Source organism: Rhipicephalus sanguineus, chromosome 9 (assembly GCF_013339695.2).
Source record: "Rhipicephalus sanguineus isolate Rsan-2018 chromosome 9, BIME_Rsan_1.4, whole genome shotgun sequence".
NCBI lineage: Eukaryota > Metazoa > Arthropoda > Arachnida > Ixodida > Ixodidae > Rhipicephalus > Rhipicephalus sanguineus.
The window spans coordinates 52,911,336-52,972,496 of NC_051184.2; the positions used below are offsets into that span (position 1 = coordinate 52,911,336).

The 61,161-nt window shown below is 44.7% G+C and overlaps 2 protein-coding genes and 1 non-coding gene across 3 annotated transcripts; 2 read left to right on the top strand and 1 right to left on the bottom strand.

The window, feature by feature from the left end:
• The first annotated feature begins 17,408 nt into the window (after positions 1 to 17,408).
• On the top strand, positions 17,409 to 41,749 carry LOC119405141 (UDP-N-acetylhexosamine pyrophosphorylase-like). Its single transcript, XM_037671939.2, is given in 13 exon segments — positions 17,409 to 17,755; positions 20,748 to 20,870; positions 24,792 to 24,955; positions 26,094 to 26,298; positions 27,701 to 27,860; positions 28,495 to 28,635; positions 28,638 to 28,685; positions 30,180 to 30,373; positions 31,731 to 31,865; positions 32,990 to 33,175; positions 36,950 to 36,988; positions 39,370 to 39,442; positions 41,215 to 41,749. Coding segments are annotated over 13 exon segments (1,671 nt in total). The 5' UTR covers positions 17,409 to 17,657; the 3' UTR covers positions 41,320 to 41,749.
• Positions 41,750 to 48,116: 6,367 nt separating this feature from the next.
• Trnad-guc (transfer RNA aspartic acid (anticodon GUC)) lies at positions 48,117 to 48,188 on the bottom strand. The gene has a single exon. It is a non-coding gene; the product is annotated as a tRNA-Asp (tRNA).
• Positions 48,189 to 48,946: 758 nt separating this feature from the next.
• On the top strand, positions 48,947 to 60,937 carry LOC119405529 (DNA polymerase eta). Its single transcript, XM_037672363.2, has 5 exons — positions 48,947 to 49,109; positions 55,445 to 55,601; positions 58,797 to 58,931; positions 60,297 to 60,499; positions 60,897 to 60,937. The coding sequence occupies exons 1-5, from the start codon at positions 49,082 to 49,084 to the stop codon at positions 60,935 to 60,937; spliced, it is 564 nt and encodes a 187-aa protein (XP_037528291.1). The 5' UTR covers positions 48,947 to 49,081.
• Positions 60,938 to 61,161: the final 224 nt, after the last annotated feature.

The window sequence follows — 61,161 nt, forward strand, 5'->3', positions numbered from 1 at the left end:
TTTCTTTTCTCTCTTTCTTTTCTTTCTTTCTTTCTTTCTTTTTCGATCTTTTTGCTTTATTTCTTCGTTCTTTCTGTTCTTTTCGTTCTTTCTTTCTTTCTTTTCTCTATTTTATGCTTTTTTCTCTTTTTCTTTCTTTCTGTCTTTCTTTCTTCTTTTTCTCTTCTTCTTTCTCTCGTTTCTTCTTTCTGTCTCGATTCTTTCTTTTTCTGTTTGTTTCTTTCTTGCTCTCTTTGTTTTTCTTCTTTTCTTCTTCTTTTCTGGTCTCGATTTTTTCTTTCTTTCCAGCTTTTTGAGTTTCTTTACTTTTATTTCTTTTCTTCTTGTTTTCTTTATTTCTTTCTTTCTTTTTTCTCTTCCAGTGATCTTTCTTTGTTTGATCTCTCTTTTCTTCTTATTTTTCTTCTTCTTTCTTTCTTTCTTTTTCTTTCTCATGGTTTTTTATCTTCTTTTTCTCTTTCTTGACCGCCTTCTTTCTTTCTTCTTCTTATCTTTCTGTTCTTGCTTTCGTTCGCGTTCTTTTCTTAGTTCTTTCTTCTTTTTTCTTTTCTTTATGTCTTTCTTATTTTTTCTCTCCTTTTCTTCTTTCTTTCTTATCTTTCTTCTTTCTTTCTTTAGTTTCTTTTTTCTTTTCCTTGTATTTTCCCTTCTTGTTCTTTATTTCTTTCTTCTTTTCTCTCTGTTTCTTCTTTCATTTTCTTTCTTTCTTGTCTTCTATCTTTCTTTCTTTCTTTCTCCTCTTCTTCTTTCTTCCTTTGTCCATCTTATCCTTTTCCTTTTCCTTTTCTTTCTTTTCCTGATTTTCTTTCTTTCTTTATTTTATTTTCTTTCTTCTTTCTCTATTCTTTCTTCTCTTTTCTTCTCCTTTCTTCTTTTTTCCCTTTTTTTTTTTCTTTCTTTTCTTTCTTTCTTTCTTTCTTTCTTTCTTTTCTTCTTTTTCTTTCTCCTATTTCTTTCTTTCTTTCTTTCTTTCTCTCTTTCTTTCTTTCTTTCCTTTTCTTCTTTCTTTCTTTCTTCTTTCCTTCTCTCTTTCTTTCTTCTTTTTTTTCTCTCTTTTTCTTTCTTTCTTCCTTTCTTTTTTCTTTTCTTTCTTTTTCTTTTCTTTCTTTTCTTTCTCTCTTCTTTCTTTTCTTCTTTCTTTCTTCTCTCTTTCTTTCTTTCTTTATTTCTTTCTTTCTTATTATTATTTTTTCTTTTTCTCTATTTCTTGATTTTATCTCTTTCTTTCTTTTCTCTCTTTCTTTCTTTCTTTCTTTCTTTCTTTTCTACTATTCTCTCTTTCCTATTTCTTTATTTCTCTTTTTCTTTTCTTCTATTTATTTCGTGTTTTCTCTCTTTCTTTCTTTCTTTTCTCTCTTTCTTTCTTTAGTTTTTCTCTTCCTCTTATTATTTCTTTCTTTCTCTCTTTCTTATCTCTCTTTCTTTCTTTTCTTTCTTTATTCTTTATTTATTTTCTATCTTTCTTTCTTTCTTTCTCTCTTTCTTTCTTTCTTTCTTTTTCTCTCTTTCTTTCTTTTATTGAGGTCTCTCTTCTTTTCTCTCTTTCTTTCTTTTCTTTCGTTTTTTCTTCTTTCTTTTTTCTCTCTTTTTCTTTATTTATTTTTCTTTCTCTCTTTCTTCTTTTCTCTCTTTCTTTTTCTCTATTTCTTTTCTTTCTTTTCTCTCTTCTTTCTTTTCTTTTCTTTCTGTTCTCTCTTTCTTTCTCTCTTTCTTTATTTCCTTCTCTCTTATTTCTTTCTTTTCTCTCTTTCTTCTTTCTTCTTTCTTTCTTTTCTCTCTTTCTTTTCTCTCTTCTTTCTTTCTTCTTCTTTATTTTCTTTCTCTCTTTTTTTCTTTCTTTAGTCTTCTTTATCTTTTCTTTTTCTCTCTCTTTCTCTATTTCTTTCGTTTATATCTTTCTTTTCTCTCGGATTTCTTTGCTATATTCTATTTCTTTCTTTCTTGGATCTCGCTCGTTCTTTAGTTTTTCTGCTCTCTCTTTCGTGCTTTCTTTCTTTCTCTCGTGCTTTCTTTCTTTCTTTAGTTCTTTCTTGGCTTTCTTTCTTACTCTTTCTTTTTTCTTTCTTCTCTCGCTCTTCGTTCTCTGTCTTTCTTTCTCTTATCTCTTTATTTCTTTCTTTGGGTTCTTTCTTGGCTCGCGTATTCTTATTTCTTCTTTCTTTATTCGACTTTCTTTCTTTTCTTCTATGTATCTTTATTTCTCTCTTTTTTTTCTACTGTTTTCTTTCTTCTCGTCTTTCGTTCTTGATGTTAGTTTCTTTTTTCTTTCTTTCTGTGTCTCTATGTTCTTTCTTTCTCTCTATTTTTTTCTTTTCTCATTTCTTCTTTCTTTCTTTCTCTCTTTCTTTTTGTCTCTTTCTTTTCTCTCTTCTTTCTTTCTTTCTCTATTTCTTTCTGTTCTCTCTTTGTTTCTTTCTTTCTCCTTTGTTTTTTTTTTTTTATTTCTTTCTTCTTTGGTTCTCGATTTCTTTCTTTCTTAGATTTCGTTCTTCTTTTCTTCTCTCTGTTTTTATTTATTCTTTCTGTTATCTCTTTCTTTCTTTCTCTCTTTCTTTCTTCTTCTTTCTTCTTTTCTCTCTTTCTCTTTCTTTCTTTCTTCGTTTCTTTCTCTCTTTCTTTCTTTCTTTTTTTTTTCTTTTCTCTCTTTCTTTATTTCTTTTTCTTCTTTCTTTCTTCTTTTCTATTTTCTTTCTTTCTTTATTTTCGCGATCTCTCTTCTTCTTTCTTTCTTATTTTCTCTCTTCTTTCTTTATTCTCCTTTCTTTTCTCTCTGTTTTTTCTTTATTTCTTTCTTTCTTTCTTTTCTCTATTTATTTCTTTCTTTCTTTCTTCTGTGTTCTTTCTTTATTTTTTCTTTCTTTCTTTTCTCTCCGTTGTTCTTCTTCTTTTCTTTTCTCTCTTTCTTCTTTCTTTTCTCTCTTTCTTTCTTTATTTAGTTCTTTCTTTCTCTCTTTCTTTCTTTCTTTTCTTCTTTCTTTCTTTATTTCTTCCTTCTTGTCTATCTTCTTTATTTCCTTTCTTTCTTTTCTTCTCTTTCTTTCTTCTCTCTCTTTCTTTCTTTCTTTCTTTTCTCTCTTCTTGTCTTTCTTTCTTTCTTTTCTTCTCTTCTTTCTTTTCTCTATTTCTTTCTTCTTTCTTTTCTCTCTTCTTTCTTTTCTTTCTTTCTTTTTCTCGTTCATTTCTTTCTTTCTTTTCTCTCTTTCTTTCTTTCTTTCTCCTCTTTTCTTTCTTTCTTTTCTTTTCTCTATTTCTTTCTTTCTTTATTTCTTTCTTCTTTCTCTTCTTCTTCTCTCTTTCTTTCTTCTTTATTTCTTTCTTTCTTTTCTCTATTCTTTCTTTTCTTTTTTTTCCTTTCTTTCTCTCTTTCTTTCTTTTCTTCTTTATTTCTTTTCTTTTCTTTTTCTTTCTTTTCTCTCTCTTTCTTCTTTATCTATTTCTTTCTTTCTTTTCTCTATTTTTTCTTTCTTTCTTTTCTCTCTTTCTTTCTTTTCTCTCTTTCTTTTTCTCTTTCTCTTCTTTTCTCTATTTCTTTTTTTCTCTCTTTTGTTTCTTTTTTTCTCTCTTGTTTTTTTCTTTATTTCTTTCTTTCTTTCTTTCTTTTCTCTATTTCTTTCTTCTTTATTTCTTTCTTTCTTTTTTTCTCTCGTTTTTCTTTATTTATTTCTTTCTTTTCTCTCGTTTTTCTTTCTCTCTTTCTTTCTTTTCTCTCTTTCTTCTTTCTTTTCTTTCTTTCTTTCTCTCTTTCTTCTTTCTTTCTTTCTTTTCTCTCTTTCTTTCTTTCTTTATTTATTTCTTTTCTCTCTTTCTTTCTTTCTTTTCTTTCTTTCTTTCTTTCTTTCTTTTCTCTCTTTCTTTCTTTCCTTATTTTCTCTCTCTCTTTCTTTCTTTCCTTATTTTCTCTCTTTCTTTATTTCTTTCTTTCTTTTCCTCTGTTTCTCCTTTATTTCTTTCTTTCTTTCTTTTCTCTATTTCTTTCTTTCTTTCTTTTCTCTCTTTGTTTCTTTCTTTCTTTATTTCTTCCTTTCTTTTCTCTATTTCTTTCTTTCTTTATTTATTTCTTTCTTTCTTTTCTCTCTTTCTTTCTTTTTTATTTCTTTCTTTTCTCTCTTTTCTTCTTTCTTTCTCTTCTTCTTTCTTTATTTCTTTCTTCTTTTCTAGTTCTTTTTCTTTCTTTCTTTTCTCTTTTCTTTCTTTCTTTCTTTCTTTTCTTTCTTTCTTTTCTCTCTTTCTTTCTTTCTTTATTTATTTCTTTCTCTCTTCTTTCTTTTTTCTCTCTTTCTTTCTTTCTTTCTCTCTTTCCTTTCTTTCCTTATTTTCTCTCTTTCTTTCTTTCTTTCTTTCCTTATTTTCTCTCTTTCTTTATTTCTTTCTTCTTTCTCTCTGTTTCTTCTTTATTTATTTATTTCTTCTTGTCTCTATTTCTTTCTTCTTTCTTTTCTCTCTTTGTTTCTTTCTTCTTATTTCTTCCTTTCTTTTCTCTCTTTCTCTTAATTCTTTCTTGTTCTTTATTCTTCTTCTTTCTCTCTTTCTTTCTTTCTTTATTTCTTTTCTCTCTTTATTTCTTTTCTCTCTTTCTTTCTTTTCTCTCTTTCTTCCTTTCTTTTCTCTCTTTCTTTCTTTTCTCTCTTTCTTTCTTTTCTCTCTTTCTTTTCTCTCTTTCTTTCTTTCTTTTCTCTCTTTCTTTCTTTTCTCTATTTCTTTCTTTCTATCTCTTCATTTCTTTCTTTCGCGCTGCGCAATGCTACCTCCTAACGTAAGCCTTCAGTTTTATTAATATAAGTAGCAACCGTCCCCGGAACGCTGTTTTCGGGCTGAATCGGCGTGGCCTCTATCATGTTCTTTGCAGCGTTCGTCAGCCTCTGGAACGGCCCAACGAAAGGACCATCACGCGATCACGGAAACGCGGGTTAGGAATTCCAATTTTCTCGGAAGTGGGAATTTTCCTGAAACGTGCAATTCCCGATATCGACCTTACGCGTTGTCCGGCAGGTCGCTTTTAGTCCGTCAACACGAAATATTTCAATGAAGCGCCCGTAGCGAGTGTACTTCTTCCAAATTGTTTTTTAACCTCATTCGTATCTTTCACATCAGTTCACTTATGGGCAAGCATGCATGGGCGCGGGGCCTGGTGTTCCAAGACACTTGCCGCGTTTGAACCCCAGCCCCGGTAGGAAATTTTATTTCGTTTTATTTATTATTTATTTCGTGCGCGCCAGCTGTTGGTGAGGAGGCTTTCTGGTGTCAATAAAAGTTTCGCTTGGATGCTATAGGTCAGGCATGTCACGCAAAGCATTGCTTGCCCCATTTTTTCGATACGGTAAGGGCCCCTGAATCTCTAAATTTTCCTTTCCCTGGGCGGCAAAGCAGAATTATTCCGTACGCTATTGAATCGTTATCTCGACTGTTGTGTTTCCTAACAATTTTGGTAGCATCCGCAAGTACATTTGGCATATGATTTTTATTTGCATAAAGGATGTGAAGCAACCTCTAGGAATTTTTCACTTCAGATGTTCACCGCTTATTTATGGCGAAGGATAAAGAGAAGTGATAGCAAAGTCAGTGATCTGACCAGAATCGGCATGGAGGCTTTTCGCCATGCCTGACCTTTGCACTGCAATTTTGCATTTGGCTCCGTTGACGGTGGGACGGAACTGTTGAGGTTCTTTCGCGCGACGGCTTCACGAATAGTACCCTAAATCGTTAATAGAGATTTTTAGCAATTTACGGAAATACGGTATACGCAAATACGGTACGGGACTACGGTAGCGCTCCTTCTCTCCAGCTCGCTGTGCTTAAAGTGCGTCGTTAACAATGCGTAGGCTGACAGGCAACAATAAGGCGTGACACCTCGCAGTAATTTTAGGGGCGAAGCTCCTTATAGCGGCACCCGTTCGTCCCTCGTAGCGTAGTATGTAACCAGTCTTACGCTTTGACCTGCAAGGTGGTGCCGGTGGGAGATTTTTCCTGTGCGTTGTTGAACAATAAAAAATTCGCAGCGTTAGCTAAAAGCCGACTTCTTCTGTCTCTCATTCCCATTAGCAGCCATTCTTTACCTCCAAGGTAGTGCCTGGTGAGATTTCTCCTGTGCGTGATTAAACAATAAAAATTTTGTTCAAAACGCCGTTGATTGATGAAATAAACCAACGAAAGACGCCAGATGTTTTGTAAAAGCAAAACGAAAGAACGCCAGATGTTTCTAAAGCAAAACGAAAAGACGCCAGCTGCTTAACGAAAGACGCCAGATGTTTTCTAAGCAATGGTTTTCTAAACAATGAAAATTCACAGCGTACATGTAAAATTAAAGTGCGCTGCAAGTCGTCATCACTCATCGAACCTTTAGTATAAACGCGCCCGATCTCACGTCGGTGATGATGTACTGGGCAGAATTCACGGAAGATTCACGGTTTACCGATGAACCTCCGCAGCTTCGCCCACTCATCACCATTCACTCCGTGGATATGCTGTGATTTTTGAAAGGGCCTTTTTGGTGTTGGGGTGCCTTTACTGGAATTAGGAGCGCCAAAAGCACAACGAGCGAGAGAGGAGGAGCCCTTACCGTAGTCCCGTACCGTATTTTCCGTTCCGTATTTCCGTAACTTGCTAAAAATCTCTAATAATGTGTTCTGAACACGCTCTCTGTTACAAGCTTGATGTATGCCATTTCGTTATAACGGAATGCAGATACCACAATCGGACTGCAGCTCGAGCTTTGCGTGCTTGCAAGAAATGCTGTGGTGACGACTTTAGACAGGAAAACGGACGGCTTACGGCTAACTTATTTTTGCAGTCTAGAAGCCTGGCTCCTTTTCCATTAGCGAGAACGTCGAAGGAGAGCTGCGACACAGGTGTGACGTTGGAGATGTGTACCGGGCATTTGATGTGACGGCGAGCTCGTGTAGTCTGCAAAAAGAAATGAATTTTGCACCTCCACTTTCTCGAGTCCAGGTGGACGACATGAGGAAGTTTTAGAATAGGGTATAGGTACCTTTAGTACCCACGTTGAAGGTACACTTACGCACCCTTACGCACTCACCTAAGACAACCTAAGACAATTGGTCCTGCCCCGTCCCCCCACGAAAGCTTTCTGCACAGCGTGGTTTTCCGCTGCCTCCGGGATCGGAGGCACCTCACCTGGTTTTGCACAGCCTCCGTGATCGGTCCACCTTTACCAAGCTACGATGTCATGTGATGACGTCATCGTGTGACATGACGTCATAATGACGTCGCAAATTTTGTCTATGACGTTGCGATGGCGTCATGTGGGGACGTCGTCACGTGGTGATTATTTTTCGCATCACTCGTGTCGACGCCGCCGACGGGTGACGCCGACGACCAATTTTCGCGTTTGACGGGGCATATAAGGCTTTCGCCTTAAAAAAGATTTTTCTCGTAATAGTAAATTACTCTTTCCCAATTCCAAAATCACCGCGCTGGCCGCCAGAAGACGCTTGGTAAGCGAGAAAACGCGCTGAAGGAAAAATGCTCGTGGCGACGCCGCCTTGGAATTCCCGCACCAAGCGTCGTGACGTCATAGATTTTGACTGCATCCACTAGCTCCTATACGTTAGTTCCTAATCGCTAAAAATGAAGTGCATTGTCTTCTGAGGAGGCCGTAGACTTAACATGCCAAGTTTCAAGAAATTTCGCTGCGCCATTGTCGCCAAATACGAAAAACACAGTTTGAAATCCGTGACGTTACGCGCGGAGATTTCGGCGTGAAATTGAAAAATGAATATCTGAACTCGATTTTATTTTCTATTAATAAACCTATGATGGTGAGACGACGTTAAAGTTCTCAGTGTACAATTTATCAGTCTAACCCGCCACGGTGATCTAGTGGTTATGGTGCTCGACTGCTGACCCGAAGGTCGCGCGATCGAATCCCGGCCGCGGCGGCCGCATTTCGACGGAGGCGAAATTCTTGAGGCCCGTGTACCTAGATTTAGGTGCATGTTAAAGTACACCAGATGGTCAAAATTTCCGGAGCACCCCACTATACGGCGTCCCTCGTAATCATATCGTTGTTTTGGGACGTAAACCTCCAACAGTTATTATAATTTATCGATCTAAACAGATTCATTGTTTCACTTTAATGTCCCTTACAGAAATAGCGTATCGTATACCCAACTATACGCTAACGTTACGAACCCTATTCTAGAACTGCCTATGGTTTCGCTGTCGGGACACGCAGTATGCGCGTTTTGGGCAGAACTGGCCGGAACCTAAGTGTAAGCGCACTTGGGAAATGCACCGGACGGCGCACCACGTGATGTTTCCTGCGTCTTGGCGGAAGTTTTTGAAGTCTTCATCGTAGACTTTTGCTGTCTACACTCCTTTAATAATAATAATAATAATAATAATAATAATAATAATAATAATAATAATAATAATAATAATAATAATAATAATAGCTGGGGTTTAACGTCCCAAAACCACGATACGATTATGACGGACGCCATAGTGGAGGGCTACGGAAATTTCTACCACCTGGGGTTCTTTAACGTGGACCTAACTCTATGTACACGGGCCTCAGATATTTTCGCCTCCATCGAAAATGCAGCCGCCGCGGCCGGGATTCGATCCCGCGACCTTCTACGCTCCTTTAAGGAATGTTCTTACGGTTATACCACGAAAGAGCCTATAGTGCTCCAAATTGCCTACACGTCGTAAGGCGAAAGATTTATGTGTCTCATGCGAAAGTGACCTGGAGTCACTTTCGGGTCACACGACCGTCCACGCGTCTCGTGCCACGAGGCGCGCCGGCCGCGCGTTCACGTCGTCTTGGCGGCTTTCGCGTGAGTTATACACCCAATTAAATCACCTTCCTGGCTACGTCACTGCATGCGGCGCCTTGCTAGCTCGATCATTTGATTGGACATCATTGTTTTCGCATTCACAATTCGTAAGAAGCGCTTAGGTAAGGTATGACAAACTTTATTGAGTCCAAAGGGGTCGAACATCAGACCGATGCGGGCCACTCCCACTCTGACCCTGTGGGCAATTTAAAGTTGATCATCATGTGATTAGTTTCGTAGCATCAGGTGCCACCTTTCTTCGGTATTTCCCTCGTCCCTGATCAGTGCAGATTACCGTCAGCGCACATATTCAAGATCAGTATAAGTTGCCATTGCAGGCCTGACATTTTGACGACAGGTTACCTTCAGGGTTCATTCAGGGTTCAAGGTTCACTGAATCGTTGAGAGTGCTGTTTCCTAACAGTTACATCAGCATCCGTGAGAATTTCCGGTATATACTATTTTAACGTGAGAGGTGTTTGCCTAAAGGATGTGAAGCAAGTACAAAGATTTCTCGCTTTATATTTTTATCGAGCGTTTGTGTTAAATGGTAAACAGATGCACTGACAAAATCGGCGATCGACCCAGAACGTGCACAGAGGCTTTAGGCGATAACATATCTTTGGCTGGCCGCTTGCATTCGGTTCCGTTACGTGTCTGCCGTGGAATGAGACGCATTCACTTTGTGTTTATTAGCTTGATGTATACCATTTAGCTTTTCGGACAGCTTATCCCTCTCCCTAAGTAGGGCACATAGCGCTCTAAATCGTCCTCGTGACTACATTTGTACTAAAGCGTAAGCATTTTTATGCTGACTTGTCGAGAAAACAGTCAGTCGATCCGTCCGCCCCTCTGTCCTCCTGACGTAAGCGTTCAGTTTTATTGTAGGTAGCGGTCGTCCCCGAAGCAGTTTTCGGGCTGAATCTGAACGGCCTCTATCATGCTTTTTTTTTTTTTGCAGCGTTTGTAATATAGTGCACTAGAATATAGTTCCTCAACCTGTAGAACGGCCCAACGAGAGAAGCATCTCGCGATCAGGAAAACGCGGGTTAGGAATTCAATTTTCTCGAAGTGGGAATTATTCTGAACTGTGCAATTCCCGATATCGACATTACGTCGGTGTCCAGCAGATCGCTTTTAGTCCTTCAACACGAAATATTTCAATGAAGCGCCCATAGCATGCTGCTTCCCAATTGTTTTTTTTTTTTTAAACGCATTCGTATCCTTCAGTTCAGTTCAGTTTGGGCAAGCATGGGTGCGGAGCCTAGTGTTCGAGGCACTCGCTTTGGGTCCGGGGAGACCGGTGCTCAAACCTCAGCCCCGGAAGGAAAATTTATTTCGTTTTGTTTATTATTTCTTTGGTGCGCGCCAGCTGTGGGCGAGGAGGGCTTTTTGGACAACACGAGCTTCGCTTGGATATTAAGTCAGGCATGCTCACGCAAAACATCGCTTGCCCCATTTTCTCGATAGGGCTCCTGAATCTTTCAAATTTTCCTCTCCCCGAGCGGCAAACTAGAAAGCTTCTGTACTCTACGCAGAAAGCAAAACTGAACCATCTTGACTGTTCTTTTTCCTAACAATTTCGGTATAGCATCCGCTAGAACATTCTGTATATCATTTTATTTGCCTAAAGGATGTGAAGAGAACTTAAGGAATTATCGCTTTAGATGTTCACCGCTTGTTTTTCTCAAACTGTAAAGAGTACGTGATGACAAAGTCAGCGGTCTAACCAGAACCTGCATGGAGGCTTTGCGCGATAACATACCTTTGCAAAGGTTTGCGTAATTGGCTTCAATAGCAGTACGCCGCCAGGATACCGTGGCATGTTCGTTATGTAGACCCTGAAAGCGTGAGATAACTTGACACGAAACGGACTACGAGCTTTGCGTGTTTGCCAGGAAAACAGACGGCTTAAAGCTGACTAATTTTGAAGTGTAACGCTTAATGTAGCGCTTATCGCGTTAACCATTAGCGTAAACGTCGAAAGAGAGCTCCGGAAAGGGGTGGCGTTGGATATGTGTGCCGGGCATTTGATTACTGTGAGCCCGTGTATGAAAAACGAAGTGATCTTCCCGCCTGCACTCGCTGGCGTCCAGGTGGACGCTCATGGTCGGATTCCTCCGACGTCGATAGCGACGGCACGAGGCCGTCTTATAGTCCATATCATAAGCTAGTTGACTGAGGAACCTACGAGGCCGCTTTCTCGATACGACACAAAGCGATAGCCGATTCCCCCGCTTATTTATTGATGTCGGGACAGTGTGCAAGTAGCAAGCGTATAAAGGTCACGTGACCATCCGCGTCCACTTCACAGGGGCGGCGCCAGCGGAGGGGCGGAGCAGCCGCCACCCCCAAATTAACGCCTGCCCCTTCTTGCTATACCCCCCCCCCCCCCATCCTCTCAAGGACAGAGTCAAACACAACACGTAAGTTTGTAACCCTCCCCCTAAGTAAGACCGTAGGGGTTGTGTGTGCCCCCCTCCTCCCCACCCCAGTAAAAAAAAAAAAAAAAAAACTGGCGCCACCCCTGTCGCTTCACCTCTGCAGCGGTCGCGTGACCAAAAAAAAAAAAGCGGCGTTCACGTAACCAAGTGCACGGTCCTCTTCACGCTTTCCTTTCTTCCTTTTTTCCTTTTTTTTAAAGGCGAATGCCTTAGATTTCTCACCAAGCGCGAAAATTGACTGTCGGCGTCCCTCGGCGTCAACACGATTGATGCAAAAAAATAACCACGTGATGACATCGTCACGTGACATCGACGCTTGGTCAAAGGTGGGCTGATCGCGGAGGCAGTGCAAAACCAGATCAAACGCAGAAAGCTTGCAATGCCTCCGATCACGGAGGCAATGCGAAAACGCGTTAGGTGCAGCAAACTTTCGGAGGGTTGCGGGGGCACGATCAATACATCGACTGAAAAGAGAAAAAAGATTGATTTCGCCTTCGGGTAGTATTAGGCGAGTGCATAAGGGACTCTGAGATTTTTCTTAAAGGGACACTAAAGGCAAATAATTTATGCCAGAGTAAAAGGTCAATGTGTGAGAACGTCTCAAACGTCAATATTATCAACAGCAGTGCTCTACTAATCCAGAGGGCAAATGTAGGACGCGATATGCGCCACGAGTGGGACATTTTGGAAATGATCCCGATGACGTCGAGAGTCCCGAGTACAATTAACCACTAGTAATCAAACTACTTGCGATAAAAAAAAGAACCTTCCGTGCATCACAAGACGTAATAAAATGCTGCTTGTTCGTTTCTCTTTGATTCATGGAAAAAAAGAACATCTTGGCGTTACCAGCGGAACGGCGCGAATGGTTTAAAAGTTCCGTTTTCGCCGAGCTGGGCGTCTCAATGGTAGTTTCGGTATCGCGTACTGCTGCGTGTGCTTGGCTCTCGCTATTTTCGTACTGTGGATACTCTGCTTCTGCTGCTGGCCAAGCTAAGCTCCGTTACAGTGAACTATATAGTTTCGGAGTGGCCCGTGGCTGCGTCTTGGCAAGGTTGATGGCCGCTGTTGCGCAAGAAAAGGTAGCGTCGGCGGCCGGGCAGTAAAGGCGGGCAACGTTGGGCACGGCAACTGCTACGTCAGAAGCACCCCCCGCCCTTTGCACCCCCCCCCTCCGTATGCCCCTGCTTCTTCGTCCTCGTTTTGGGGTTTTCGCTGCTTTTTATTACATCTCATTATGAACCAACCGGTCAAACGTTTCACGCTTCTCGAGTTCGTTTTTTTTTCCCTTATTTTATTTCGTTTCGTTCCTTTTATGCGGAAGCGACTGCGCCGCGCGTTCTCTTTCAGCATGCATCCTGCCTGCTCGCGCGGACACCGGTCTGCCTTGGTCCCAAAATCGCCGAGGTCTCACACGGGGCAGCGACAGCCGCAGAGAGCAAAAAAATCAGGTCTAACCGGCGCGCTCCCCTTGTCAGCTCCGTTCGTGTCGTGATCCGGCGTGCCGGAAAGTAAAGCCGCTTCGTTTTTTTTTCTTTTTTTTTATTTTGCCTTGCGACGTGGCGAGCTTTCCGACTTTCTCGTTCCTCAGTTTTTTTTTTGTTGTTGTTGTAAGTTATCTCTTGTCATTCTTTATACGTCGTGTTGCCCTTCCCACGTTTAACTCTTGGCATCTTTGCTTTACCTCATCACGCGTGCTTGCGACGTGGTTCCGGCTCTTTGTATATAAAAGCGTGAGTCCAAGTTGCGCGCGCATGATATGCGGGTCACCAGTATGTTGTCTCTCTCTATATATATAACTCTGAAGCTGTGGAGCAGTTTGTGCACTGAATGGATAAGAGGCAGTATGTAGCGGAGGATGTACAGTACGGTCCACTGTTAAAGGGAACACTAGAATGAGCACCATTCATATTGCCGGCCCTCTAACAGCAAGTGGATAAGGAAACAATGTTCATGCACTGCACTAGTCTGTCAAAAGGGGTCAGAACTGTCAATCACCAGTAGTCTTACACAACTCTAAGCCACTATGCTTTTGCAAGAGAGTGAAATCCAAACATGCCCTGCATGCAAGTGTTCCCTTTAACAGTGGACCCGTCTCTACAGTCGGATCCGTCGCTAAACAGAACAGAAAGCCACGAAATCGCAGTATCACTAAACAACTTTCCTAAACCTATCGGGGTAAAAAAAAATCGGGTATAATCAGTCATACATACCCTTACACGTAAATAAATTGCCTTCGTGTCCTTTTGGCATTATATGGGAGTGATAAAAGAGGTGGCGTAACCGAAATCAGGCGACGTGTGTTCGCTTTAACAGTGGACCGGACTGTGTTTCTGCGTGGCGTGCCGAAACATACACGCGTGGGCGCACTGTGGCGCCCCTTTATGATGCTAAAAGCATGGCGCCAGTTTCCGGCGCCGTGGTTTTGAAGTGTAAGCGAATACACGTATATAGTTTGTTGCTCGCGCCACGCACGCACGCCTGTAAAAACGAAAATTAACGAAAGTTGGCTTCACCTCGCAGCCGGCTTTGCTGCGGTGAAGCCAGCTTCGCCGAAACGCCTTTTAATTGCGGAGCACTTTAGGGGCCCGGGGCCGTCGTATGCTGTCGTCGCTTGGCGTAACGCAGGCAAAGCCACGTATAGAAATAGAAAAAAAAAGGAAGCAAGCGAGAAATAGAAACAGAGAAAGAAAGGGAATAGATAGGAAGAAAAAATAGAAAGAGGAAGAAATAAATAGAAATAGAGAAAACAAAAAAGACAGAAAAAGAGAAAAAGAAAGAAAGAGACGAGGAAAGAAAGAGAAAACCGAATAGCAACAAAGAAGGCTGCCCAGCTCGGCACTGCTTTCAGGCTTGGCAACCCTAATGCGAAGCGGCCTTAATTTTTTTTTTCCTTTGGGCTTTTCAGTAGCGTCACAAGTGCGATACATGTGATATTTAATTATTTCTACACGCACGCACGCATGCGTGCTAAAGCGCTTGGGCACGCGCGTACGGGCACAATGTGGACCAGCGACTGGCCCAGTTGCCCCCTCCCTCGCGGATTCAGGCGGCGGACCAAACGACTCTTTTGGCCAGCGGACTCACCCGCCGCGGTAGTCTTTAAGGGTTTAATAAATGATGATAATGACCAGGTAGCTGACTCCCTGCACCAAGGCCTTGTTCCTGGCTGGTGTCGTTTTTGTATGTCCAGATCGCTCAATGAACGCTGCTGTATCGACATTTTCGACACTAAAGGTATCCAGGCGCTACCGAACAAGACATACTTACCCGATGCCGCGGCCAATTTGCAAATTTACTGTGATCGCTGAAGTGCGCGTTACGCTTATTGTACGAATAGATAGACATTGATAATGCCTACCGCCGTTAGCGTAGTGGTTATTTTCGGTGCGGCCTGTTATGCGTCTCGTATCTCCATTGTCCGCTCATATCACTTGGCAACAGTTCTCCGAGGGGCTTTCACGGCGCGGGTTTTCGCGCTCAGACTTCCCTCTTCGCGCGTCAACAACAAGCTTGACAGCTAGTTCCGCTTTCAGTTTGAGTCAGACAGGCCAGACTGTTATGACTAACACAGGCGTATGCATGAGTGATTGGGGGGGGGGGGGGGCATGGAAACGTTGCCCCCCCCCGCAAATGGAGGACATTGAGTTTTAGTTTATTCAACCACGTGACAATTACGTGAAATATCTCTGGTGTACCTTTAAAACTGATAAGATTTAGCGTTTCGATTCCATTTAACACGAAGAAAACTATTTGCATGATCGGCGGTGTTGAAGCCGTTCGAACACCGAAGGCGCGCAGCTATTTCGTTGCAATTCTGAGACAAGAAGCAGCGAATCCGAAAGCCCGGGAAAGGGGAAATAAGTAGAAAAACGGGTAAAGGCACTGCGGGTAAGAAATTACGGCACTTCTAACGGTCCGGGTCACGCTACAGCGTGTACGTGATACATGTATAAAGATAGCCGGCCGGCTGCGGCCTCGGCTTGTGTGTATCGTGCCCGGAATAGGAAGCCGGTCGAGGAATGCGCTGCGTGTACGTGCCGTTGTTATAGCGTCCGGCTTGTCGATGGAGCGGGGGTGCGTGCCGAGGCTGCGAAGCTTTTCGCAAGGCCGCGTACGCCACGGGAACGAGCGCGAATGGCTACTTCGCGAAAAACACGTAGAGAAGCCTTCGCAGTATATGTACAGTCGCGCTCAATAAGACTTGCAACACGGGAATGCGTGGCCTCACGAGTTCAAAGACTGCCCATGGCTTCCACTAGCCCTTATTTCCATAACTAACCGCTAATATCGCACTCGGGTATGATTCCAAATAAGAAAATATCATTTAGTTGCTGAAATGAAAACAGGTTGAAGCCGTGCGCAATCTTTGAACTCATGAGGGCACGCGCTCCTGTGTTGCAGGTCATATTGAGCGCGACTGTACACATACACGTAGAATGAAATACCTTATCGAACCTCTCTCAATATATATTTGTGTGCTCTCAGCAAACGTTTCTAAATAAACGCATAATTTTTCGCCGCCTTCGGAATATACTGGAAGACACTATGCGCTCACCTATGCACTATACACTTTGTACACTATGCGCTCACCTAAGACGACTCGAATGCGGTTTTGCACTAATGTGGTGCAAAACCACATTGGTGCAAAACTATACGCAGGCATTAGAAGCTCGGGCCTCTTTGACCAAGCAAAGATGTCATATGACGACGTCATCATGTGACGTCACGTAATGCCCCGCCATTAGTGAACTCGTGGTGACGTCACTAATTCTGGCAATATGAGGCGTCATGATGACGTCATAGTGTGAACTCATCACGTGATGTTCTTCTGCGTCACTCGTGTTGACGGCCGCTTTTCGCGTCTTAAGAGGCATCTAAGGCTTTCGCCCTAAGAAAAAAAGATCGAACCGTGTTTATTTCTTTTTATATACGCTGATCTATACGCTGGCCTATGCAACAGGGATTGCACTAAAGAGGGACAGTTGCCGCCCTCGCAATATAAAGGGACGGCTGCAAGGATATCCATGTGGAAAGCTGCTTGAGTTGACGAGAAATTCGTCCTGGTCCGGGATACGAACCCTAGGCCAGCGTGTTTTCGGGGCGTATGTCAGTTGTCCTTTTCGCGACCCTCTCTCCACCTTTCGGGATTCCGCCCAACTGATCTAGCATATGCGGCTTATCGAACAAAGAGGTCACCACCGCAATCACACTAATGGATTTTTCCTTTATGGACTATGGTAGGCATACTCTCCGGTAATTGTGCTATCAAGTATATTTGCATAAATCGAAATCGCCAGCTAGAATGTACACTTGAACCGAGAGTTTCATTCAGTATTCAATCGTACCTGCTTGAATCGATTTGAACCTTCAACACGCGTTCAAACCATTCGAACTTCCCGCGTTTCCTTCTTAGGATGCACGGAGACTCAACGCACAACGAGCGGTGCCGGAATAAACATGTTCACGAGCGCCGCCTCGTGCTAACGTTTGCATTCCTGTTCTCTTGCGCTTTGCGTTTCGATATGCGGGACGGATTTCTGACTCGTTTTAATTTTTCCATACTCTATCAGCGAGAGCTAATCGGGTACACCGCATCGATACTTTCCTCCAACGCCCGTGTTATGTTGTAGCCGTGTTGTGTTATGTTGTACTCGTTCACAGATCTCTGAGGCTACGCTTAGTTACGGTACATTTCCAGTCTCCTCGACGTGTTAGGGTCGTCTGCTTCGCGGCAGTGACCCGCAACACTCGGCGGCGGCGGCGTTCCTTTGTGAAAGCTAGCCGCCACTCGAGATTAGTGGTCACATACAGTGTTTATTCGCTCTACTGGTGCTTCATCGCGCGTGACAGCTGCGATCGATCAATACTCGAAGCCTCTTTTTCTGTCTCGCCGATATCTATCTATCAGTCGCTGAAGAGCCTCGTTTCCGCGAGGTTTTCACTCGCGCGGCGCTCCTCTCTCCCTCTCTGCCGTTTCCTATCGCTACAAGTAAACAAAACGCGCGTGCTTCCCTTGCAAACTAAAAACAAAAGACTACGCCACGCTGGCTTTATTACGTCGGCCCCCGCGCGTTAACGTTAAAGGCACGCGCGCTGTGCGCCTCCTCGATCGCGATAAAGGAATCGCAAGCGGCGGCGGCGGCGGTAAGGCGACGCCCTCTCGAAACAACTCCGCGCTCACTTTCGTGAAGTGCTCGTCTCGCGTTGGGTCTACTGGCGTAATCTTCGAATCTCCACTTGTACTGTATGTACGTACTGTTCGTGGCCTGACCCCGGTGTAATCGCGAAAGAAGTGAACGAAACCGCGCGCTCACTTGTGCTACTTGGAACGATAGTGGGAGTGTTTTTGCTGTGCGGCGCGCTCGTGGTGGCGATCGTGGTTCGTTTGTGAATAGATCGAGGGAGCAACGGACCCATGAGCCTGTACGTGGTGCGTGGACGTCGCTTCGAGCGGGTGTTGACCGCCTCGAAGACCGTCGATGTGGACGATGACGACTGGCGGACGCCTAAACCGTACGTTTTGCTTTTTTCGCGATCGTCGTCGGCGGCAGCTGCGCGCGGACGTGTTGATGTGTGTGGGCGTGTTCTGCGTAGCGGAAGCGCGTCCGGGAGTTGTAGAGTACACGTGGACGTTAACGTTGTGGGCGCTTGCTTCTGACGCTTTCGATCGATGCGCGAGCCAATAACGCATGATCGATAAGCACAGTGTTGAACGCGACGTCTCCCCCCCCCCCCCCACTTTCGTTTCCGTTTATGGAGCTATTCCTTCTTCACTTGGCGCTCCATATTCGCTCCTTATTCGTTGTGGACTAAATGCACAGCTATAATTGCCTCAGTTAGAGAGAGAGAGAGAGAAAAAAAAAACTGTTGACTTGGCCAGATAGGAATTTGGATATCCTACGGACACATAATGTTGCTACGTGCAAATACGTAGTAACAAAAAAAAGAACAAAAAAAAGGCGTTGCCATGCAGGCATTCCTGTGCGCTATTGCTTCAGCTTCAACGAATTGAGGCGATCATTCCCTTCAGTATTTTTTGTTAGGTGATTGTAACTGTAAACACAATTTTAAACATGTAAAAACTGTAATAGCTGCTAGCTTATTCATGTATGTCAGCCTGGAAACAATTTAGTACGGCTTTTAAGATTTCGCACTTTATGTGTGCTTTGGAGTATTGCACGCATTCATTATGATTGTCGCTTGACACTGTGTACCGGTCGTGTGCAGACTTACACCCAGTACTGTCACATTAGTGATCCTACAAAACTGACACACGAAAGCTGCTAATGTGCTGCGGTCTTCGAAAGTTTGTGCACTGACCTAATTAAACTCATTAACCTACTTTATGACTATCCCAATTTCTCTTGCTTCATAAGCAGGGCTGTATGACAAGTGTAGAGTAAGAAATGTTTCAACCTTCTTGCTAACAGTGTCGGCTTAGTTGATTGCAGAGTGCTGATTAACGATTGATACCAATTTATTGCCTACTTTAATGCCAATGCCTGATCGTACTTCATAGACATCTGTGATGGGACTCTTTTTGGTACAAGCCTGTGAAACTTCACGTGTTGTTGAAATTGCACTGCTGTTCAGGCATGTCACTTTGACTTACTCCAAGAACTAGAATTAAGCACTTGTGTTTGTAATTCTGAGGCACGAAACACACATGAGTATAGATAAAAAGAAATAATGCAACACAAGGGTGAGAATGCTGATTAAAACGTGAATTTGAGCAATAGCAAATTGCACACTTCTGACAAGAAACGACATTGGAAGCTTGTGCAGATGTCCATTCCCGTGGACACACGTTACCCGAACGACATATTCAGCTGACTGCAAGGATTGCTGTATAAATATATGCAGAGAAAAACTGCACATCTTATCGTAGCAGAACACAGCTACGAAGGGACTCATTTAATTTGAAGAAAACTTTGTGCCTTTGAAGGGACTGACAACCAATTTTTATGGTACCTATTTTCTTTAGCGCACGAAAGCTTACTGGTCAGAGGGTCTAATCAGTGAATGGTAATGTGGAAAACGGTGTAAAACATTTGTAATCAGAATTTTTCTATGTGTGGCGAACATGAAAGAGTATGCACACGTGACAGCGCATGCTGTAAACAGTGAGTGCGAGAGCAGTTCATGTTTGAGCGCGGCAGTTTACTGCGCATACGTGCACTCCGCGCACGTGCACTGTGGCTCAACATGCTCCATTGGCTGCCGCAAAGACAGCGCCGCTTCTCACCATGCAACTCCTCTTACCTTGTAAGCAGCACAGAATGAGTGGGGATAGATAACAATATACATACTCTAATTTTCAGGACTAATTATGGCACGCATGACAGCACTAGACTACGTGAATTTGTGCAGCGTAGTGACCGTCTTCATAATCTAGCTTCAAGGCTCTTCCGCTAGGCTGCGTGACATGCTGTTTTTTTTTGTTACTTTTAAAGACGATTTAAAAATATAAATCCTACTCACAACGCGAAAAAGATGCTGGAATCTGTCACTATATTTCACAGTTTTTTCATTTCTACCAGGATTTAATTACGCGTTCTAGCCAGTTGTCGGCCCCTTTAAGGCATTTGCTCTGAGACTGAAATCAACCAATAGACTGAATAGCACCGAAAACCCATAATGACTGAATTATGTTCAGATAGGGTCTGGGCAAATATTTATGACGCGAAGCAAATTCTGTGTAACAAGAAACTGCGTCTTCCCAACTGTATTTGAATGTGACAAAAGCAATACTGATGATTTTATTGTTCACTTCGTACTACTAGTTCAAGACTGTGTAGTTCAAAACTGCATAGTTCAATACAGTAGACTCTCATTAAATGGAACCTGAAGGGACCAGGAAGATGTGTTCCATTGAACAGGAGGTCCATTTACTGAGAGATGAAGGAGGGGTGCAGAATTCAAGTACGAAATCAATCGTATCAGAGACAGTTGTTCAATTTAAGCAGCGATTCCGTTTAAGAGATTTCCGTCTACTGAGAGTCTAGTGTACTTAGTATTTCGAAACTCCATTGTTCAAAGCTACATAGATAGCTTCTGTTCCATAGATTGGTTTTCTATTCCTGAAGGCTTGCACACATTGCAGATTTCAGCAGATCCCATGCGAGCCTGACAGTTGTGCAACTTCTGAAAGTATGCGAGATTTCTCGCGGAACACTCACCGGAAGGTGTTGTTGATAAAAACTTTTATCTACGAATGCACATCCTGCCTTGTGAGGGTTGCCCAATTAAGCTGAAAAGGAGAGTGCCACTTGTCGTAATGTAGCGCGAATGAGAGAAGGAGCATGTGAACCAATCTCTCGAATGTCTCGCGAAACTGCACGAACAGATTCCTCGGCGATAAAGAGAGCTGGCGAGTGTGGTGGTTGTGTCGCGAGGCTGCTTTCTTATCGCCGCCAGGGTGCAATCTCTTCTAGTGGCAGCACTCAAAACTGTTGCTTTCACCCCTGCAGCAGTGATTGCTTATGCCTGTCGCGTTTCCTTTCAGATACACCAATGCTGAGTACGAGGAGGTGCAGGCATCGTTGAGCGCTCACGGCCAGGAGCACCTGCTCAGGTTTTGGCCGCAGCTCACCGAGGAACAGAGATGCCAGCTGATGACCGATTTGAGGTGAATGCATGAGCATGTCTTCTGTCATGACGGTAAGAATGAGCACCAAAAGAATTTTGTTAGGCAGCTCAATCACTCGATTGATATTGAATGAATGCAATGTTGCGCTCATAATGGCAGATGACCTGCATTAGCCAACAGTACCCGACATTTACTTATTCTGTGAGCACAGTATTCACAACATTCATCCTCCGTACTCTTCAGCTGTATATAATCATCGTCACTGTGAGCGCCATCTTTTTTCTGAGTGTTGGTCAGGCGGCTCTGCCGAATAAAAGGCGTCGAGACCACGATTCTGCTGACGTCTCTCAGAGTGGTGGAGGTGCTGGATTATCTGAAAATGCAGGCCAACTTGGCTGGCTCAAGTGGGAGGGGCAATAAAAAATATTAAAGGCAAGGATAGCTTAGTACATGCGATGGTGGAATCAAGAATTATTTCATAATAATGCTATATGTATTATATAATACATTAAGGATTGAACAAAAAAATCAATAATTGCATAATTTTGCAAACACTGACAGTTACGTAGCAACACTAGCCAATGCTTTCCAAAAGCTAGCCAGCGCTAGCCAATACGAACAATCATTTAGCCATCTCTCGACGACATTATCTAGCACAAGCTGAAGTTATCTGGTAGTGGCTGCACGCAAGTAAATGCGACTGCTGAATTTGGTCATAAGTATCCCTCGTACCCCATTCCAGAGTGTGGGCACGTGAGATATTCAGGAATACATCGTCAAATTTTCAGCTTCAGCGTAGTGATTAGAACCTAAATGAATTGAAGTCTGTTTGTGAGGTGGGCGCAGTACCAAGAGATGTTAGAATGTAGTCATTAGCTGTTTGCTGCACCACAGGAAAGGAGGCAGCGTGCTCTGCCTTTTCAGGGAAGAGTGTCGACGAGATGTACAGCACACAGATGAGTAGTCTTTGAGGTTTCATAACTCCTCGTTTCCCAGTGATGCATCCCATCTAGGGGATTTTCCACATATGGGTTAAACACCTGTTTGCACATACCGATCATTTGTAAACATTTGAAACAATTAAATGAACCATATGGCACAAGATATTGCTTTCCTATGTCCTACCCCAACGTGCGTCTTAGTTATTCTGATATTTTGTGAACTGTGATATGTTTGTCGACAAGCACAATTCTCTCACCTGCGGTTTCAAAGAACTTCAATTTGTGCAAGTCAGCCATTGTACCCACAGTATATGAGTGTGGCGATGTGGGCTTCAATTAATCAAGAACACCATAGCTGCTGGGCACTCACAACACACAGACAAATCAGAAAACACACAGTGCCATGTGTGTTTCTTTGTACGCCTTCTTTTGTCTGTATTGTGATGGCACTGCAGCTGATGTGTTCCATAGTGAAGCCTCAGTTCAGTTTAAAGGTCACTCGGGTGTTTATGTTGTCAAATCATGATTCTCATTCAGCTGAAGCGATGGGAAATCGTTGAACAGGAACGTCGCTGGAGCCAATGTCACAAGTGGACTAGTCTTCTTCAAGGCAGGTTTCATTAACTTGAAATGACTTGTAAAGCACTCTTGCAACTTATGCACTTATTTCGGAGTTAAAAAATTATTCATGTTCACCTGCGTAGGCTTTGCAGGTTATGCGGCTTTTCATTAGCTCCTGTTTTCATCCACAACTTTATTAACTGGGGCATTTCACGTAACTCTTTTGGTATATTTAACACATTAGGCTTGTATTACGAATAGCTGTTAGAGAATTGAAAGCACATCGAATGGGAGCATTCACGAAGCCTGGTTTTCCTGAAGCAAGACTAGACTGCGCGATTAGGCTTTCATTGTGTGCTTGCTACCGGAGGAGCAGCTTTGCCCGGGTAGGCTGTTCCGGTTCTTTATTTTTATCTTTCGTTAACCACTGTAGCAACAGCTGTGTGCATGCTGCTGTGGGAATGCCGCATCTGTTTCACGCGAGTTGTACAGGCACGCTTTTAGGAGCCTGCCTGTTGTTTCAATTGTGATAGGGGCACGTTGCTTTCAGGGTTGCTTATAATGCAGAAACCAATCAGTTTTACACTTCGTCGCATGAACGGCTTTTTATTTGTTCGGTATTCTTTATTTAATTCGTTCACCATTAGTACGGAAGGAGGTGCCAGAGTTACAATCCATCAGGTGTACTTCCTACGACTATTTAACAATATAGTAATTAACAAAAAATATTGAAGTGTTGATTACCAAAAATTTGATGTAATTATGAGTTGGAAAGTTCAGGTCAATTTTGACCACCTGGGTTTCTTTAAATGTGCACCTGAATCTAAGTACATGCATGTTCTTGCATTTTGCCCCTATTGAAGTGTGGCCACAGCAGCCTGGAATCGAACCCACATCTTCGAGCTAAGCGTTGCAGCACTTTAGCCCCTAGGCTACCACTGTGGGTACAGTAACACATTATTAGCAATGTGGCAGTGACATCAATGTAGGCGAGGTTAATGTAACAAGTAAATACAATATGTGAAGTACCTATGGAATACAAACGAGTGACATCTATGCTACGTAGCAAATCCTTAAATTCCTAAGAAGGTAAGTAGAATGCAGAAATAAAGATAAATTGTTAGGGAACAAAAAGTGAAACATTGGCAGATATAGAAATATTGAAAGCTGTTAAACAAATCTGGTTACATCATATATTAGTTGTGATGAATCTGTAGCCAGCAGTCAGGTTAGCAAATATTTTTTACGTATCTCTTGTATGTTAATGTAGTGCAGCAGACCTTAACATGGGCGGTAATTCATTGTGGTACTTAATATTAATGAGCAATTAAATGAGCAGTAAACCTTTTATAATTAGTGTTTATTCAAGGAAGTAAGAAATTGCTGTTGAATTGAAATATCTTGCTGTTCCTAAGACGACAAATGTTAATTGTCTAGAGAGGCTTCATGGCCTAGTGCGCGAAATATCAGTAAAGCCAATTGGAGCTGGAGCACATAACATAGTGGCAGTATGCTTACAGAACTGTAAGTTACTGTTGCATGCAATAGGTCAGGGGCGTAGCCAGAAATTTTTTTCGGGGGGGGGGTTCAACCATACTTTATGTATGTTTGTGCACGAGTTTGTATGTGCGCGTGTATATATACGCAAGCAAAACTCCCCCTCCCCCCTCTGGCTACGCCCCTGAATAGGTAGCTATATAAATTGCTGATATTCGAGAATTGATATTATAAATGTGTGCACACAATGTTTGCCTGTAATGTGTGTTGAAACCCCCAACCCCCCCCTGGCTACGCCCCTGAATAGGTAGCTATATAAATTGCCGATATTCAAGAATTGATATTATAAATGTGTGCACACAATGTCTGCATGGAATGTGTGTTTTCCCAAACTGAGATACAGCATTGTAAGTGGCATTGTATAAATGGGTTAGTATAAAGTTCTTGGATATTATGGGAAATGCAGGAGTGTTCAACATTATTACTCTCTCAAGTACTAATATTAGCTTTAAGATGGTTATGCTAAAAAGACCGTTGAGTATAAGTGCTGATATTAGTCCCAGGAGCTCTTGCTCTTGACAACACTCTTCGCAAGCACTAGATTTCTGTAATTGATCTGTGCTCTCTCAAGTTGTTTTGTTCTAGACGAAAGCCTTCATTTGGTCCCCTGGATTCGCGGCAGTCTATTGTTTATAGTGCTTGACTGCCAATTCGAAGGTCGCGGGATCGAATCCCGGTCATGGTGGCCACATTTCAATGGAGGTGAAATGCTATAGAGGCCTGTGTTCTTAGACTTGAGCGCACGTTGAAGAACACAAGATTGTCGGAATTTGCGGAGCCCTCTGCTGGTGGCGTCCCTCAAAATCATATCGCAGTTTTGGACATAGAACCCCAACAATTATTATTGGTGTCTTGGGTTGGTGTGTCACAAAATAGCATCACGGAACTGTACACTACACAGGTACATCGACTTTGCGAGGACGTCGTCGGCGTTCAAGCAGGCGACCGATGCGGGATCGGGTGACGTCGAAAGCTTGGACGACCTCCTGGAACCCATTCCTGCTGACCGGCATGGTTCGGTCTCTCGGTGTTCGCCTGAGAAACTCGAGGCATACCGCAACAAAGGTGGGTGTTGGCAAGTGCATGGTCAGAGTCGCGGCGTTGTAAAGATTGCGACACTTGTTACCCGTCAAGCGTACTCTACATTTTTACCTACATTGTCGCTTTAGTGAATTTTCTGTTAAGTACTGCTCATTTTAGGCTTTATTTGGCACTGAAATTGTGCTTTTGAGCAAGCACCATGTAAAAGGTAGTTTGTACAAAATTTTTCCATAATTATTTAGTGGATATACAGTAGCATTCGCTGGGTTCTACTATTCCTTAATGGTGCTTTTATCAATGAAATGCGAAAGCATCTGTGTTGTTAGATTCAGGTGCATGCTAAGGAACCTTAGTCGGTCGAAATTAATCCAGAATCCTCCCGCTGTTGGATGCTTCATAATCGTATTGTGGTTTTGGCATGCAACACCCCAGACTTTAAATAGGGGTCATGAACCACCCCTCGGCCTTGGTGAGAAAACACATCCTGCGCATGGCAGACACCGCTATAAACATCTCAGCCAAATCTTGCAGTTGTCTGCAGCGAGGAGAGCTTACAAGCAGAGTGTGGGGATGCCATTTTCTCAGGCGCCCTCTTTTCATACAGAGGCCCGTCCTCATTTGCTTAGGAGCTTTCGGTGCCCACTGCTTGATGTCTAACAGCGGATAGCATGCCATTGGCCAATAGTCGACATAAATCAAGTGTGGCGTTAGGATCAGATGCGCTCCTTGCCACGAGGTGCTGCTACGTGCCGATGCCGTACTCCATAGTCTGCTAACGTTACACAGTAAGCCACACATGCGCACAAAAATAACAACGGGAGAGAGCGATCGCGTTTCATCACAGGCGCTCAACGTCGTGACGCATGCTGACGTAACTTCTTTCCCATGTGCTGTATCTCCCTGCTTAGCTTCCAGTGTGCTCGTTGGGATGAGAGAAGAGAGAAAGTAATTTCAGTGCATGACAAATCCCCGTAACTGCTCGTTCTTAATGAATTCAAGATATTCTTTTGTGAGAATCGATTCACGAGGCAAGTAGCTCTGATACTGAGGTCATTTGGTGATTACTTGGAAAAGTGGTTCATGACCCCTTTAACATTAATTTTAACATTATAATGAATCCGAACCAACTAGCCCACATCCTTCCCTTTCTCTTTCTTGCCAGGCTTGGAGCTGGTGTCCGAGGGCAAGGTGGCCGCACTGCTGTTGGCCGGCGGTCAGGGCACCCGCCTGGGCGTTCATTACCCCAAGGGCATGTACGACGTGGGCCTGCCTTCACACAAGACGCTCTACCAGCTGCAAGGGGAGCGGCTCTGTCGCCTCGCGCAGCTGGCACAGGAGCTCACCGGCAAGCGGGGGAACATTCCCTGGTGGGTACCATGACACGATTGAGTGGCATCTCGTACGCTTGTGGCGAGGATGTGACACACTTACCCAACTAATACGGCGATCTGGGCGAGTTGGTGTACTAACATCTTCGGGAAAATGTGCAGCGCGGCACGGACGAAGGACAAGAAACTCGTGTTGTAAGCGCTCGTGTTGTGCGTTTCTTGTCCTTCGTCCGTGCCGTACTGCACATTTTCCCGAAGATGTTAACACACTTACCCCCCACATTCAGAAATGTGTCTGAAAGGGACACTAAAGAGAAAAACGATTTGCCTCTTATTAGTAAATTACTCTTTCACAATTGTAAATCGCCACACTCGCCATGAGAAGAGACTCGGTAAAAAAGAAAGCGCCCAAAAAGAAAACACAGGTGGCAACACCACTTCGAAATTCCTGCACCAAACGTCACTACATCATAGATTTTTGACGGCACCTCCTAGGCCGTACGTAATTCCTAACCAGTCAAAATGAAGTACATTGTCCTCTGAGGGGGCCATAGACTTAACACACCAAGTTTGAGGAAATTTAGTTGAGCCAATTTCGCCAAAATACAAAAACTACACTGAGATGCGTGACATGTGCAACGATTTTGGCACGAAATTTAGAAATGAAACTTTGGCCTTGATTTTCTTGTCTATTAATAAACCTATGATGGTGAAATTAACGACATAAGAGTTCTCAGAGCAGAATTGATCAACCTAAACCAATTCATTGTTTGACTGTAATATTCCCTTTAACTCGAAGCCACAACTTGGCTTGGTAAAGTCTAGATCAAGATAACGCCCGACACGAACATGCCCAAGACACTCATTGCAAATTCCTTCATGTGTTCGTTGGCCACCACAGCCGGCATTATATTCTTGTCGGGCATTACATTCACACTGGGTATTGCGTTTAAATCTGGCATTACCATCAAGTCATGCATTTGTGTCAACTCATCGCTTAAAGTTAAGGAACATTTCTGAACATTAGGGCTAAGGGAAGTGCTTGTTCACTTTAAAGTGATAGGGTATAATGTATTTATTTATAGATACAGTTTTATTTTGGCCAGAACAGAATTGTTACAGCAAGTTGCATGCAGCGTGGAATAAAAAAGAGTTTAAGTTGGCGAGGAACCGTTTTGTTTTGCATACATATATGTTTGTCGCTCTAAGACAGTGAAGGGGTGTTTAATTTATACTAAAAATGCTAGGGAACATATCGTATATTAAGAATACTGTTCCTGTGTGACGTGCTAATTGGATCAATTAATAGTCTAGATGTCATCCATCTAGTCGAAACTGTTAGTAAGTCCGATGATGCAAACATACAAGCAAGCTTCCTGTGTCATGCTTGTCCATTACGGCACTGCGTACTCACTGGTAAACGCTGGTCTTCGGTCTTCAGGTACATCATGACGAGCGAGCACACCAAGGAGCCCACGCTCGAGTTCTTCGCAAAGCACGACTTCTTTGGCCTTCAGGAGGATAGCCTGGTTGTGTTTGAGCAGAACATGATGCCCGCTTTCACGTTCGATGGAAAGATAATCCTGGAGACGCCATACAAGGTTAGTAATTAATTGCAGTCCCGCTCGGTTTAGCGTTTTAGTGCTTGCGGCTCGGAAACAATCATTTGCTGCTGTTGTGCATGTCCTTGGGTGTGTGTATTCTATCCCATTCCTACTTGCTGCATTAGTTTAGTGCTAGTTTAGCATTAGTTTTTTTTTCTTATCTACTTCGTTTTTCCTCTGTGACCCTCCGCGGTGGTCTATTGGTTATGGTGCTTGACTGCTGACCCGAAGGTCGCAGGATTGAATCCCGGCCACATTTCGATGAAGGCAAAATGCTAGAGGACCATGTGCTTAGATTTAGGTGCAGGTTAAAGAACCCCAGGTGGTTGAAATTTCTGGGCCCCTCCACTCCAGCGCCTCTCGTAATCATATCTTGGCTGTGGGACGTAAAACCTCAAGGATTATTGTAGTTTTCCGTCTGTGTTGTGCACTATAAAAACATTGTTTCAAGTGTATTTTTGTTTTTTTTCTGTGCTATAATTTCATGTAGATCGGAGAAAAAAAAAGCGGTAAGTTAGAATGTTCTTTTCAAAAATAACGCTGGAGGTAAAAAGGCTCTGTGCATATGGGGTGTATTGTATGTAAGTGATTTTAACTTTGCCAAGATGCTGAATACATTCTCTCTGGTCAGGTGTCAATGTCCCCAGACGGCAACGGTGGCCTCTACAGTGTCCTGCAGAGAAAGGGTATCCTGGCCGACATGGAGCGGAGGGGCGTCAGCTACATTCACGTCTACTGCGTAGACAACATTCTCGTCAAGATGGCCGACCCCATGTGTTTGTCGGCTACTGCGTCACCAACGGTGCCGATTGCGCAGCGAAGGTACGTCTTGGTCCATTCTAACGAGAAACAATCCATTGCGGATTGCTTCATTGCATGTATATTGTCTTGGCTATTGCCACTTTGTATGCTTCTAATGCAGAATAACCTTCTTTAACTAAAAAACTTCGTGGTTTCACTGTTGAAACTGTAGCCCTGGGTCTGTTGCGTACCATTTGGTGATGAAATTCATGGAAAGCTTTCTTGCTTCTTGTTGTTGGGTCACATTTCAAGCAGAGTATACTATCATGCATTTGATGCAGAGTCGCCAATAATCGCGATTTTCAGATGCTCGCAGTTTGGTTGTGTCTAACAGTCTGGACAGCACGGTCAGTAAACATCTACTATAATCATTGTGACCTGTCAAGCAAAGCTTTTCCAAGTTCTCTACTTGTCTGCTTCATGTACCTAGGTATCAGGTCCTGTAAATTCCTCATATTTAGTTATGCCATTGTGAGGAATTCTGCAGGTATGTATCCCCCCATGTATCATGTATCATAACCCATGTATCAGATACAAGAGAGTGGATGAAACTTATCACTTGGTACTAAGCTCATCAGCAACTAGATATCTTGTCTATCAATCCTTAAAGCTCTGTTTTTGTTATTAACAGTGAAACTGTTAAAGCTTGAGGTAAAACGGTTGTCTGGCCGCAAAAAACCCCCCGCGCCGTTGCCTAGCAACTACCAAGCCACAGCTGCGCATCAGCTGGGTTTTTCCTTGCCTAGCCGCGCATGCGCTGAGGAGCAGCCACCACCAAGCCACGCCGACCGACGGAGACAGTCCGCGCAGCCGCCACGCTGAACTCCGCCACTGCTGGTGTGACATCAGCGTAGCCGCGCTGCAGCTGGTGTGACGTAGCATAGCCGCGCATGGCCGGCGTGACGTAGCATAACCGCGTATGTCCCATGCATAGCCGTGTCGTAGCCAGTATAGCCGCGTCACAGCAGGTTTGACGTCAGCACTGTCACTTAACAACCATGTATATGTCATAGCTCCTATAAGTGTAGGTGCGCTGAGGTGCGCACAGCCAAAGAAGCCGTTTACCGCGAGTCTTGGTGTGCTGCAAATCGAGAGTGTAACTGTCAACGGCGATTGGATCCCACCTACGTGGCCCATGAAACGGCTACAAAGCGGCACCGACAAGCGGACCCGGACTATGCTCGGGCAGAGCGCGAGGCAGACGCGGCAAGAAAGCAGACTCAACCAGCTTTGCTGTTCCTTAAGCTTTATACGGCTAGTGTAAACCTCTTTTTTTTTTTTTTAACTATAAAGCAATGTGCAGCAAATTTTCTGATATCTAAATATAATGTTCAATCATTTGCTAGAACGGAAAAAGAAATGCAATTAACTTTGTACACTTTTTAGTGCAAGAACTTGAGGGATTGACTCTCCTACAGTCTGGAGAAGTCTCACCTGCATGCCCATGGACGCTGGGTGGGGGTTCAGATCACAGCACGACGCGTCTTCAGCCGGTGTGTCTTCTCTTGTCCGTAGGTGGTGGAGAAGGCGTTCCCCACAGAAGCAGTCGGGGTTGTCTGTCGTGTCAAGGGCCACTTCCAGGTGGTCGAGTACAGTGAAGTGTCCCTGCGCACGGCTCAGCGTCGAAACCCCGACGGCCGGCTCACCTTCAACGCGGGGTCCATCTGCAATCACTTCTTCACCCTCGACTTCCTCAAGCGGGTGTCCGCGTAAGCATATAAGTAAACTCTTTAGCAGAAGAGACTGTGCCTGCAAGGACCAGTGACGCTCAAATCGCGATAGCGGTGAACACAGTGCCCCTTGTCCAATCTAATACCATTGATTCTGTTAGCTCTTTGTCTGTAGTTGTTTCACCCTTCATCGAAGAATCGCACTCATTCCGCAATACGGAACTCATTCATGACGTATATACTATGTGGTGGTAGGACAGCTTTCACCGTAGAATCAGCAACATTAAAGAAATTTGGGTCATGGCAAGGTGTCTTGCACCAAGTGACAACTTGATAACTGCTTGATAATGGCTTGATAACAACTTGATAACAGTGATATCACACTGAGACACGGTCACTTGCAAAAAAAGAAAGATGTAGCAGCATTATTCATTGCAAAATGCTTGACTCTTACACACACACACAGACAAATCATGGTTTGGCTAGTGCTGGCAGAGAACATGCAAGTATTGTTATGAAGACGGATGCTTTTTTAGATATTTATTTGTTGAATGGTTACGTAGCTGTTTTGCAACAGACAGCACTGTCGCTGTAACCTTAAAGGAAGGTGGCATGCTAATATCGGCAACATTTCTTACTGTACATGCCACATTGCCGCAATACTGAAAAGTAGCTGACAATAGTCTTGGTGTTTGTGTAGCTTTGTGTAATACTGTATTTTTCAAATCGCTTCATTCTTCCTAAGGATGATTGAGTGCAACAATACCTGTTTGACCATTTAGAGAAAAGTGAGGTCTGTCTAAAGTGCTAACATAAAGTTTTCATGTTCCCAAGGATAAACTTGGGGATGGGCGAATATTCGAGTGCTTCAAATATTCGAACGAATATTACAGTATTCGAGTTGGCTTCGACACGAATTTAAATTATTCGAAATTTCGAGGTATTCGACATGAACGAATATATGTATATTTGACCGCATATAGACCCCTGTAAAGGTGGTTTCACTGCAGCGTGGTAATGCTACGCCGTGAAACCACCCAGTTAGGAAAAATCTGCACTGCCGCAAAGCCACACTTCATGGCTGCTACTTCAATTATTTTTTAAGTTGGAAACTGTTATACGGGCTTAAATGCACTAAGTCTAGTCAATTTTAAGACAATGCATTGTACCACTTATAACTGGCATATTACATGCGTTAAATTAAGATAAATTCAAGCGCTGTATTGTTCTCCCGTCTTACCTGTTCAGATTTGACAAAGTGCAGTGAAGAGCACATGCATCTTGTGAGTGTGATTATCCGGACAAATGCATCTAAGAAAAATTGTATTTTAGACATTTTTTTTTCTTCTTTTGCACAGTGATACAATTTTTCTTCTTCTGTGGTGTTCTGGTACAGGGGCACGAGTCTCAAGTACCATGTGGCCAAGAAGAAGATTCCATTCGTGAACGACCTCGGAAACTTGGTCAAGCCCGACAAGCCCAACGGCATCAAGCTGGAGATGTTTGTCTTCGACGTGTTTGAATACGCCGAGTGAGTCGACGTTTCGAATCTGTGCCGCTTAGGCCTGCTTAGCTTACAGACATCACTGGGCATGTTCTAATACTGACTGCAGACGGATTTACAGACAGCTACATTGACAGCAGCCATCTTTAGTCTCTTTCCAATTCTGATGAAGCTCGTAATTGTGATGAAGCTTCGCGAAGACACTGCACACGCCGCACAGTGGCTGATCAGAAGGGCTCAGAAACCTGAGAAGAAGGTTGCTCAAAGGAAGACGTGCCAGCCTATCCTGGGTTTGGATAATGTAAGATGGGTAATCAGACCGATTACGTTATAAAAAATGTGGAGAAGGCTTGAGCTTCACTTTCAAGAGTAGAACGCAACAGTGTAATTGGGCCTCGTTCATGTCCCACTACACAAAGTGCCCACTACGCCATAATTCATCCTTTTGTGAATTGGCTAAGTACCCACTACGGGTCTGTAAGGTAATATGTGCACCTGAGCAGCTCCGCAAGTTGTTGATGCTGTTGGTGATGGGTGGGCCTTTAAACCACCCACTCGTTGCACAGTTGACATGGTGTGATGCCTATTCTAGGCTTCTGCCACTCAGCGTGACTCCTGTATAAAGTTTATTTCCAAAACAGTTCCAAGCACTGGCATGGCTCTGTGGTGGAACACCTGCTTCCAATGGAGAAGGCCTAGATGCGATTCCGCCTCAGACCCATGATTTTTATTAGTTGCATCCATCGGGATTTTTTGCTCACTGACAAAGCTGACACTGACGCCAGGATTGCTGTGAAATGAGCTCCTTAACGCTCTCGCATTAAAATGGTGACAGTCAGGACATCTACATTTCACCACTGGCATTCATTTGGCTTGCAATGGTTCCTGAAGTTTGATAGAGCCACGACTGTATGACATGAGCATTTGCTTTGAAATTGTGCGCATATATTTCTTGCCCTATTTTGAGTGAATGCTTTTCTTTGAAGCCAATATTTGGATGTACATGTTGCCTCCTGTGTCCACATCTCATTCTTCGCACCATTACCACGTCATCGTGTGCCCACCCACTGAGATCGTTTGCGTTGACTTCAAATAGTCTGGCGACAGCAGTTGTAAACGATGTAATACGGTTTCTTTCTTTCTCTCTATAGCAACTTCTACGTCTGGGAGGTCCTGCGAGAGGACGAATTCTCTCCCCTCAAGAATGCCGAGGGGGCCACCAAGGACACGCCGACTACCGCACGCCACGCTCTGTACAGCCTGCACCACCGCTACATTCTCGGTGCGGGTGGCAAGCTCGTCGACGAGGACGGCTGCCCCATTCCACTAATCCCAAGGCAAGTTCAGTGGCCAGGATGCCCTGTTTAGTTTTTCTCGTTATTATTATTTGGTTTTTCTCTGTTGTGACAGCATTTTCATAACTATAACACACTGTAAGCTTGGTCACACATGTAAGCCTGGTCAGTTTGGGCGTGTTGGCAAGAGCCATAGCTTCATATGCTTCAAAGTCGCCTTTTTTAAGTGAATCTTTTACACCTAGGAGATTTTGGCGTCATACGCGAAAAACCCAGCGCAGGCAAGCGTACAGAAATGTGGCCTTCAAAGGTGCACCGGTCACATGCGTATCTGTATGCACCGTTTTCCAGTAACTGATGCGCTCTCGATAGTGGGCTTGTTGGCGATCAGCCGTTTCTGATGTGGCAGTCTGATTTTTTATCTGGGTGAACTGTCATTGCAATTTTCCACATTTCATTGTTGCCTGGATATGAACACATGGCCATTGTTGCTGCCAGTAACAAGAGAAGTGCTGTGCTGCAAAGCATATGGATGAAGGTCAGATTCCTGGCATGGAAGAAAGAAACAGTTAGGAGGGAGCATTGCACAATGAGCAAGAAAGAAAGAAATCGAGTAGGTCAGGCATGCACACTTCAAGCTTCGCTTGCCCCCATTTTCCCAATAGGGGAAAGGCTGCGGAATTTTTAACAGTATCGTACAATATTTAATAGGTCACATAGGTCACTTGCCTTACTGAGGAACAGAGGGGTCTAATTGGTGACGTTGTAAGTGTGGGTCAGTGAAGTTGCGCGCTCGTGTACATAGTGCACTAAACAGTTCGGTCTTGCGAGCATGTGAGGATGAGTTGAAAACGGTATAAACAACCAATAATACCTTTGGTGCTTTGCTGCTGAGCACAGAATTGCACGACTGTGACTGAGTCTTGGCTGCACTAGACTGACTGTTTAGAGAAACTGTTAAGAGAACCCCCAATCACTCTGTTACAGCATCTTTCAGTGTGCAGCAGTTTCATTGGGGCATTAAATTAAATCGGCCAACAAGTGAACTTCTATTTACGAGGGAAATACAGTCATAGTCTAGGTTCATCTAGAGCATATGAGGGAGCTCTGGGTTTTCAGCTACAGAAGCAATAAAGAACTGCCCATTCCAGCGCATCAATCAGTGCTTACAAAATAGTTCACTAGGTTCCCTGCTAACTGCAATAACAGCAATATCTTCAAGAATATGAACTGTCAGGTTTTTCCGGAGGTTGCTCTGACCAAAGTCTTGTCTTGTGCCATATCACGCTGTATAACAACACAGGTGTCTAGAAGCATCATACAGTGAGTCAATATATTTCCCATTATACTACAAAGAGTTGAGTTGACAGCTCTCTACTTGGAGCAGATGAAAACTGCTCGAAGTGCTTTTCGATGATTGCAACCCAGCTGTGTATGCATGTCCCGCCTTGATTTTGTGTGTCAGTGCATACCTGAAGGCTGCATAAGTTTCAGTTAATTTTATTTCTTTTTGCATCGTGCGATCTTCAACATTTGCAAGTTTTTTTGTTCTCTCGCATCAAAATCTTATTTCCATGTTTTGCACGACGGTGTTCCAGCTATGGCTCGAGTAACGTAAAAAGAGCAATGCACCAGAAACAAAGTGGTTATTTTGTTTTGTTTTTTCTTTGGCAGCACATTATTTGTGGCGGTGAGTTTCTGACTGGGCAAGAATTCTCTTCGCAGTGGCAACCCAATGAGGTAGATTACTGGCTAAGGCATTGGAGGGCCAAGCGTGAAGACGTGGATTCAATTCTCACCAACAGCAGCTACATAAAAAAGAAATAATAAAAAAATGTATGTAGCTAGATTTACTTTTTACAGTAATAGAATTGTCTACTACGCAATGTTCAAAGTGCCCCGAAACAATTTTAGAAAATACAAAGAACTAGCTTGTTATTCTTACCTGGCGTTTCCGTCTTTTCGGTGTGACGCCAGCAGTTTGTTCACGTGACATCATGAGGAAATAAGCTCCCGATTGGTCCATATACGAGGAATATCAGTTGTGAAATGTCCCCTACCCCGCTTTGCCATGCACTTGCCCATCCACTCTGCCTTGTCTCACACGACTGTTGTGCGCAATCGACTAGTTTCACTTCGTCTTGTGCGTTTTTGACTGTGCAAGCGGAGGTAACAGCGTGCACCTGAAAAGTGGGAAATCCTGGTAGGCTGAATGCTTCGTGCTGACATTGTCCACATGTTTTATGAAGAAATGAGTGGCGAGGAGGAGATAGTGCCTGCAGGAAGGGTAGTGAAGGCGAGAAAGAAGCCACTCTCTCGTCTTTGAAATTGGAGTAAACTGGTTTAAGGGTTACATCGAGCCTTAGCTGGAACACCTGGTTATATGTAACGATTGATATGTCTCCTATTTATATGCGTATATTCACCTGCCTGTGCTGCGCAACCCGCTCCCAAGTAGTTTGTGCATCCTGCTTTCTAAAATTTCGTGCGCGATGCGAGAGAGTTGCGTAGAGTAGCAAGCCAACTGATATTGCCGAGAAGCTTGTGCATCCAAGTTTTACGCCTGCATCATGTGTTTTTCTGTTTTCGCACCCATCTTTGACATATTTTGCCTTTTGCCCAGTGCTACAAGCCACACAACTGTAAGTGGGCAGAAAAAGAAATGGCGGCAATTGTTTATACCACCTTTGTTGAGCCGTTGCTCGTGTGTTTCGTAAACACTCATTGATCTCAAGAGCCTCATTGATGTAGGTTTATTACAAAACCAATAAATTCGCCTCATTGCAAACTCGCTTGATACAAAAGTTGAAGCAATGTGCTTCAAAGTAAAAGTGTTTGATTTCCAATTGTAGTGTCATTGACTCAAAAAAATTCTCTCGTACCTTAAGGCTTTCTTTATGCTGCCATGTTCCTCTCTTGTGAAATGCAGTACCAGTTTGGTTCACTCAATTATACTACGGCTTTTTAACTTTTGCCACAAAAACTTGCAGAAACAGAGTAGGATTGTGATGTGACAAAAGTGAATTCTCAGTTTTGATTATTGGGTAAAAAGAGTAATGGGTAAAGAGTAACATAATTAGTTAATATAAAATCTAAAAGTTGAACGGGATAATGTACAACGGCCAGCCACGAAAGCTCAAAATGGACGCGAGTTTACGGGTAAACTTGGAATTTTTTTCTCTGTTAAAAGCATGGCAACCCGTAACTTGATGGATTACCATGAACGTTGAAATGGCTGCTACACGTTGAAACTTCTAAATTTTGAAGATGTGTGCCTAGGCCCGTGATAAACACTTTGCGAAGAGTGGGAACCGCGCCTTGTCTTTTATTCGCACTAGATTTCCTGAGAGCTGGCTGAAACCTAGCAGAAAGTGCAAATCAGCTTCGAATAGACTGGCGAATAAGAGTTTTTCATCGCGGAGGAGGAGAAAAGCATTCTTTCCCGAATTTGCAGTTCAGTGCATCATTTTAACATACTCTGAAAACAAAACGTTAACTGAGCCTAACTCCTATAACATGTTCCCTTACAAATAAAATATTTCAAACGGTCAACTTTAACGGCAAGGTTTAACTCCTTGTGGCCGGTGCAGTTGCTTTTGCACCATAAAACCTTATTTAACTAACAAACAGCAAATTGCCACGCAAGCACGCCATTTCTTTTTCTCGCAACCATTTGTCGGGTGTGATGTTATAGACAGTCTGGCTGCTCTTGCCTGGCATGCTGCGTTCACGTTCACGCGGCATGCTGCACCCAATAGTTGAAGACCGCATGCGTTCTTTCTTGCACGTACCTGTTGCCACCATGTTCTTCAACAGTGCGGAGGAAACTGAGAGCGGACACGGTGACCACAAAAGGTACTCGACACTTTGCGAGCATGACTTGCGGAAACGGTGGCTGGGTTTGTTTGTAGAGATAGTTTCTTGCCAATGCGCGCGCGATTGTGTTTCACGTGCCTGCACATATCTGATTTGTTCTGCAACTTTTTATCCACTGTTTCTTTTGTTATGATAACACGATTGAAAAAGAAAACGAGCCTGTGGCAAATACCTCAAGTGGACTTGGTGAGCACCACTTTTAAAGATATAAGGTGCAAGGGCCTTAAGTGGGCCTGCACTAAATTTTAATACAAAGCATTCGTTGGGTGAGCAATTGACTAATCAGCAAAAGTTTTGTCAGTTAACCTTCTTACTGGTTGCTTTAACGCAGATGCTACAAATTGTGATTTGAATCCAGTCAACTCGCATGATATATGCACTCTGAACCAATTTTAAAGGTAGCGCCAATTTCGAGGTATGCGTTGCCTGACAGCTTTGAATGAAATTCTTGGATTTTAGCTGACCTGGGAGTTTAACTTCTAAAAGAAACTGTCCGACTAGATTCAAACGACCTCAGTATTAATCCGTAGCCATTAAAGGGACACTAAATACAAAGACCAATTTATGCTAAAACACAGTCTACTAACGGCATACATTGTTGTGAACAGTTCGTCCAAATTTTGTAGTGCGAAGCACGTAGCGTTTCCATGCAGAGCGTGAAGTTGCTGCTTTCTCAAGTGCCCTCTTATACAGAGGGCCCATGCTCACTCACTTCCGTGGGCGGGGCACCAGCTGTATGTCATCAAACAGCAGATTGCTGCTATTGGCTGATAGCTGATATAAATCAGGAGTGGCATTACTGGTTCAGACTGGATCAGATGTGCTGCTTGCCGTGGGGCGTCGTCACTTCTTGGCGCTGCTCTCTATAGTGTGCTAAACTTGCACAGCAGCAACAGTAGTGTGCGCAGGAATCATACCAGGAAATAGCAATCACCTTTCATGAAGCAGCATCTTTTCCCTGTGTCGTCCCTCCATGTGTAGCTTCCAGCACACTCATTGGGACAAGAGAAAGTGCTTAAAGCGCGCAACAAATCCCTGTAACTCCACTCGTCCTTGGTGGATTCAAGAAATTTTTGCGGCTATCGATTCGTGCGGCAGTAAACTCCGATAGAGAAGTCATTCGATGATTACTTGGAAAAGTTGTTCAGGGGCCCTTTAATAGTACTTGAGCGCGTACTAATGTTAGCCTATGGGGTAAACAACATCGCATCCCAGTGACGGTTTCCTCTAAATAACAGCCACCAATCTAAAAGGCTCTGTGTTTGGGTACTGCCAGTGCCGGATTCAATATGTGGGACCTCTAAACATGTTATGACCACCGTGTTTAAGACACCATATCTTCACAACACAAGCGACAGAGGTGCTCAAAATATTTTGTTGCCTGTGCGCCTCCATTTCACTGGTTTTGACATGTAATTTTTGATATTGCGCAACAAAAGCAATATGTGTATATATGTACTACTGTAACAAAAAAAAAAGTTGTATGAAATTTTATTACTCTAGAGTAATTTTTCTATTACATTCTTGAGGCTGTAAGTGTAATTGGTTGCTTTTTACAGTGAAGTAACTGTAATTGTAATCAGTTACTTTCCTATATTTTTTCCTTATCTTGAGGATGTCACTTGACTCAGTACACCATACTCAATTTTACTTGATCAATGTAGGCGACACGTAAACGAAAATTCATCCAGCACACTCAAGTTTTCAAGCCCTCAGTTTCAATGCACTTAATTTTCAAGGAAAAGCTGCAGGCTCTTTTCTGTTATTTGCATTATCTTGCTGCTACGCTAATATGCAACTTCAGACATAGTAGTTACAAGTACAGTAGTAAGCATTGTCAGGTCGGCTGCCTAAAGTCACTGTACTTGGGAACTTCAGAATGAAATTTTCAATGGTGCCATCTTATGGTAATGTGTACCAACTCATCCTGGTTTTAACATGTAATTTTTGATTAAAAAAGCAATACCGTATTTACTCGAATCTAAGGCGATGTCTTTTTCGAAAAAACGATGTGCGGAAGTGGGGGGGGGGGTCGGCTTAGAATCGGGGCCGGCCTAGATTCCAGTAAATACGGTATGTGTATATATGTGCTACTGTAATAAAAAGATCCGCTCAAGCTGGGGTCATATATTTTGACTATTCATGAATCACAGTATAATTTCAACAGCCAGCCACATTTCTGGACCTTATTAAAATGTCTGTTTGGGTATTCATAAATATGGCCAGCTTTCAGTACTAATCGCTTATCAGCTCTAACTGCATGCTACAAAATAGCTTTTCTTCCATTAGGAATGTACTGCATCTTGTTTTTGTTGTTGATCCTTTGCTTAATGGAATATCGATCTCCTTCATAATTGCAGTCAAAAGGAAGATCTCAAGTATGAACACCCAGTTGCCTGTGAGATTTCTGCACTCATTTCGTACGACGGTGAGGTACGTACGTTGTTCAGTATTTGTGCCTTAGTACAAATGCGAGTGCTGAGAAGGCATGTGGGCGATCTGGAAGTGGGATGTGGGAGAAGGCACGCCGCGAACGCTCAACATAAATTTTTGTTTCTCGCCTCAAACAAAAAACACTCTGATTAAACTTTCATAAATAAATCTCCTTTGTTTACTCTTCCCAACGGGACCAACCGTGCATTTTTACTTGGACTGCATCACCACTCTACATGTGCCTGAACGTGGGGCATTTCACACATTTTTCAATGTTTGCGCCCGTTCCACTTCGAAACTACTCGGTCATCGACTTCAATACTTTTTTGACACGCTTACTGCCAACTATCCAGCCATGCGATATAGTCCTATTTTGTCTGTAATATTCGTAGAATCTTTAAAAAATAATCAAAATGGGCGCAGAATTGCAGCATTGCTTCGCCACAAAGCATATCGTGAGACAAAGTAGTGGTCGTCAATGGGCGATAAGAAGATAGTGCCATTCCTTTTCAAGTAAACAGCAGATATTTAAGGCGTTCCGGAAAGTACTGTATTTTTTAGAGTATTTTTTCGCAACCTATGTTTCACCCTTTACGGCAAAATTCAAATCACTGTAACAGACAAGAAAAATTTTTTTTCCAAAACATACTTTTAGAAGGCAAATGGTGCACTGATATGGACGTCCACAATTTTCTACAATACAATTGGAGAGGGTCGAGCGCAATGTTTGGGACGTTTGGCGTGGAATGACCCTATATGGACACTGTCAGCGGGCTTTTGCGGTCGCCACTGATCTGTACAGAGTCCAAACCGATAACATCGCTTACGCATCATCTGTTTCACGTGCGAGTAAAAGCGCACTAGCGCTAGGCACGAACACCGTTGAAGCAGAGATGAAACGACCTGGCCGTCACCGTCGCGCAAAGAGCACATGCGATAATATTGCTCCGCGTGTGAGGCCTGTCGTCGCTTGCTTACCAGTTATTTCGTCTGGCAAGGGACCATAAGGGGCTCATATAACCTATAACACATTTAGGATCAATTTTTAAATTGCGTGTAGCACATCTGTACGCGAAACATCCCACCTCGCGTCACGACATCAAACAACAGCCACCTGCATCACGAGCTTGTGTTGGCGCCATAATTTGCGTTGGCAGCACTGCGGCGCAAAGTGCACAGCTACTTCATGCGCAATGAAACTGAGTTGAACCTTTTTACCATCGTTAAAAAAAAAAAAGAAGAATCCTTTCTACTACGTGGCCAGACAACTTTGCTCATGTGGCCAGACAAAGCACTGGACGCGCAGGGCAAAACTGGATTTCCGAGAGATTTTCCTATGACCCGTACAACCGGGAGAAACGTTCAAAATTCGGGAGTCTCCCGTGTAATCCGGGAGACTTGGCAGGTATGTATACCAGCACAAGCTAACGTTAGCTAATTGCTGGCCACTGTTGCTTAATGTTAGTTGTGAAGTGCCCCGCAGTGGTACAGTGGTTACGGTGCTTGACTGTTGACCTGAAAGTCTAATTTCAATGGAGGCGAAATGCTAGAGGCCCATGTACTGTGCGATGTCAGTGCATGCTAAAGAACACCAGATGGCTGAAATTTCTGGAGCCCTTCACTACGGTGTGTTTCATAATCATCGTCATAATCAAAACCCATGAAATTATTATTTTAATGTGAACTCTGAAGGTAATTAGAGGCAATAAAGGGTAATGCCAATGTACCTCTATCGTACTTGTTGCTGAATCGCTACTGAATTTGTTTCGCAGGGTCTCGAGGACTACGTGAAGGACAAGAAGTTTGTGCCCCCCGTACTTCTGAGTAGCCCCGAAGAGGAGCCCATCTTCCAGAACGGCACGACACGCAAGGACTGATGAGCCCCTCGGTGCAAAACATTTCGATCGCAAACCGGGATCAAGCCTTCCTCGTTTTGTTTTTGCGCTTATGTGGCAGGCGCATGAAATGACAACTCCTACACTCCGGAGTGGCTTTTGTTTTTGTTTTATTTTCGTTTTTCCATAGCTGATGCACTTTTGTGGACCGCTTGCAGGGGCAGTCTATTACATTTTTTTTTTCGGGACCAGCTTTATCGATGCTCCGTGTCACATGCGCTGATGTCTTCCCGGTGCTTTTTGCTGTGGTAAGGCAGTTTTCCGGATAGCAGGCAAGCAGGCGTGTGTGCTGCGGCCGGCTACAAAAGCAAAGCGGGGACTCAAATTGCATTGTAAATAGTTGACAGCTGTACATAAGCCTGCTGAGAGAGGGGGAGGCCCATTGAGGGAATAAAGGAAATGCTGATTGCAATGCTGTCGTGCAGTTGTTTTGTCTTCGCTAGCTTGCGTACGTGTATGGCAAGAACATTGAAAAGCATTTGTAGATGTTTTCATGTGGCTGTGTTCAGGTGTTGTACCTGTATATGACATTGCGAGGACATGAAAGGGGGTTTTCGTGCATTATCATTACAACGCTCGCGTAAACACATGTAAGCACAAAGACTAGAAAAGCCTTTTGAAGCTTTCTGGTGTTCTGTACGCATCTTGCTGGTGAAGGGTTAATGTCACGTCAGACATGTAAACAAGCAGTGTCATGTTTCACTCCGTGTGTTAACCCTTGCAGTGGTGCTAGCATGGAAGATGACAAGGCATAATCTTTCGCAAATCAAACTTTGTTGATTTTGCGGAAATAGGTTGGTCACTTGAGGATTTTATTTTCTCCTACAACGGTAACTAGGCCCGGAAAGACTTCTTTAAAAATCAATGATGTCACGGCTTGGTGCTTGGTGTGCCACCCCCTGGCTACGCCACTGGTCACGGCGAGCTGACGCAGGAAATTCAAGGTGACATTGGCACCGGGGCGTCTTTCGTTTTTGCATCTTCTGGCTTGCCACACACCCTTTCGCTTGGCATGAGCGAGGGCAAGAGCTTCTGTCATATTACAGAATGGCAGCATACCTTCTCTGGGACTGTGACTTCGACCACGAGCACTCCACTTTGTGGAGCCACTCGCAAATCAACGCGTGCCAGCATGGCATTCGAAAGCATTCTGGACTCATCAGTATTGGCGATGCCGCTGGTAAATATCAGTCTAAAAAAAATTGGAACCAGTTCCACGTCTGTGCAATCTGAGTAAACAGCAGAGCTGGCAAGCAAGTGCCACCACCTGGCGAACACAGATTCAGTTCTTTCTTTCTTTGTACTTCTTTCATATTTCTTTCTTTATCTCTTTATGTAATGCCCTCTCTCCTCCTTTCCCTCCTCCTCACCCTCGCATTCCTTTCACATTGCCTTGCTAAGCTATACTGTACAAGGCTATTCCGTGCTTTACCCTCTCCCCTCCTTTCCTTCCCTTTCCCAACCCCTTCCAACGTTATCGTTAGCGCCCGCGTAGGTTATAGTATAATCACGACTATGCGTCGCATGTAAAACAATCTGGAAGTTTCCGAGACATTCCGGCGTGGGCTACGTCTAGCGCCTATCACGCGTGTAATAGTCCGGTCGTGTGGCGATATCTTTTGGCACCGGGGCGTCGCAGTGTGCCGTTTCGTCCAATCATCGTAGCGCCTGGGCGCCCCGGTGCGATTTGTCGATGATGGCATTTGTCAGATGGCATTTCTGATCAACGGAGTAGCCAAGGGGGGGGGGGAGGTTCAAACTCCCCCCCCCAAATTTTTCAGTTTTGCTTGCGTATTTATACACGCACACATACAAACGCATCCACAAACATACATAAAGTATGGTTGAACCCCCCCCCCCCTCTTCAAAACATTTTTGGCTACGCCCCTGTTTCTGATATGTTTCTTTGCAGTAGCAATAAGCTACTGATCTTGATTAGCACACTCCGGTTCCACATATTCGTGTGAAACAGTCTTCAGGATTGCCAGCCATCTGTGCATGTTACACACTTGACTAATCTTGCCGGTCATGTCACGGCAGGGGAAGAAAGGCCGCCTGAGCTGAAAGACACCCCCCCCCCCCCCATTGCCGCGGATGCCCCCTCTGCAACAGTAACGCGACCAGAATTTTTTTTTCGTTGGGGCGGGAGGGGGGGGGTTTATCATAGGCGTGCGCACAGGGGGGGGGGGGGGGCCGCGCTATTCACCTAAGAGGGGGGGCGCAAAGTCAGCCCCACACATTGACATAATAGGGAGGGGGGCGCAAATGTCAGCGCCATACATTGATAGAATTGGGAGGGGGGCGCTGCGACGTACCTTCGCCCCCTCCCCCCTGAAGGGGAACCATATGCGCACGCCTATGGGTTCAATCATACTTTACGTATGTTCGTGCGTGCGTTGGTATGTGTGCGTGTACATATACACATGCAAAATTGAAAAATTTCGCGGGGGTTGAACCCCCCCCCCCCTGGCTACGCCACTGCCCTGCAAAAAATTCTGCGGACGCTCTCGCACCAGCCCATTTTCTTCAATATCGAAACTATGCCGTAGCAAAGGTAGAAAGCACGTAGCGGCGCACCGTCGGATGCGCATTTACACAATGGGCATCAATGCGAGCTAGCTGTCGACCAGATGAAGGTAGGTTTCCAGGTATTGCTTTGTCTTGAGGCCTTTTAGGTCGGACGGGTGACATCGGTGGCTGTGACGTGTCACGTAAGAGCGCGGCGCTATCGTTCTTCCGAGAATTAAAGGGCGCAAAGGAGGGGACTTCTTCGAACCACGCGTAACGCGTCCAAGCTTGCCCCCGCGTTCAAGGATGTCTCGTGCATGGAAGTTTTAGGTGGTTTAGGCAAAGCGTATAGTTTCGGTTTCAGCGCCTTCGCGCTCCAGGCGATTGCGAAGGTGATTAAAAGGGCACTAAAGAGCAGCATTGCATTTTTAATTATGAGTCATCAAAGTAGTCTCCATAGGCGTGCACAGGTTTTTCCAGTTTTTCCTCCACTGGGGGGGGGGGTAAAGTTTCTTCGAACACCCCCCCCCCTTGTAATCGTCCAAAGGGGGCGCTAAGTTTGGACCTGCCCCGTCGTTGTTCAAAGTGCAGGATTATCGCCATGCTGGGGTTTTCACGATAATGAATGGGACCAAAGGGAAATCTTGAGAGCAGCGCATCATTCATTTCTGCATTCATATAATCTTTTTTCAGACTCGTCCGAATGGCTGGGAATGGGGTGGGGTAATTGGCTTCCCCTAATGGAGAATAATCCTCCTGCTTACGCCTGTGTATGTCTTTGTTAGCATGGAACGTACGTTCATTTTTATACCGATACTATGGCCAAGCAGACGCCTTCTAAATACCACGACGTTAGCGCAAGTTGTTGCGGGAATTTCCACACTGCAATGCAACAAAGCCGCACGTCAATTGTCATCGTTTTATTTAAACGGCAAAAAGGCTTCAAATGAGTCACTCTGAAACCATATACAAAGAGACTTAAAACACTTTGTAAACACTAAAACGTAACCACAAAGCGAGCATATGAGAGGTTGCGAACAAAGAGTCACTTGATAGGTTCATGTTATATAAACGCGAGCACGGTCTTTTCGCTCCTTCGTCAGCTGTGAAGCCAGTGAAACGTCCAAAACGATTAGATGAGATCAATATCGGCACTGTGCATAAGCGAGGCTGAACTTGCCGGTGACTAAAATGCACCAGGAATGATCTATCAAACGATTGCCCGTACTACTCAAATTCGACGTTGACGTAAAGGGTATCCCTGTCGACGAAGCCTCGCATTTCGACGGTCTCCCAATTTATCTTGTCCGTCCACCGTCCCCAGTTCCAAGTGCCCGACTGAGGTCTCTTCACCATCCTGCTTTCGCCCATGACCAGCGGCAGGCGAATGTCCCTCGCGGCGTCCCTGGGATGCATCACGATCAGGGTCACCATCTTGCTGAAGGGCCACTCCACGTAACCGTCCCACTCACCGTCACGCAGGAAGAGGATGAAGCGCACGTAGCACGCCTCGCACTCGTCTTTCGAGAACTCGCAGTCCAGTCGGAACGTGTAACCGCCCAGAGTATACGTGTCGCTCGATATCCTGCGTTCCCTCTTGTTCGGCGACTCCTGGAAGGCGACGTCGGTGAACTTGCACGTAGTGATCAGGACGCCGGGTCCCGAAGCGGCGCGTAACGGCCCAGGAATTATCGGCGCAGACTTTCTCTTCTTCGAATCTGTCGCCGGGTTAGACGAGTTTTCTTGCGCGTCGCCGCTGGCCCGTCGGTTCCGCAACTCCCGTTCGAGGCTGGTCACTCGTTTAACCAAGGACTTCACGTCCCCACCTCCTCCATTACGACCACGACACACGACCGCCGCCTCCCGCTGCTCGATCGTCTCGCCTGGACACGTACGGACGTGGTCCACGGCCAAGCCCCGAACGATGGGTCGACGGCATTTGCCGCACCTGGCTTCGCCGCCACCGCACTGGGTCAGATGGTTTCTGAGTTCGCTAAGCCTACCGGCGAAGTCGCAGGCACCGTCGGCTGCACAAAACACGCGACTCCGCTCGAGTTCGGAAAGCTCGAAGGTGATCGTGTGGACTTGTGCCTCGAGGCGCTCGAGCTTTCTGCCGTCCACGGGACAGCGATCGGTGCTGCTGCCGACGTGCGCGTAACAGAGATCGCACAAAACGTGCCCGCACGGAAGTACCCGAACGCGGGAAGGCAGCAGGCTGCAGACGCCGCACACGCGGCTGGACGGCATCGGTTCGGCGAACGAGACGCGTCGCAGTTCGAAAAAGTCGCCGAAACCGGTCAGCGTGTAGGTCCAACTCACCATATCGTTGTGGACCGGTCGTGCTTGAAGAAGCGTAGACGAAAATCCAACTCGGGCAACTCAAATTCACCGCGAACATCCACCACATTCACTTTCGCCGCGCGCCGCGCGGTCAGAGAACATGCGCGGTGCCTGAACAATAGAGAGGTCGTTTTCGACGCCAGCGCCGATTCCTCCCCTAGCGAGCAGAATCGAATACCATATATCGCCGTTTGACATGTCCTTCGAGATTGCGTACCACCACCAGCTCCGATCACTAATCTCGCCAGAGCGATCGCGCGCCGTTTTGTGTTGGAGCACGCACAGTTGTGTGAGGTTGCGTCGGTTGCGTTCCCCGTAGCAACCGCGGTTCTGTTCTGGTTGCTGTGTTGCCCAGTGGCACAGCATCCTCCATATGCACGGCCCTCTTGCACCTCACTGCCGATGCCCGTGGTCGGGGAATCGAACCGATCGCTTCCCCACCCCTCGAAATTTTTACATTCTGTATGTGCATATAATATATACGCGCACACGTACAAACACACGCAAGAACGTACGTAAAGGGGAGGGAGTCAGACCTCGCCCACTCCATCTCCCGAAGAAAAAAAAAATTCTGCGTCTCTGCGGTGCTAAGTTTCGAAATAGCCCCACGCTCAGAAGCACTTAAAAAAAAGAAACATGGTCACGTTAATTGAAAATTTGAATACATTTGAACCACGTAAGATTGCGCTGTATGCCGGCGGTACAAAAGAAATTTAAAAGAAGAACATATTTCCACGAATGGAGTTGCTCGGAGGATTTCACGCTAGGCGGTCGTCTCATCCGTGATGTCCTCTCGCCGAAGACCGCTCGCCGATCGGGGCCCCGTCCACGAACTTCTCTAACCGCTCCCCCATCTTTCCTGTCACTTATTCAGGTTTAGAAGAACAGAAAGTTGGGCGAGTTTGTACTGATCCATGCGCTCGTCTCCTCCAGTTCTTCTTGTGTATTTTGCGCTTCTAAGTACCTTCACTTATTCAGTTCTCCTTCTGTCGCCCCTGCTGCGCTCCGATCACGCCCTTTTCTTTTTCTTCCTACTTTTCTTTTTTCCCCCTCGTCCCGTACCCCCAGGGCCGTAACTAAAGCGGGGGGGGGGGGGGGGGGGGGGGGGGAGGGCTGAGGGGCCGGGTTCCGACACAATTTTTTCCATGCTTTAACTTTTCGTGTGACACTAAAATACTTTCACGCCTTCACAGCGACCACTAAAGTTAGCCGTTATACACACAAACACCCCCCGAAAAAAAATTCCTGGGTACCGTGCTGCGCCGTGTCTTTTTCGTTCTCATTTTCAACCACTACCACCACCACTTTCTACGAATGCTTGCATGAACTTTTTCACGGTGGCTGAATTTAAAGGCCCTAGCTATCGAAGACAAGATATAAAGCTGACATGGAAGGTTTTACAAATCGTGAAAGTTCCTGCTTTGCGAACATATATACGTATAATGCCGAACACGCGTTTCAGTGGTCGATCGGATGCGCCTTCCGTGGGGACGTTCTAGCCGGCCCAATTCAGGCTGCAGACCATGCAGATCCCGATGCCAGCAATACATTTGTTTCCATGGGGGGGGGGGCACTTGCTGAAGGCCTTGACTATTTGAAAAGAAAAACACATAATTTCATTATTATTCTCGCCCCCTCCTTCAATATTCCGGGCGGGGGGTCTAGCTTCCCGCGCTACCGGCCTGCCACAAACATATGGTTTTTTTTCTTACAATAAAGCTCCACGTTACCGCATGATTTATACAACTCCAAAAGGATATTCATCTTCACTGTGCACGTTTTCGTGTGTGCACGTTTTATTCGCGCCATACTGCACCACCACCAAAATAATTTCCTTATGTCGATGTTCGCCTAAAAAAGTGACAGAGGGCCGGGCAGACACAGTTTTCTTGTTATGTTGGCATTGAGATTTTAGGTTTAAAAAGTTAACGCTCCCCGTCGGGGAATCGAACCCCGGTCTCCCGCGTGACAGGCGGGGATACTGACCACTATACTAACGAGGAGATGCAGAAGCGACTTTCATAACGCCTGGGCTGTGGTGCTTGGGAAATCACTATATATGCCCAAGGATGTCCAGAGATACCAATAAAAGTAAGCCGTTTTACGTGCGCAAGAGAGTGCAAAAGCTTACAACGCTCGCAGTCGGCGAATCAAAGCCCCGTTTCCCGCGTCACGAGCGGGCAGAGGTTTATTCAGAATTTCGATGCGTGTGTGTATGTGTGTGTGTAAGGGGGGTGTTACCAGAACGCAGGGGTGTGCACATCATGGTGCACATGTTTGTGGATCAGTGCACCACGACACCACTTATGTCATGTAGAACTAACGCTTCGACGTCGCGTGTTGCGTCGAACGAAGGAACACGCCTCGATATGAACACTACACATAGTCTGGAAGATATTAGCATTTATGTTAGCATTTTTATGCCAAACCAGCCAAACTGCGCAGAAATTCCCGTGACTGATGACCCCGCGCCCCCCGCTAGCCGCGCCGGCCGCGCCGTACGCGAAAACTGCGTTTAGCGCAAGCGCCCGCAGTGTGGCGAAAACCGAAACTGACAAGCGCTACTGCATCTTTGCTAGGCTGTCATAAGATACTTATCTTTCAGACGATAAAATCAAGCTTGATAGCGTTGAACTAGTTATATAGCATAGTATAGTTGCACTAATTATTTGAACGATTTTGCTTGCGTCGACAGTTAGCGAAACAGTGGTCGAATCTTGGCCATCTTGGCAACCTTGTGTAAAACATGCTCGAACGCGCCAAACGCGCGCTGTCGACGGCTGCATCGGTCGCTGCCTTGAGTTTCATCATGTTTCGACCGCTTCAGCTAGGTCGCCTTTCAATCGACGGGCGAGCGCGGTACCTGCTGGCAGTTAGTACGAGCAAGAAGTAGCCGATGAGAAGGCTGACAATACTGTTTCAAGGTATGTCGTGCCACACTACTCCGCGATCTGCTTGCTAGTGCCCCATAATCTTTCTGTTCAAGTGTGTTCGTCAGGTGCGAGCGCGAATGCCGAGTAGTGCAGTTACTTGTGCCCGCCGCTGTGCGGTGTGCGATCCTACAAATTTCTGAGACCTAGCTGTTATATCGTGCATAATGATTATGACAGCATTAGCGAAGACATCACTGTTTATTCTATCTTCTTCCTTCTCCCTGAGGCGGCCGCCAAGCGCGTGCCATCTCACAGCCCGTCGTCGGTAGCGACGCCTTATATAACATATCCCCTTTTGCAAAAAAAAAAAAAAAACACAGTTGTCCTTTACTGTCTAACATAGTCCTTCAACTTCTTCGGAGTCTTCTTCTTACGTGCGCTTCTTCTTACGCACGCATCACATCCTGACAGGTTAGGGGAAACTTGCGTGCTCTCTGCCGCATATGCTCCAGGGTCTGCATTTTCACGGCTATCCACTCCTGATGTGTCAGGTTGTGATGCACTAGATGACTGATTAGATGTCGGTGACCAGTTCATGACAGCAGAGGTGCCGGATTTCATTTTGTTGACAGCTCCATGGTGAACAGCGGCTAACTTCGATGCGTTCCACACTCGCCCATCTTCCAACAGATACGAGGCTGGTCCACGTTTTTCAATTATCTTCTTGGGCGCGGAGAATTGTGGAGACAGCTTGCCATGAACTGTGGATAACTTAACCCGTACGTAATCACCAACGACGAAGCTGGGTACCTTGGCTCCACGTTTTTCATCGGTGTAGCTCTTCGACATCCTTTGCTTGTTTCTTACGCGCTCTCGCAACTGCTCAATCGCCCTTGACGGGTCCGCGCTGAAGCATTTGTCAGGCAATCCCACGATGTCGAGTCTTGTGCGAGGTTGACGTCCATGAAGAAGAACAGCGGGTGCCACACCAGTAGTCGCGTGAGGCGTACAGCGATATACTTGCAGGTAATCAAGCATGGCTGTTCTTATATCACGGCGTTCAAACAGGGCTAGTTGAATATATGACTTCAGCACCCTATTAAACCTTTCCACCAAGCCGTTAGCTTGCGGGTAATACACAGAAGAGTTGTAATGCGTTATTCCGCGTTCAGTGAGAAATTCTTCAAAGCTTGCTGAAGAAAACTGTGGTCCATGATCGGATACGAGACCACGTGGGTATCCTTCTCGTGCAAAAGTTCAAGTAAAACTTCTTTACTGTAGAAGTGGTCGCATCTCGTACGAAAGCCACTTCGGGCCACTTGCTGTGATAGTCAATAACAGTAATGGCAAATCGACAGTCGGCTGAAGCTTGCGTGAAAGGTCCCACGATGTCGATAGCAATCTTTTCCCATGCTCTGTCGGGAAGAGGAACGGGTTGCATCGGCGCTGCAGAGGTACGTGCAGACTTGTCACAAGACTGGCAAATCACACACGTGCGCACAAGTTCTTCCATGTGGCTATCCATGCATGGCCACCAATAGGACTCTCTCAGGCGCGCTTTGGTACGACTAATGCCTGGGTGTGACTCGTGGGCCAGATCCATAAGACGCCGTGTCACAGTCGCAGGCACGACAATCCTGTCACCCCGGCACAGTATATCACTGACGACAGAGAGTTCAGCTCTCACGTAAAAGTAAGGCAGCAACTCTTTTGACAATGCTTTCTTGTCAGGCCAAGAAGTAGTCGTGAAGTGCTTAACTTCACAAATAACCTGATCATTGGCACTTGCTTCTTGAAGTTCTTGCATGGTAACTACTGGAGACAAAAGACATATAAATTCTTCTTCGGATGTATCGCGGATTGAACTCTGTACGGGTAACCTGGAGAGCGCGTCGGCCACGACGTTTTCGCTGCCCTTCCTGTATTCAACGGTATAGTTGTAGCAGAGCAACCGTGAGGACCAGCGCGCAATCCTTAATGGTCGGTGACCAGTGCCTTTCGTCGAAAGGAGCGTAACCAAAGCCGCGTGATCTGTTCGTAAGATGAAAGGTCGTCCCCACAAGTAAACGTGCCAGTGTTCGCAAGCCCAGACGCAGGCAAGGGCCTCACGTTCGCCGACTGAGTATTTCCGTTCATGCGGTTGAAGTGTGCGTGAGGCAAATGCGACAGTTTGCAGCGAGGTTCCGTTATCCTGCTGAAGTACAGCACCTAGTCCATATCCGGAGGCATCAGTTGTAACGTACACAGGTAAGTGAGGATCAAAAACATGAAGAACTTCGCAAGATGTAAGCAGAGATTTCAGCCGCTCCAAACTGCTGTTTGCTGCCGCACTCCAAACGAAAGGCGCATTTCCCCGAAGCAAGGCACGCATTGGCTCGACAACATCAGAAAAATGAGGGATGAACTTGGAGTAGAAGCCTGCAAGACCCAGCAGCGAGCGAAGTTCGTTTATGGTTGTAGGTGATGGTGCCTTGGTTATCGCCTCAATGGATGACATCAACGGAAATAATCCTCTGGCGGTGACAACGTGGCCTAGGAAAGTCAACTCTGCTACGTCAAAAACACATTTGTGGTTGAGCCTGAGGCCAGCATCAGAAAGACGTTTCAAAACAGCGCGCAAATTGCCCAAATGATCCTCTCGGGAGTGCCCATACACGATGATGTCATCAATGTAGAATAGGACACATTTGCACCCTTTCAGGATCATATGCATCATTTTCTGAAACGCTGAGGGCGCCGATGCCAGTCCGAAGCAAACCCTCTTGAAGCGAAATAGTCCGTCATGCGTTATGAACGTGGTAAGGTCACGGCTCTCTGGACTGAGCGGTAACTGGTGGTATGCAGAAGCTAAATCTAGCTTCGAGAAGCGCTGTGCCCCAGCCAAGCTGTTCAGGAGTTCCTCAGTTTGCGGCAAAGGAAAACTGTCGACTACTACAGCTTTGTTTGGCTCCCGTAGGTCAACGCACATGCGAATCGAGCCATCTTTTTTTCTGGCTACGACAATAGGTGAGACCCACTCTGAAGAGTCGACGCGCTCAATGATGCCCTGAGCTTCTAATTTCTGAACTTCGGCCGAGACTTGCTCGCGAATGACGAGTGGTAGGCGTCTCAACTTGCTGGCCACCGGTTGGACAGACGCGCGAACTTTGACCTTGTGAGTAAAACCTTTCACAGTTCCCAGCTCTTTTGCAAATAGGTGCTCAAACTCGGACCGTAATTCCGGAGGTAGCACAGGAGTTTCTTGCGTCATTAGAAGACACCTGAGAGGCGACCCGTGAATCTTCATATCCAGAGCCGCGATGCCATCAAGTCCAAGAATGGTTGTTCCTCCAGGCACAACGTAAAGTAGGACAGAAGTGCATCGGCCATGGAATGAGGCCGTAGCAATGAAACATCCTTGTATAGGAATTGCTGACTTAGAATAATCGAGGAGCTGGACGGACGTAGACGTCAGTGGATACGCTTTGGAAAAGTGGCGTCGGTAAAGTTCTTCGGCCAAGATCGAAACCGATGATCCTGTGTCGATCAAGAATGACACAGAAATTCCTTCAATTTCCAACGCTGCGTAAATTCCCTTTTTACGGCTCCAGATTTGACAGACACTTAGGTGGTCGTCTGGGTCAGCTGTGTCGTTATCTTCGGCGACAGTGCTGAACATGTTTCTCACACTTTCGTAGCGACTTGCACACCTTTTCAAAATGGCCCATTTTCTCACACTTTCGACACTTATGTGCCTTGGCCTTGCACTGCGAGCTATTTGCAAGGTGGGCCGTAGAACCACAACGGTAGCATTCCTGCTCTTTCTGAGATCTGCGACACTGACTTTGCATGTCATAGCAAGTACACGTGCTACAATGCCTTTCTCTCTGATATGAAATATTAGCATCTTTTACACGATGAACTTGTGATTCATCTTGTGCAAGTTCTCTTGCTTCTCTAGTCGCTTGATCGTGCTGTTTCGCAATGGTAAGAGCCCTAGAAAGCGTGAGAGACTCTTCCAGCAGAAGGCGTTCACGTAAATACCCACTTGTAGTTTTCTCAATGAGCTGGTCGCGTATCATGTCGTCCGCCAAGTCACCGAAATTGCATGCTCCTACGAGACTTCTCAGCGCGGTGACGTAATCAGCCGCAGTCTCACCTGGGGCTTGCGTACGTCGACGGAAACGGTGACGCGCTGCAGTGACGTTCACCGTGCTCTTGAAGTGACCTTCCAGCGTCGCGATGGCGTGGTCGAAGTCATCCGGGCTTGGAGACGACGCCAATGTTCCTCCCGCAGCAGCTTGCAGCCATAAGGCATGGGTCGTCCGTTGTCGCCAGTGTCTGGAAAATGCGCTGTCCTTCCAATCCCAAGCAGTTGAGCAGGATCGCCTTCCGACGAATAGCAGGTAGATCGGAGGCGCCCGAAGCAATCATGTAGTTCTTGAATGCCTGAATCCATTGCTCCCATGGGATGTCCGGGTGTCCAGGTGAAGACAGGAACGGAGGTGGCGGTTGTAGCCCCGAAATACTCATCGTGGAGGAAGTCTCAGCTGAGCGTCAAGCCGGTAGCACATGGGTTGGTGAATCTTCGTCGCCAAAATATGTTATATCGTGCATAATGATTATGACAGCATTAGCGAAGACATCACTGTTTATTCTATCTTCTTCCTTCTCCCTGAGGCGGCCGCCAAGCGCGTGCCATCTCACAGCCCGTCGTCGGTAGCGACGCCTTATATAACACTAGCTATGCAAAATGCCGTTCTCTAGCAAGTGCTGTTGATCGACGTGCAGAAAGCTTTCACTTGGCAGTGTGTTTCGCTTTCTGACTGTTTAGTTTCAGAACAAGACTAACGAACGTGCGTGGGCTTGCCGAGATTTGCGCGTCTGTATAAACTTTCTTGCGTCATCCATAAGTGACGTGAAAATGGTTAAAAAGAAATTGTACTGGGGCTTTTTCAAGCACCGTATGGCGACTTGATAAGGTGGGTAACGACATTTGTGTACCAGCAATGAGACTGCTGTAGTCCGCCTAGCTAAACAGTTAGGGTTTTCATTGATGAAAAAAAAAAGTAAACACAGCTAAGTTCATTTGAAAAGAGCGGAGACAATGCGTTCACTTTATCCTCCTACGCAGCTGTGTTCATTACTTTGTCGCCCCCAAAGTTAGGAAATATTAATTTGCTAATTATCTGCGGGCATTCCGTTCACATTGCATACCCGTCCTTGACTGGAATTATTATAGTTCTGAATGCAGTGGCTGCGCTGGTGAATAAGAACAAGGAAACTGTGGAACAGTTTCCATAATACTGCCCATCCGTTGAAAACAAAATGCTTGTACTCTGCACCACTGCAATCTTGCTATACAGTAGATAGTTCTTGTTTAAGATGATTTTGGGACCATGGCACCGTACATTGGCTACAGAAGGCCGTAGAAATGCTGCTGTGACTCCCAAATGCAAGTAGACTGAAACTGAGCGACTGTCTGCATTCGAGCACTTGAAGTTTACTCCATGTTGGCGACATAAGTGCTGGACGTTTTCTATTTCTCTTTAAGTATTTCCTTACATCTACCCCCCACCCCCCCCCCCCCCCGATTGCATAGTTCCCAGCTGAGCTCGGTCCTCATGAACTATCTTTCCTCTCATTTACCTTCTGTAAAAATAACGCTGACAACCACCCGCTTGTAGTACAAGGCTACTAGTTTATTGAAGACAACAGTCAAGAAAGGTATAGGGGATATTAATTGCAGTTTTTAACTGTAGTGTAATAATTATGAGATGAATGGAGGCGAACGAAAGTGGACGAAGAAGCACGCACCCCATCGGTCGTTGGGATCCAAACCCACAACCTTCAATTTGTGTCCAATGCTCTGCCGAACATATATGGATGCTATAAAATATGTGGCAAACAGAATGGCCGACACGGACTTATGAACTCAACACAGGTGTTTATTAGTGTCCACATGAGCTCAGAATGTAAAGATGGCTACTTGGTTCCCTCGTTGAACTTGCTCACGAGCTTGCTCGCAAGCAGTCTTTCTTCTTTTTTTTTGTAGGATGAGTGTGGGAAATTCAACAGGTTTCTCAGAAACAATGCTTCTTAGTTGATGAAAAATTCGTCCCAAGCCGGGGACCGAACACGGGGCCAACCTCTTTCAGGGGTGGTTGCTTCACCAATTTAGCTAACCAGGAGGCTAGCGACTGACAGCGTGAGGGTGAATGCGTACTTAAGATGTTATATTTGCATGTAATTAGCTGCTGTTCACTGAATGCAGCTCGCCATATACTGCATTCACTTTATCCTCCTACGCAGCTGTGTTCATTACTTTGTCACCCCAAATTAATTTGTTCATTATCTGCGGGCACCGACAACAATCAATCTCTCTCTTTTCTTTTCACTAAACGCAGCCGTGAAAGCCATGGCGACCGCATCCACACCTCGGCACCGTGCAGTGGTACTTGTTGACATGGACTGCTTCTACGTCCAAGTCGAGCAGAGGCTGGCTCCTGACTGGAACGGCAAGCCCTGCGCGGTGGCACAATACAACACTTTCCAGGGGGGAGGGTGAGTGTGGAATGCTTTCAAGAAAGGCAGAAAATTAGGAATTTCTAATTGTTCTTATCACCGTTAAATTGTCAGGTGGTGCTCACTTTTGACAAGCATAATTCAGCGAAACACCTTCATCCTCTTCTACCTCTCCGGCGCGAAGTCCCCACCACCACACCTTGCTTTCTTTCTTAATTTATTGATCTTTTACCAACTGTTTCATCTTTACTATTGACTCACCGAACTTGACACACCAGCCCCTCCTTCTCCCCCACCCCCTTTTGTGCACTTGCCCCTTTCCTCCCCTTTTTTTTGGGGTGTGAGGAGAGGGTACAAAACATGCGTGCACCAAGGTAGACAGTTGCAGCCTTGAAGAAGACAAGTCCACTTACTTGTCGAAGCGTTGGTTCCAGTGACACCCGTCATTCAAGAATTTTTCATCTCTTTTGAAATGCTTTGCAGCTCTTGCTTTTGTTTACTCAATAAGTCGCGGTGCGACGAAGCAGGAGACAAACAGTATGGTCCAGTGACTGCTGAAGCGTACTGTCTAACCGCTTTCTTATAGCTTCCAACACATTCTTGCAGCAAGAGCAGTTGACTTGAGGTGCTGTACATGTCAAAAGATGCCACATCTCTAACACTTAAAGAGCATTTCTAGGGGCAGCGGGAGGGAGCACTGCACTCTAAACTGAGTGCAGAGCAGGTAAACATTAATTTAGCCATGTTAATTATCTATTCATTCTGGCCTACGGTGTATTGTTTTTTATCCTGTGTGTATGTGTATGTAAGTTTTTTTCTCTCTCTCTCTCTCTACATCCTCTTTCTTGCCCGTATTTCCCCACCGCAGTGCAAGGTAGCAAACCGGACACTAATATTAGACAATGAGAGTAAATTAGTGCTCATAATTAGGGGCATATCAGAAGAAAAATGTTCTAATAAAAAAATAATGAATAAATGAGGCCTTGAAATATCAAATCAAATACTGGATATTTCTAATTTTGAAAATGTTTAGTTTTAAATCGCTTACTTCCATAATGTTGAGAAGCGTGCGAACTTGAGCTTGTTCGTACACGTTCATAGTAAAAAACAGCGCGAAAACACAAGGACGAGGCAGATGAAATGGGACTAGCGCTAGTCCCGTTTCATCTGTCTCGTCCTTGTGTTTTCGCACTGTTTTTTACTATGATTTCATAACGTGTTGATTTAGTTTCTATAGCGTATTGCTCTATTAGTACAAGTTTCGGATGCAGATTGAATACTCTTGCCTCAAAAGAAAGCAGTGAAAAAAAATTTATTACAGGTCTCGCTGGCTCTTTGATCATTGTGATTTGTACAGGTTTTCTGTGATATTCTATTGGAGAGTACACCCGGCAGCAAAAGTTTATGGGACATGGGCTCCACTGCAGTTGCGAATTCCTGCTCTGTTAGTGCAAGATGCTGCTTATCTAGCGGGTAGCTGTGTAGGTCGCAATAACTGCTACAGGCTGGAGCATTTAAATGGAGGCTGTATTTCCAGAAAAAGCGGGAACATAGCTTTCTCGAAAAATTTCTTGTGCCACAACGTATTGCTGGAGGGCGTACTGGAGGGTGTACACTTGAGGGTGTGCTGGAGGGTCACTTCACTTGCTACTTTTGCTGAATCGTGTGATAGTTGTGCTGATTAACTTCTGGCTCATCTAAATACATTTTAACGGAGCAGTCTTCACGAAGTAGTTTTGCGTCCACTGACGGATATAAACAAGATTTTCATATGCCTTTCCTGTCCCATTTTTCTTTTTTTTTTCAACTTGCAAAATTGGAAGAAAAGAATTGGTGTTTTGTTCACTATTAGAAACCTCTGTTTTACGAACTGATGTAGTAGATCTGAAAAAAAAAAAAGACTTTGCTCTCTGTGCATGCTTAGATGAGAGCCTTTTGTTTTATGCAGACTTGTTGAGCTGCACACAGAAACAGTGCAGACTACTGGTGAAGGGCGCATTAAAGAATGTCGCAGAAGTTATGACGAACACATGGTGCAGTTTCCACTACCAACATTACTAAATGCAGTTAGTGAACAGCAGCTTTTTAACATCACATGAATTTCATTTAAAGAACTATGAAGAGTGTTTCTTGACGTAACATCATTGCCATAAACTCATTTACTTTTTGTTTCTAAACCTTGCTGAGAAATGGTTACACCGTTTGAGTGTTTATCAAAAATGTTTTTTGTTGCAAGAGAGTCTTATACGTTGTATGTGCAAGCACGCTTGATTCCTGTACGCAAGCCATGTACTATCGTGATGGAAAGAAATGCAACCAGCGCAGCATCTGTGCGCTCTGCTGTTGGAATTTCTTTCCAAGCGGTTGTAACCTGAATGGTAATAAAAAGACACTGGAGTCAGTTATGATGCATTCCAGGATGACTCTAGCATCTCTTTTATTGTCCCCAAGGTAAGAGTGCCATGAAAACAAATGCGTACAGTGGAGCACTAACGCGACGTGCTAGTCGCGTTTCTTTCCATCGCTTCAGTACAATGCGCTGTATGTAACCTTCGGGCGCAAATTATGATGGACTGTCTAAAAATGTGTCGAATTCACGAAACATAATTCCAAGGCACTCGATACTACATCCCAAGAAAGAAAACAAGGCAATACATTGTTTTACGTAACTTTCAGTAATTAATGTTAATTATCGTGTAAATAAATATCTAATTATTCTGCAATCAGTCATCTCCGACTCTTGCCTAAAGAGAATCAAATATTAGGCTTAAAATGCATGCCCAGTTAGTTTTTTTTTGTTTTGTTCGTTTCGAGCAAAGAAAAATAATACTCTTGATGTCGGTCCTGGAACTTGGCACGTCTAACAATCGTCGAACATAGTAGCGTCTCCAGCAAAGGGATTCTTTGCAGCAATGTGTAGCACAATAAAGTTAATGACCGATAGCTGTCCACTCAGGAAGCCTGTACAAATGTGCACACTGTGTTCCAAGCCATTTGAAGAGACATGTGGTGTGTGATGCACCTCCGTAGCTTATTTTGTACAATTGTACACGCCGCAGTTGAAGGGAATATGTAAACTTTTATTATTATTTTTTTTTTGCAACCACCGCTATGCTGATGTTCGTGTAGGATGGTCGGGACACTGTCTAGCTGTCCTAACCAGCTTTTGTTCCCTGGTCTCTCACAACACTGTTGTTTGCAAATACTGTCAATTCAAATTCAACTAACCTGCAGGTTGATAGCGGTCAACTATGAGGCCAGGGCGTTTGGGGTCAAGCGTGGCATGAGGGGTGAACAGGCTGCCAAGTTGGCCAAGGATCTGCACCTGTTCCGAGTGCCAGAGGTCCGGGGCAAGGCCGACCTTACCAGGTGAGTTTGAATTCTCTTTGACAAGAGTTTTCGGTTAGAGTGCTCGTATTTTCGTGTTTTAGGATTGCTTCAACTGGCAGTGGTAGCTCAGCGGCTATGGCGTTGTGCTGCTAAGCACAAGGTCGTAGGTTCAATTCCCTGCCATAGCGGCCACGTTTCAATGTTAGAGTCTGTCAATGTCTCGTCCAGGGGAGTACCAACCTGCCCAAACGCGTACGTCAATAAATCACTATAAGTTGATAGCTGCTTGAGATCGCAGCAGATATTGGGCTAATTAATACCGCACACATGGAAGCCTTCCCCAGTAGTACTGCAGTTATCGTTGCTAAATATGTGAGCTACATATATGTAGCTACTACAAATATATAGCTACAGTGAATAGCTTTTTGTGACAGCTCCTATCTTTCCTTTCTTTGAAAGATGAATAAACTTGATTTAATTTGATTTGAGTGGATTGCTGTAAAAAAATGCACAGAAACAGTTTGGTAGATAATTCTTGTTGTCATTGTTCATCACACATTCCCTGTCTTTTGTTGAGTCTCTTTAGTCGCCTGCCTCTGCTGCATCTTTTGTCTTTTCATTGTTGTGCAGAGTGTAACTGTGCATTGAGGGTGGGCGTACATCAAATGCTGGAAATGCCTTTCACCTGTTCTCCTTCCGTTTAAAGGGAATTGAAACTATGAATCGGCTTAGATTGGTGAATTGTACTTTTAGAACTAAAATGTCGTCAATTTCACCATCATATATTTATTTCTAGAGGAGGAAATCAAGGTCAAAGTATAATTTGTAAGTTTTGCATCAAAATCTCTGTTCGCAATGTCACAGATTTCAAAGTGTATTTTTTGTATTTTGGCGACATTGGCCCAGTGAAATTTTCTGAAACTTAGTATGTTAGGTCTATGACTTTCTTTGAAGATAATGTACTTCATTTTTACCTATTCGGAACTACGTTTGACCTTGTAGACGCCATCAAAGTCTAGGGTGTCACAGCGTGGGAATTTCAAGGTGACATCGCCACCTGCATTTTCTTTTCGTGCATTTTCTCTCTTACCAAGTGTCTTCTTGTGCTAAGACTGGCGTTTTCGGTCTTGTTAAATTGTAATTTACTAATGCGCGAAAAATCGTTTTTCTCTTTAATGTCTCTTTAAGGTTACGTGCTTAAAGGTTACATTACGTCGGTTACCTGCTCTCTCTTGGCTAAGGTCACATTACATAAGGTTTAAGGTTCACTGATTTCAGTTTGCCTGTGCGTGAGCACGGGGAAGTGAAACCCATGAATCAAGTAAGAGCACCAGACCAAGTTTGGGAGAATGGAAATTTTTGGCCCATGTGTCTGCGTGAGCCCTGATGCTCACTCGTCGCCAGGTACCGGGAGGCAGGCGCTGAGGTCCTCTCCGTGCTGTGCCAGTTCAGCGAAGTGGTTGAACGTGCGAGCATAGACGAAGCGTACCTGGACCTCACGGAAGCGTGCAAGGCGGTACCTCTGCCTCGGAGTGCCGACGCCCTCCCTAACTCCTTCCTTGGCCAGACTCCCAAGACTGCTTCGCAGAGTGGCGAGGACGACGCCAGTGAGCAAGACTGTTTCATTTCATTGTCTTACTGATTTTAATATGTATACCTCAGTTACCCAACAATGGGTCATTAACTACGGGTAGTCATTACAGTAAAACCTTGCTACTGAAGTGGGTTATGACGAAGAATTGCACACAAGAAGGCAACGCAATTCCAATTGAAGTTTTCATTAGAGATAAATGTACTTGAAACCATGTTTTAACAGAGTGAAATCGAATTTTCAGTAGATATGACGTTCTCCTTGAAACTTTCATAGAGATTCATGTATTTGAAACCGTATTCTAACGGAGTGATATTAAATTCTCAGTGAATACGACAAACTAAATTTGTTTTGGCAACGAAAAATCTCTTTTAAAACATGGCAAACCATTGCAACTGTTCTCTCATTTTCAGTGTCTGTGTTCAGCACCATATTTGATGACACCATGCAGTAGACTTCAACAATTCTTCCAGCCCTGAACTTACTGACCACAACGGCTGCAAATGAGCTTAGAGCTTCAACTAATTGTGCTGAGGTCTGCTGACATTACCTTTTCTTAGTGGTGTAATTTGTGAGTTCCTGACCGAACTCATTGCTCTGCCAGCACTTTCCGAACATGTACAAATTGTAATTTAGGCACGTAAGCTGAGCGCTTAAGCCACGTCTTTAGAGATTGTT

Bases quoted from the DNA above. Each gene is read 5' to 3' on its own strand.
- LOC119405529 (XM_037672363.2), top strand. From the start codon at position 49,082: ATGAGAAGGCTGACAATACTGTTTCAAG. The intron at 49,110-55,444 runs GTATGTCGTGCC...CACTAAACGCAG, and splicing joins GCTGACAATACTGTTTCAAG to CCGTGAAAGCCATGGCGACC. The intron at 60,500-60,896 runs GTGAGCAAGACT...TCTCATTTTCAG, and splicing joins GAGTGGCGAGGACGACGCCA to TGTCTGTGTTCAGCACCATA.